Source organism: Anopheles ziemanni, chromosome 2 (assembly GCF_943734765.1).
Source record: "Anopheles ziemanni chromosome 2, idAnoZiCoDA_A2_x.2, whole genome shotgun sequence".
Taxonomy (NCBI): domain Eukaryota; kingdom Metazoa; phylum Arthropoda; class Insecta; order Diptera; family Culicidae; genus Anopheles; species Anopheles ziemanni.
Genome location: NC_080705.1, coordinates 63116769 through 63188857, shown reverse-complemented (window position 1 = coordinate 63188857; position 72089 = coordinate 63116769). Strand labels below are relative to the sequence as shown.

Sequence of the window (72089 nt, the reverse complement as noted above, 5' to 3'; positions counted from 1 at the left end):
TCAAATGCGTCCTTAGCGATGCAACAATAACATCCAACATTTATCTAAGGAGCCTTAAATAATTGAGGGTGTCTTGGTAAATTACAATGTAGAGTAAAAACTTCCTGCTACCCGTGAATGTGAATAGACGCTTCGTCCAAATTTTGATCACAAAAGCGTACGACGTTCGTTCAGCCCGGCCAAAAACTATAGTTCGTATTCAAAAAAACAACGTTTGATATGCATGTTAGGCCAATGGAGGGTGCTGGGGATCGCAGATCATCGGCATTTTCTGTCATGAACTGGACAATGTGAATGATATGTGGTTGAAAAATGACGATGATGATGAGTCCCACCTCTTACCCCTACATAGGCTTGAAAATGGCGCTGTGATCTTAAAATCTTTGTCAAACATTTACTAGCCAAATCAAGAAGTCATGCTGTCAAAGTCGCTGTGTGTTCACGAAAAATACATGATAGGTCTACGTGCGACGGAGCTCACAAATCAATCGACATTCTTCGTGAGCAATTTTCAACCATGGTTATTTCACGCAAAAGCGATATCAACAAGCAACAACAGCTAAGTATTACGGCTTTTCCAATATGCCACCAAACTCAGAATAATAGCCTTTCGGCTGCATGCGTTGCCGCGACGGCCTAGTTATCTTCATTTTCGATCAACTTCAAGGTTCATAGCTTTTGTATGATGAAAAACGTTTACTTTTTATACTCTTTTTTCTCCTTTGAGACGGTTCGAATTGTTCGCTAAAATTTACTGTTATGTAGTATTCTTTTTAATAGAAAGAACATTATCATCGATTCTCTTATCATTCTTCTCTAGCCTCATTGAGCTCATTTCTAATCCCATCGAAAAGGTCAGCCATTAGAAACCTCTCTTAAAAAAACTGTTAGGGCAGTTATTTTGTACTGCACTTAAACCTTTCGCTAAATAAATGATGGTTTGGTTCTATCACACTATCAAAAGGAACACAGAATGTGTCTTTCTCAAGTCAATTTCACCATTTGAGTTAAAGGTTAATTTAAAAAAACCGATTGTTGCTGCTTATTTGTAATCTATGAGAAATTGTTGGTCTCAAAATAGCGTTTTTAAATACAGTTTATGTGTGTTTTCGATTAATTATTTGTCGAAAAAAACATTTAATAGTTTGTCTGACTAGTAGTACTATTAGGATTATTTTATATCATAGAAATACGAAAAGCATTGAATTTTTAAAGCATCTAATCTTCGAAAATTCACGAAATATGACAAAATAGAACCGAGTGGCTTCTTTAACGTATTAAAACTGCGTATGTTGAAGCCAAGGATTAATTTTAATCTTATCGTTAGTTTCTATAATGCATTTTTGAAGACCAGAAAATAGAAGGTCTCGAAACTTTGATAGTACAGCGCATTTCGAAACAAGAAACATCCACTACAAAAACCACAAACAAAATGTTTGGATGAAAGGGTTTAAAGGGGCCCATGTGTTTTCCATTTGTGTTTAAACTTCAACTGAAACGGGGGTTTCATGTGGTTTTGGTTTGACCAAGGTTGCACAATAACGGAATCTCTCGTGCATGCCGTTCTTTGATTTCACGCTTCTTTCTCGTCCAAAACTCATTGCCACGTTTTTTCCCCATTTTGTGATCATTTCCGACAAGTTCGCACTCATCCCCGAGGAAAGTCCCACTGTCGTCTGATCCAAAATCGTGCTCTATTGTGTTTTTTTCCTGCTGGCGTTTCCCAATTCATGCTTGCTAGCGATTCCCGTGTGTACGGTGTTTAAAAAATGTTCTTTTATGCTCTCCACAAGTCGGCGACGACAACGCAGAACGACGAAGCCGACCAAAGCATAATCACAGAGTTTCGCTCTCTTTCTGTCTCTCGCTCTCTCTTTCTTTGTCTGCTCCATCACCAGCATAATCATCATCATCATCACCATCATCAGTGGTTTCTACTTTTGCTGAGTGTGCTATTTTCTGGGTTTCACAAACGCTGTTTTCATCGTCACTCTCGAAATGTAGCCCAAAAGTGTGTACGCGTAAGCATATTTGCGTCCATAAATGTGCCTGTGTGCGTAAAAGTATGTGCGTGTGTGTGTGTGTAAATTTATGGTTCGACTCGGATGGGATTCGAATTTAATGCTTCGTTTTACTTTTCTCTCCCGAAGAAATATATGCGTGGGGGTTGTTTTTGCTGCTCCAAACTTCTTTCCCGGCTCGCCAGCATAGCACAGCATAGCAAAGCATATTCCAGCGTTACCGTCATCGGTATTTGGCTTCGGTTTTCGGTTTGCCAAGTGTGTTGGTAGAGGATGTCTCTGTTTGCGAACGGACGCACACGCACACCACCGTGCACAAACCTTAATTCGATTCCAAACCGTCGTGCGCCCGCTCTAATGCTTTTATGGTATACCGACGCACAGACCGACTGCTCTAACGGTAGAAAGCCCTGCAGCAAGGGTACCCCATGGTAGTCCGATTTTTGTTCACTCTCTAGTCGACCCTTTCGCTTGATTTTGGTTAGAAAACCGGCCTACCGAGGCTAGCAGCGATCAAGGCTTGCGTCGCAGTTGCGATGTTAGATTTTCCTTCCAACACTACGAAGCCCTACTCGAAGCGGACCCAGGGCGGACGATTTCAAAGCCACACATAGCAATGGCCATGGAGAGAAGGTTTGTGAAACTCTCGTTTGGGTTTGGAAACATGAAGGGGCTGGAGGGAGGGAAGGGTGTGAAGTAAAAGGGAAAGAGGGTTGCAACAACATGACACGCACGCCATGTCGAAGGAAAAGGACAAAAAGAAGAAAACGAAGAAGAAGGAGAGCAAGAAGAAGAAGGTGCTGATGCAGGCAATGGAAAAAGCAGCAGAACGGTAGACGAGGGGAGACAGGAAATTAATTAACAGAATTCCATCGGAATCGGGGAGAATGATTTTCCCGACGCTTCTTCGCGGTGTGCTGGATCCGATTTGAACCGAAGCCAATCAAAGTTGGCAGAGTGGAAATGCACTAAGGGAAAAAAGGCCAAACACAACTTCAAAACCGGGAAAACCGTATAAGAAAAAGGCAGCTCGTAATTTTCGAAGTTTTATGTGAACCACATGTTTACGTAATGCTGCTGAGAGCCTGCTTTCGGGTGGATGTTCATTAACACTTTGTGACAACGACGCATTAATGCCAGAAATGAGGGAAAACCAGAACCCATCGAAATTTGATTCCCATCTCAAGTGTTTTGTCAAAAAGTAGAACCCAAACAATAAAGCCCACACATTGACTCGCGTCCGTGAGAATGCTGAGTAATGACAATTTGTTTTTTCCAATTTACGTATTTACGGCCACTTCAACGACGAGCATGAACCTTTTTTAATCAGAGATATTTTTTCCAACTAATTAACATTTGTTTTAGGATGAGTGAGGAAACATTTCATTAGAAAGAAATAGAAAATTGTCCATTTTAGACTGAACTACCCGATTTAGTCTAAATAAAATCAATTTTTTTACAATCAAAAATTACTTGGGAATACTACATAAAAAGTTTTTAAAACTCCTCTTAACTCTAAGGGTGATTTCAAATTTGTTTGTATGTATTTCAAAAAATAACCATTCGCTTAACACAGGAAAACATACCAGGAAAAGTTTCATTATAAAAACTACCTACGTATTGTTCTTAATAATTGTCATGATCGTTTAACATGGTTTGTTTAATACGTTCAGATTTTTCATGTTTGTCAACACCCTACATTGAGTGAAAATAATGTATATGCAGCCATTAAGTCGATAACTACAGGATTTCCACCGACAATCTGCGAATGAATTTTGCTCAACCTCAATTAGAACTGGGAGTTTTAAGCTTCTTTTGAATGTTTGTACTCTTTACACGAATATTGATAATGACGATGAAGCATTTCACAAAATAAAGAGAATTTTCTGAAAGTGTTTACGCAAAGGGGCTGAAAAAAAGCGTGTTACTTAAAAATAATTTCTACTGAATACTTTTCACATACTGTATTTTAATCAAATCAATCAACCCAACATTTTGATATTCTCATTAAAATAATATCGTCTTATGGCTTCTAGTTAAACAAAAAATATGTTGTCGAATATTTTAGATGTCAGGATATTGTTACATTCTGTTTGCAAAAAATAAAGTGAACCCAGCCATACTGCACAGTAGCTAGACATGAACTTATTTATTTAACTAATAACAATACAATCTCCTCCACTCCTCCCCAGGGAAGAAAGCTTAGTGCTTCGTTGTTTATAATACGCACTTAAAGTTTTGTCGTAATGTCCCCCGATCGTCCAGCAGGTTTCGTTTCACCAACTCCATCGCAAGATCAGCATCTTCGCGGGTCTCTTGCGAATTGGGGGGTGAACTAGAAGATCTTGGAAAACTTTTAAGAAACTTCACGACTCTTAGATTTCCCCTAAAGTCCTGTCCAGTATTTTGAACTAGTTCTTTAATCGCAAAAGGTTGTTCAGTCATATCTTCACCATCCAAAAATCGGTTTTCCGAAAAATCGCTCAAATAAAATCACCATTGATTTAAACATTGTCTTCTTTTGAAGGTCTGCTATTGCTTTTTCTACGACTTCAATGGTATTACGCTATCTATAATACATTCTTTACCAAAAAAAGAAAGAAAAAACATTTTCGTATAAAACTGTTCAAATCAAATCCGATTGGCAGAAATGCTCCCCTTTTTCACCGTTCCGTTTCAACTGAAGACGGTCACCATCTTGCTTTCGTTTTACTCTTTATTTCGTTTTACTCTTTATTCCGTTTTATCTCTATCATTGATAACAAACCGTTTCCAGGAATATACTTGAAATCAGACGGAGGGAGAAAGTTTTATGGGCATCTCTGATTTTGTGAGTTTGAGTTTGATGCAAAAGTTCTCATTTTCTAAAATTTGTTCCGAAATCTGGAAAAGTAAGGTAAGTGCCCTTATAGTGGTGCTAGTACCAATAGTGGTTGTAGAGGAACAAAATTCACAATGCAATAAATACAATGGAGATATTTGGTCTTCTATGAAATGTTCTTTGATTTTCTGCGGACTGTTCAAAAGATAAACCGTGCCATTCCGTAATAAATTAAGGCTCCAAAATAATTGTTTTCCGAACAGGTTGTATTAGTTCCATTAGTGCTGGATTTCTTAAGAATTTATCAGATATGCCATGATTTCTTTATCATGATTATTTAGCTATAAATCACTGCTAAATGCATTGGTTTATGAGTGGTCTATGAGGATATAACCAAGACAATTCGTTGGTTTATGAGTAATTTTGCCGTTCTGTTTGAAATATGCTTCAAAAATAAGTAAAAGTCAGTCAAAATATACTCAGTCATTTCCAAGTAATATCACCACAATAGAAACACGATACCACAACTATAGGAACAATACCACCATTATAGGAACAAACAACTTGAACAACAACCTTTCATCGAACAAACAACAACATTCATCGTTGATCATAAGTAATTGGGGTTAATTGACAGTTTGTCGATGACATTGCATTTATCTTTAACTTGTTAGTAAAAATTGCTCGATTCTTCAACATTAATGTTTCGAAATTACTCGTCATTGCATGCCAAATATGTTAAAACATCATAAAATATTTTTACAGAATCGGGTTTTAGCTGCATAAATTTGAGATAAATTACAATGAATGTATAAAATGCAGTACGCTTGTTCGTCGCTTCATTTCGTTTGGCGCGAAATTGCTTTTATAATACTATACATTATTGCCTTAGCTAACCAGGAATGGCGAGAGAACGAGTGATGCTTCCGAATATTCGTGGTCCAACGGGCAGCGGAACAGAATAATTCCCAATAATGAACATCTCAATCGAGCTCGACAATGCACGACGCAGCTTTCCCACACGCAAAACGGGCAGGGTAAAGGGCGAGCGGGCAAGAAGGTGGGGCAACAGCGGGAATAAGAATCACGACCGGTGGATGCATTTCGGTGCGGATTTGCATCGATGCAACGCGCTCCCACCGACGACCCAAACCGCGATCGCAACGTCTCCCCGGGACAGTTTGATTGCTATAATTGATGTCACTTTTATGTAATGCCAAGTGGAGAATTGCTTCCATCCTTCGTTCGCCCGCTGGTGCTTCGTCCCTCGTCGGTGTTCGACGCACTCGCTGTCTGCCTGCAGCTCGTTGCAGCTCGGGTGCATCTTGGTGCCAGAGAGCCACTCGAAACAAACCTGATTTTCTTGTCACCTCGTAACGCTCTGCCCGACGCGCCTTTTCGTCGTCGTCGTCGTCTTGCAGTTCCGGTTGGGGTTTGGTCCGTGCACGAATTCTGTGCAACCATGAGCGATGCAATCCGAGCTGCATCGCGGTGCACTTGCACCCGTCACGGTGTTCTGGAATCTGCCTCGGTCGCCGTCTTTGCCATCGTCGTCGCCGTCGTCGTCTTTTTGCTATCGAATCCACTTAGGATTGGGGAGGATGGATGTCAACATTCGAAACCGAAACCGTGTGAAGAGTGTCGTCGGATGTCAAGTGGTTGTCGGATTTCACAACCAGCGATTCGCCGGTGGCCTGTTGCGCTTCGAGCGGCCGGCGAAACCGCAAAGAAAGCATGATTTTGACTCGGCTTCGGAAAGGATTGGCAACGTCTGTGATTTCTATTTCAGCTTAGCGTCAGCACTTTAGGACTTCCGGTTAACATTGCTTAACGGCGTTTGAATGCACTTGTGATTTGTGATGTGAAGATTTTAAAAATAATTGACTGTATCTTTTAATGTAAACTGATTTATTTGTTAGTGTTATCAAAGTTTTCAAATAAAAATAGTTAACGTTGACGTGACCAACAGAATCGTTTATTTTCCGATCCAGAATAAAGCTTCAGGAAATATGTACAACATAAGCTTAGTTTTGTGCTAAATTTGGTTATTCGTGAATAATTTTATAAAATCAAACAGAAAAAATTGTTCACAAAATCCAACGTGTAAAAAGCGTTCATTTCATACCGTACTAAACACTTATTTTTCGATGTTGTGTGCCTAAATAAGCATTGTATTCTATTCTGTGCTCTTTCCAAGCGGTATTTAAGATCCGCTTCAATGATTTGCGAAACAAAAACCGCAAGTTGTGTTGTGAATGAATGCAGTTCCGTAGCTACACCGTTCAAACCTCGTCCGTCTTTGCAACTTTAGTCCCTTCAACAAAACCACAGCCTGTCAAAAAGTACATTCCTTTGCTCGGAGTACGTTGGTTTGTGGTTTTGTCGAGCGATAATCAAGCTAAGGAATGTGGAGTTGAATATATTTCAAGATTTAACAATATCCTGCCTGACCTTCCATGCAGTTTTGGCTTGAATAAACGCTTATAAAATTTGATTGTGAAACTATAATATGTGATTCAATTGTCCGATACTTTATTTTTAATGAAAAACACAAATCAAAACTTTATTACCAAAAAGTTTTTATGTTCATCAAGTTTGTCAAGTCAAATAAAATAGTTGTCCATGCTTTTTAATGCAACCATGCTTTTTAATACTTAGAAAACGATTGTTTTTCAAAGCGAGTACATTATTATATGCTAGCGTTCAAGCATCATGGTTTCATTGTAGAACCATAAATTGTGTAGGCAACGATGATTTTATTTTACAAGAGTATAGCTCCTCATTCGTTGCTAATTATTTCTTTCTTGCTAATAAGCATTCTTCACAGCAGCAACCTCAACAAAACCAAAGCATCGGCAACTTTCTAATTTTCATGAAAAGATGGTTTTCAGCACAGTTTCCAGCAGTTTCTCGTTCATGCCTTCCATCGCGTCCGTTATCGTGCCCGGCCCTAATACCTGGGGAGGGCCCTGTAGCCATTTTATGTTTTTTTGTCACACACCATTAAGCGTCGGTCGGGGACACGGAACCGCACCGGGCCGTGGGTATTATCTTGTTTTCGCAGCTGGTGCCGTTCTTTTACGATATCGTTCCATTTTGCTTCGTGGCCGGATTCGGTACGCGCGTTGCACCCAAAAAATAATGTTGCCTAATGCCAACGACTAATGTAGCAGAACTCTCCGTTGAGCTCGTGCTAGGGAACGGCTTGTTTTCGGCATTTGTTGCTTGGTATGGGGGCCATTATTTTTGTGTTCGAATAATCTTTATTAATTGCAGAGCCTATAAATCATAGAGTTTTGAAACTACAATTTACGGAAGAAAATACGAGTTTACGAAAATACTACAAATTTTGTAGTTTTCTATTCCATATTTACAAATCATTTTGAAATTTAATAGCAAAGTTATGGTTGTTTGTTGGAGAAGAAGATAAAATGGCTGGTAATGCAAATTCCAATTTTTGTTTTCTTTAAACAAAATATCATAGATAAAACATCCTGTTAATTCTCTTAGGGTCGTAGGGTATTTATTACATTAAAGACATGTTTTTTTTTAAACTCGCCTTTTAACTTGGCATGTCTTTCTAAAGTTAAAATGTCCTTTGTAATATACAGTAACCAAAACAGTAGTTTTTCTTAGTCTTCTGCACTTCTGCAGTCAAAGATTGTAAATGATTCGTAATTTGTATTTAATTACAATTCCATCCAGTACTGCTACCAACACAGAAACAATCTTTCTTTCATTCGAGCGAGGAAAGATAAATAGCATTAAAAATCGTCCAGCAGAGAAATTGTGCCCCTCATCGTCATCGTCATCAACGACTCATACGCAGGGACCCCGCGGGGAAGGGGGGTGCTACAGAGTGGTGCCACGCGGGCATAAAACTTTTATAACGCCAATTTCACTAATAATGATGCTCCAACGTTGCTGCTGTTGCTGCTGCTGCTGATGTTGTGGCGATCAATAATTCTCTACTGCAGTTGCGCAAAGCAGCAACAACGAAAAAAGGAAAACGAAGCAACCCATCAGTGACTCTCCCAGGTTGCCTTGGACGACGCGCGATTTTCAACAGCGTTTCTCTCCCGCTTGAATTCGTCGAAAAAGCATCGCGAGAGCGAAAGAGAGTGTGCTCGTGGGGATGATCGCGAGAAGCGTTAGGGATGAAGCGTAGGGGGTTGAAAGGTGCTGAGGGGTGGAGGAGGCAGCAAGCAATCACTTGGAGCTGCGATGCTGACGATGACGGCGATGACGATGATTGGCGATGACGATGCTACTGATGGCGATGATGCTGACGCTGGACAAGAGACGACGGTTGAAGGGGTGGAGTGGGGTACGGTGCGTTGCGGTATCATTTTCACATCCAGCTCCAACACGAACGTAACGCACACCATCGCATTTGCTAGCGTTGCTTCAAACAAGCGCTCCACAGCAGGCTGTGTTGGCGGTTGGTCGACGTTTTCTGCGCCTTTAGTCGCGGGAAAACGCTACACTTGGTCTTGTTCCTTTAGGTGTGTGTGTGTGTGTCTGTGTGATTGTACTTGCGGGGGGCCTTGGGAGCTCGAGCTCGGCGAGATCGGCCTTCGTGGACCGCGAGCTCGGGAAGTTTCGGATCCAACAAGCGTCGCGCGTTCGCGTTCGTGGGAGCAACGTACTTTAAAATCGTCCGAACGGCGAAGGGTGGTGGCCATGGGATTGGAAGGGTGGGAGGGGGAGGTGGTGGTTGGCTCGGGGGGTGACACAAATGGGGATGAAAATCGATTTATTTGCCCCAAGCTTGCTTGCTTTCGTCGTCGCTGGCGAGCTCGTGCACGAGATGAATTTACTTTTTCGACGATTTCGTCGTGACGATTTCGGAGTGAAATTTCTGCCGTTCCAAAGCGGATTTCGTTTCGATCGAGGTCGGCTCAAGATTCTGAAGTTGAGCCATCGGCCATTTTTAATGACGTTTCGAAACGTCGTGCGTGCTACAAAAACAACACCCAATTTTTGTGTTCTCTTTCTACCCAGCTTTAAATTATTGTTGTTTGATTGATGGGTTGAAATTATGGAACCACAACCTGCTCCAGCAACCCATTAACGTCTCCACCTCGACACAACGCCTTGCATAAAAATCTACCCTCGACCAAAAATGGGAAAATCAAAGCAAAACCCGGCACCGGGCCCGAAAAGGGCTGGCAAAATCGAGGCCGAATCGAGCATTCCATCGAACCAAACGGGCCACCAGACACCCAACCATCATCGTCAGCGTCATCGGCGGCATCGGTGGACGCCCGATTTGGACGCCAAAGTCGGCGACGCGTCGTTAATTAATTAATTTTCGAAAAAGGCCACGACAAAACGGACGCGTCCGACACAACCGAACTGTTCCTCAGCGCCCTTTTCAGTGGCATCGTAATGACAATCCGATAATAGTGTCCGCTTACCCGTTCCTTCGTTGCCCTGCTGTTTTCTCTCCCTTTCTCTCTCTCTCTCTTTCTCTCTCTCCCTACGCTTGACTTTCGTTCGACCCGCAAACATGCACCGCATTGCACATGCACCGCACGTCACCACTCGGGCGGCGGAGGTTCGGTTTTTAATTGCAGACTTGCCGGTACACGCGCAGTTTTCCGCTTGCCACCCAACCCAATGCCTGCCCTGGTTACCTGATCACCTCACCCGAAACGTGATAGTGTTGCCCAACGGACGGCGGCGGTTCGCTCGAGATAAGCGCCAAGATACGGCTTTCGGACGCCACGGTTGTCCATTCCCTGTCCGTTCCTTCGTCATCTGGGAGACAAAGACCGTTGGTGTTGTAAATAATAATAATTGATCCATGCAACTTTACTCACCCAAACAAATATTGAACTCAGCAAATGGCCTTTAGCTACAGTTTTTCTGCATAATAATTTCTAAAACTCGTGTTAAACCTCAAATTAACTAAGCTATTCCGTTATGACAATCACCATTTTCACAAAAAATGCTCCATAGTATAAAACGTAATACTAAACCTAACCGATGCTTCGATGATAGTGCCGTAACAATGAGTTTCCGTTGGATGTCTATTAGTTTTGATGGTAGCTTCAACACTAAAAGTGCTTACCTAAATGATTAAGAAATCTTTCAAAATCTCTGTTGCGGAAAAAGCCTCCGACAAATGTAAAAATATCGGGAACAAAGAAGGGCTGGAAGTAAAAATAAACTTTATAATCCAAGTATTGGAAACAAATAACTTTTTAAAAGTAATGTTGCTGTATGAGTTGCTAACGTAGTCTGACCGTAACAAAATTGAACCAAGGAAAGCGTGCTACTGTGGCGCCTCCTCCGTTCACTTCGCAACCTCCGTTCACTTCCTCTTGCCAAGAACATCTTTAATTGTTCTACCACTTCGTCTAAATGAAGTTTTATGATTGCTCAGATTTTTTCGATGGGGCGAAACTCTGGGAAATTTGGTTTTGGTGCCAAGTGGATCTTATTGGCCCAGTACCACTCCAAGACAACCATGGAATAATGGCAGGTCGAAAAATCAGCAAAAAAAAAGTATGTGAATTTGATACGAACAGGGACCACGTAAATAGTAAAAACCTATTTTTATAACAAACTTTATGTATAACTGTACAAAAGCAAAATACTTGTAATTTTTCTTTGCTTTTATTATGGATTCCAGGCCTTGTCAATCTATCCATCGGCGCTCAAGTTATTTGTGCGGATTTATTTTTGGTCGTTTAAGTTCCATTATACGGCAATTAGCGAAAAAAAAAATAGAGCAGATCTTAAACTTTCACAACTTGATTGTTACTATTTACTAATACTACTAAAAAATTTAGTTTCCGACTAACACTACAGGCGCCACAGTAGCGCGCTTTCCTTGGTTCAATTTAGTTACGTTCAGACGTCGGTTCAATATTTCTGTTGAACGAATGCGCATGACCGCACCTAATACCCCGAAAAAGGTTTAATCCGTTGTGGAAGCAAATAATTCAATTCCTTTTATTTTTTACAGCAAATCCAAATAGAAATAAATCGTTAGAATGAAACGTAACTCGTACTTTTTTCTATGGCTAAAGGAAAATAATTGCAGTACAGCTTCAATTCCTTCCTAGTTTCATTTGATCCTACGCCAATGGTTAATGTATGTTCCATACGTTCCATCTTTCTCTGTTGCTTTCAATAATAATTGCATAGATGGAACTGCAGGGATAAAATAATCATATATTGAACAATAATCAAAAGATTTTCTCAAAACAAATAAAAAACTGCAGTAAGTTTGAATATCATTCAACTTTTTTAAGCAAACAACCCTCTGCACACAATTGGCTTGTATGAACTCATCAGTCCTCGTCTCGGCTATGCGCAATAGCTCTATCTTATAACCACAGTTATGGTTTTATAAAGATGAGCTGTAGCATAACTGAACCACTTAAAGAATCAGCATTTTACTGAAGAAGCATAAATTGTTCGAAAACCCAAAAGATGTATCTATTTTCGCATACTTTTCGGCTTGCACCAATGCCGCTGCTATGAAGTATGAACCTGCCAGAACTCATACACCGGATGCCGGGTATGTTAGAACGCTTCTGAGCATGATCAGGCTTAATACTGTTTCTGAAAAATGACGTCAGCAAACGCAGCAGCTGCTAAACAAGATTAATGTAACTAGTTTATTAAAAATTTGCTAAATTTAACAAATGAGTTTAATGGTTAAAATTGATTCAAATCATGACGCGTGAGTAGAATGTCATGGTGGAATTCAGAGTTTCTTCCCAAACATAACATTGGAACATCTTTTCATATGATGTGGTGTGTATTCATCGGTACTTCGAGTGTTATGTAACTCAAGACTTTATAGAGATGGAATACTATACAAGAGTATTAGTAAAAATTTATGAAGAAATCCTCCAAGGTAATAAATAATATACTCCTACAAGTTAGTGTTAGCAGCACGTTCGATTTTCTAAGGTTTTCCCAGAACGTGGTTAAAAATGTCGAAAAGTACAGTACCGTCGAGCATTTTCTCAATCGGTGCAATGCGCATGTGCTGCATGTAGTATCTAATATCAGTTACTGTGGACGCTTCTCTTTGGGAATATGAATCTAGCGAGACTATGGTTACAACTTAATACTTAAATAACTAAGTAATCAAGTATGAAATACTCGAGTGAAAGTATTTAAAACCATATGAAATGAAGACTTCTAATTTTCATTTTTCTTACAATTTTTTTTATAAGTTTTCTAACTGAAAATGTTTTGTAACACTTTATAAGTTCATTGCACCTAAAAACAGGTTCAGAGAATTGACAAGATTTTCTTTACGTCCAGCGTAGATCGAGCATATTTTTTTCTTCCATCCCCTTTCGTACAAAATTTCGCTCGAGGCGCAGTTCGGATTCGTGCACTGTTCGGGTTTCCCCGCGATCGTTTTCGCCGCGCGCGATTTGTCTTCGTGGAATAACCCCTTCTCACTCTCGCGCGCACGTCGAAGGCCCTTCGCGGAGGTGCAGGGCGGGGCCTCGTGTGTTAACTGCAGCCAATCCCGATTACTACCCCGCGGAGACGGAAAATACAACCAGGGGACGGGGCACAGGGCGAGTATGCGAATAGGGTGAAACGACTGGGTGAAAGGTACGTGTTTTACTGCGTGTTTCGCCCCAAAAAAGTAACAAGGACATTTCATCCGCTTTTTGGGGGGCAAAGCGAACCTGGGAATGGAGCACTGGTGAGGGGTACTTTTTCACTCTTCTTTCTGTGAACGGAACGTGAAATCGAATAAGCTGAAATGAGGGAATGTTTTTAGCATAATGTGTGCCTCGTTGTATGACGTACCCAATTCTGACCATTGAGGGAGCTAGCAATAACAGAGGGTGGTTTAAAAAAACGGCCGACCGTAAAACAACCGAGAGGAAGGCCACACCGTCCAAAGCAGAACGCAGGTAAAACGAGTTTGAATGGTTGTTTTTCCACGATTCAAGAAAGCACCGGCAAAGCAATGAAACCCGCTTCAGGGTGGAGACGACCGAAAAATCCGGTTCGAACTCGACGACGGGGATTCAAAGTCGGGCTCGCAAGCATTCGGTCCCTCCTCTCTCCCATTCGAGGGGGTTTCGATTTGTGGCATACGGGAAAAGGCCCTTTTTGAGGGAGCGTTTTTTCAAACGACGCAATTAGCATACGAACTTCATCTTGTACAAGGACAAATTTGGAATGCAAGAGGCGTAATTCTACTAGAATCAGGTGCCCACAAAATACATTTATCTTGAATCTAGGTAGTAATTTACTATGTTAAGTAAAATTATTGACGTTAAAAATTTATCATTTCTTGTTCAGAAATGTTTGAAAAACGATCTTATATGGCAAGAATTAAGAAAGACAAAAAGCATTGCGTAAGTGATCTTTTATAATTTTCAAATCTTCAAAGTATATGATACCAGTTTTCAAAATGTCTTCAGTTATCGTATATTCTTCAACTATCGCAGCTTGAGCCATTCAAACTAAAAAAAAATGATCAAGCTAAAAACATGATCGAATCTTTTTTGTTTTCTTATCGGTTTTTTAAACCCTCCTACAACCCTCTAGATACTAAAAAGGTTTGTAAAAATATGTGAACATGAGATGCTCCTTTAGAAACAAGAATTTTGGAGCCGTAAGCTCCCAATGTATTCCTTTCTGTTTTAGGTTTTCAACTCTTATGATAAAAAACATAGTGTAGCAAATGCTCCACAACAACTTAATTAATTACTACAACAAAAAAACATTGAAAACAGTTTCTAAGAACCATTCAACGTCCAGTTTTGGTAAGAATAAAGTTAAGACAAGACAATGGTTTGCGCTAAATTTTGTTAAAAGTATTTTATTTCCAGTCCAGCGTCAGCAAACGAAATGTACAAACCGATGGCCCGCGGTGCTGATTCCGGTAGAAAAAAGTGGATGCTTCGGTCTCACCGTCGACGCAGGTTCCTTGAAGGATGTCGCCGAAGAAAACCCGTTTAGAAGTAGCATAAGTTTCGGTTTAAGCGCACAATTTGGCGACCAGCGCTAGGACAACAGTGGCCATGGAAAGGGCCATCGCCGAAGCGCCATCACAGGCCCCATCCATGCAGGACGCAAAGGCGATCTGATGTGCGATGAAGTGCTGCTCGTAGCCTCCGGACAGCATGAAAGCCCACGGACCGGAAGCGTACACGGCGGCATCCTCTCCGCCATCGGCGCCCTCCGCCATCGGGACCGACGCCGGGCAGGTGCGCTCGAACGGTTCCGGCATGCCCTGCAGGACGACGGTGGGATCGAGCCGGCCGGAAGTGGTCCGGTAGAAGGACGAGTGGGCCGGGCCGGTGGCGTACGCGAGGCCAAGGTAGGGCAGGGCGTCGGCATCGCTGGTGCCGGCCGTGCTGGAGACGGGGTCGGTCGAGCGGGCCGGGTAGCCGGGCAGGGCGAGCGTGCTGCCGACGTCGTTCAGTGACACGAACAGCGTGTTCTGCTCGGACCCCATCATGTGCGCCATGTTGAAGGCGCCGCTGTAGTGGCGCACCTGTTCGAGCGCCTTGCGGACCTTGTTCTCCTGATGTGCCCGGCGGATGTTGCCGTCCTCGACGAACAGCAGGAAGCCGTTGGTGTGTTCTTTCTTCTGCAGCATCTCAAGCGAGTAGTGCACCATGCGGACAAGTGGTGGCGTGTCGCTTTCGATGTCCGTGCTGTACGGCAGGTTGTCAAAGTCGAACAGCCCGAGCAGGAAATCGATCTGCGATGTGTCCAGGGCTCCCAGTTGGCTCTGTAAGCAAGAAGAAACGAAGATTTTATAAGATTAACAACGCTTCCGTTCATTGAAATATTCTTCAATACAGCAACATCTTGATTTTCTTAACCAATTTGCCGATTCGTGTTATTCCAGAATTCACACAAATTAGAAAAATATTGCCTCAGAATCCATAGGAAAACTGTTTAAATTTTTCTTCGCTATCTCGCAAACATGTTTTTATGAAAGAGTATTCTATTTTTATTTAAATGTGACGAAATTATTGAGTATGTAGCAAAGACACACATATTGATGAATACCAAGAACAGTGATACATTTTCGAACAATATCGAAAATGACAATATACTAATTACCCTACGAGTTAGTCCAGATTAAGGTTGAAAAATCAACTGTTTCCCGAAATTAAAATCTAGAAAAAATATTATATCATGCTTGAGGATTCCGGACTTCTAAGATTTCGAGCGCTGATCACAATATACAATGCAAATACTTAAAACTTATTCAAATACTTAAAAAGTGATATAGTCTTACACTGAGCTTACACAATAACAAAATTTTCAGTTTTTAATGCCCAAATTCCAAAGTGCTAAGCAAAAGTGACACGTAATTTTTGCCTCATAAATTATAAAATTCTTCTTTGGAAAAAAGAACCCTTGTGAGTAGGAATGATTTTTTATGGAACTTTATCTATTTCCATCGACAAAAACTGCACACAACGGATAAAGAGCGTTTTACCATCATTTCATCTCGCTAATTTCAACGAGCTGGTAATTTATTCGCCATTCTTTGTGCCGAGCGCAAACAATCACTTCGAAACAACCGGAAGAACACTTCCGGCCACACTCTCTCGCACAAAAGGATACAGTTTCCCGCACCCATCGATAAGGTCCTCCCTCCCACGCGCCAGCCCAAGCTGGAAGGAACTTTTGGGAACAACCCAAACACCGAGGCAACGAGCGCTAAATGGGATTGAAAATCAAATTAAATACTCAAAAGGGTGGAAATTGAGGGTTCCCTTTTCACGAGCGCGCGTTTTCCCTTCCCGGGCCGGGCTAAGGGTGTTCTCGTCAACACGCGAGACGTGCGTCAAAATCAGCACAGACAGACACAGCCGGGCCGCAGTTGTTTCCGCCAACTTCTGCCCTCGGTGCTGGGAGTTTTCCCCCAATCGATTTTCCTAACAAGTGCGTCCCTTACGCAGGATGGCCAAATCATGGTTTCGTTAGAAGGGAAAGATGCTGTTTGCGTTCGCAAGGTAGTGTGTGGTAGCTGGGGAGGAGGGGGTAAATTTAATAAATATTTAAAATACTGATTAAAATTCGGACCCCTTCGGGGGTGGGAAAATTGACGTGAATAAACATTCGGCAAAGTCGTGTCAGTAGATGCGTAACGAGAAGTTGATGAAATTGAGACCGAACGTTGATTCGATCATTTAACATCCCTACTATATATTTTATCGAATGAAACTACTTTTTGGCAATTTAGAATTATAAAACAGTAAAAACAGATACTTCAAGTACAACGTGTTAGCTTTTTGCTGGCATGAAATGGGTACATGATAAATAATTTTTGATTTTATTTAGTGCAGACCATCAACTCACAAGAGGGCATCAAAATTAAAAATGAAAGCTAAGGTAATTGAAAAGAAAAAAAAATCCGAGAGAAGTGAAGAAATGACAAAGCAGTTACAACAAATTGCAACTGGAAATAAAAAGAATGTTTTATTTTTTTGCGTGTAATAATATCGATAATTAAACGTTAAAAACAGACACTTTAATCATAACGTGTTAGCTTTTGCCGGTATGAAATGTGTACATGAAAAATTAGTTTTGATTTGATTTAGTTAAGACCTTCCAACTCACAGGACTCTCCAACTCACAGGAGAGCATCAAAATTAAAAATAAAGGTAAGGTAATTGAAAAGAAAAAAATTACATTAGTGAAAAGTGAAAAACTAATACAGCAGATACAAGAAATTACTGAACTATAACTGAAAATGAAAAACGTAAATCATAATAGTATACAAATTTAATCTAGCATATGTAACACATTTAAAAAAGGAAACAGAAGTGCATATACTTCTGTCCAGTTTGTGCTGTCCAGTTGGGCTTTTATGTTCTATACGAATCTTTTCCTTTAATTCGATCCAATCGGGTTTTATTCCATTCAGCTTGGGCTTTCCACGAACTTGCTTGCACAAATGCAACCTGTTTTTTTTCTGTGCTGTGAAAATGAAACCGATTCCCGTTCCCGGGCCGTCGGCGGTGGAGAAAGAGCGCCGGGATTAGCGCACGACAGCATTCCGTGACCGTATGTGGGCGCTAGATTTAATTGGTTTTCCGTGGACTAATCTCGGCTTTTACTCGATACCGATTTTGGGAGCCAACTGGCACAACCGGCCACAACTATCGTATGTGGTGTCACACACCCGGTGTTTCGGTGTTGAACGGTTTTTCGGTCCGTACGCTCGTTCGCCAGAAGCGGTTCAGATTTCAGATAGGTAAGCGAATAAAATAAAATATTGAGCAAAACAAAAAAGGACTCATTCTAGCTAAAACGCAAACAGAACGCGGAAAACGTTCGCCGGACGCCGTCCCAATGATCGTCCCACACAAGCACGTGCGTGTTATATGCCGCGTCCTCATCGGATAGCCCAATCAAACCCCCACGACATCGTGCCGGGTTTTATGTCTCAATAAAAGTTTGCGGTTTCTATTTCTCCCCAACCGCTCATCCCCGAACGCAGGGTACCTTTGCAATCGGCAACCGTTTATCGTTGTGTTTCGCGGGTGGGGTGGGACATAAGAAGACGGGGGTGTACGGGGGACCGTTTTATTCCGTTAATTAATGGCAATGATCAAATTTAATGAATTTTGCAGCTTCGTGTTCCGTGCGAAGTGTTACCGGTGTTGAGGAAGGGCAGCTGGTTTTGCCACAAGGGTTGGTGTTCCGGTTCGGTATCGATGGCAAAAGAAAGTCAGATAGCTGCGCCATCCACTGAAAGCGGACGATGTGCATAGTCAATTAAAGCTGAGGCTACATTTGCATTCCATGATTTAAAAACAACTAAAAGTTTATACTTTAGTTATTGTTACTTAAAAATCAAGTGGTGAATTCTTTTCTTGCGTTAGTTTTTTTTTATTTTCTCACAAAAAAGGGCTTTAAAATGAACTACAAAGTGAGCTGAGTGGTGCAAGTCAATTGCTCTTTTGATATACCATAGCTTTCCGTTTTGTATCAGGAGCTATGTATTTTTTTATGAAAGGGCTGGAATTCTAGAAAACTAAAATAGGCTTGAACAAAGAATTTTTTGCATGAATTAAAAACCTTAAAAAGTAATCATGCTGCTTACAATTTTTGAATATTGTAAACATAGAAAAAATCTTCGTTTTCAGTTTGAATTGATTTATAAAATATAAATTGTTATCAAGTTATGTTATGAAGTTAAAATATAAAATGTTATCAAAACTATTTAAACATAAGTTTGGATGTTAGAAGTTGGAATGTTGGAGTTCTACAAAGATTAAGTATTTTTTTACACTGCAATTGCAAATAGGGATACAGTTTTTCTTCTTACTGCGTTGTAAGTTATGATTATTCTTTAGTTATTGTTGAAGGATCATAACAAACTCTGCAAACCAAGTTTTATAATTCCTCAACCATAGCGAAACAGTTGCTATTAACTTTACGATTCATTTCATTAAAAATTGCATCCAAAAAGTTTAACGAATCAAAACACATCACGAGAAGAGAATTTCGATTGCCATGCTGATAACAAATGTCAAACCCGAAAAAAGAGGTCCTCGTCCGATTGATTGACAATAAAGATCCCGTCAGCGATCGGCGGTTTTCGGCGAAAAGTTATTAGAATGCGGCCAAATACGGATTGGGAAGAAAACGGATAAACATACCGACTAAACGACGGAAATAATAATGCATAAAAGCGGCGGACCGCGGATCGCGGGAAGAATTTTTATCGACCCGAAACACCACGATCGATCGTGCTGCGGCAATCTGTTGGAGGACACGTCCAATTGGTGTTCGGCGTCCGACGGCGGCGGCAACCCTGTGTTTAGTTGCTCGCCAAGGAAGAGGAAGAACCATGCACGAACGGGGTAAAGCGAACGTGATGATAAACTTCAAACAGACGACGACGCAGACCTTCAAACGGAGTGCATGCCGTCCGTTGGCCGTGGACTGCGTTTTTGCTGCACGCAACGCACGAGCTCGATGCAGTTTTGTGCGGTGCGCCTCGGATTGCGAATCGAATCTTCGACCCGGGTTTGGGAGCTGATGCCTATCGTATCGAAAAACCCGCCCAGTGGCACTGTGTGCTTTTTGAAGGATAAAATCAGGAAAGATCGATGAACAAATTCAAATTTGGCTGAAAAACTCGGATGTAACGAAAACAGTTCAACATTTAAGCTCAAAGAAAAAGTTATGTTAACAGCGTTGGCTTCAACTTTTTTGTTAACATTATAATCCAAATATCTTCCATATTGACACAGCACAATTTTCGATTTTTGTGTCTCAAAAACCAGTATCTCGTTCCCAAATTGACCTGGCTCGAAAGCTTTTTTACAGTCAATTTGTGTTAATCTAAAAGTGTATTATTGAAAGAATGGTTTGATAAGTAATCAATATGCTAAAATTAATGATATTTTTGTATTTGTTATCGATTAGACATTGTTTAACTATTAATTTAAACTAGAAATCATAACGGAAACTTGGATTGGAAACAATTGCAGTTATTATGAAACATAAAATAAAGTTCAAACAATCCTTAATTCATTATTTAGTAACCAAACATTTCTCCACAGAGATTAATTTTCAAAACTAAATTAAATAGAGTAAGTGTAAAACAGTATTAGCATAAGTTAAAGCGCTTTATGCAAACAACGGCTTATAGGGAATAAGTTACATAAAATGCTCCCGTCATATAATAATATATAAAATAATCCTAAATTCATTACCAAATATTTCCCTACAGAAAGAAAACAACAAAGCGAAATTAAATACAGTTAGAAAAAAATAGCACAGCAACAAGAAAAAAACTGATTTACGTAAACAAATTACGGTCAAAATCAAATTTTGCTGCATTTCTAAGCATTACACTTAGTCACTTTTTATCTTGTCTTAAATTGAGGAAATTGAGAGAAAAGGAAATTTAAAAAATCTCACATATCCTCTTTATTTCAACTTGTCAACCTAACAAACGGTTGCATCTCGCTCACCGTGATGAAGGGAAGAAAGGAGTTAACCCTGCCAACGGAAGTTCAGTTTCAGCAGCTCGGTTCCACCCACCTTCGTCCCACCCGGTGACATTCGGACCCCCCCGTCATCCACCACGTATCGTTCAATAATTCAGAATACCGGCCCCAAAACAAAACAAGCTCCAAGGATTGGCCGGTCGCGTTCGGAGCGGATAGTGCCCGGCGGCGTCGGCGGTGGCGTTGTACCTCGTGCCAGTGGCAGCAATTGACGGCAGGCGGAATGATTTATATCAGCCATTTTACACCGTCGGGGCGCACACGGGACGATAAATCAAATCCACTCTGGGCGCGATCCCGGACCGGATCCCTCCCGGGACACACTCGACCAAGCGTGTTCGTTTGGCCGCCGGGACCTTCGGGGCTCGGGAAGCCTGGACATTTGGAATATGCTTCAGGCGGTTTTTTCCTCCGTTTGCAATCCGGTTTTATATTTTTTTCTGAGCTCGATTGGCGCTTCCACACCAAACACGGGACACGGGAAAGTAAAGGACGGTGCAGGAGGAGCTGAGGGGCGATGCACTTTCTTGCACCCGGGTGCAACGTAGCGTTCGATTGCACAATTTATAAGCTTAACCGAGGGCTCACTCTATCGGCTTTATCGACGCGATCACATTCTTTAATTAAGATCTTGGTGCACTTTTTTTCTGTCGACCAGCGTTGGAGAGAAGTACGCAATCATTCTCAATTGTCTTCAATTTACTGCAATTAAGCTGATCGAACGATTGACACAGGACGGTGAGCAAAGGCTTTATATCTTTCGTTTTATATGGTTGCCTTTATGTTTCTTTTATAAGAAACGTGTTTCTTGTTTATACCTAGAAGACTGATGAGGTTAAAATGTGATGATATAGATTTATTTCATTTGAAAAAGAAAATCGTTTCAGCTAGAAAACGGATAAAAAAAAGTTTGGAAGAGAAAAGAGAAGGATAAAAACCAAAAAAGAAGAAGTCTAAGAAGAAGTACTAAGAAAAATAATTTAAAAATTCCATTAAATTCTAATTAAACGAACAGTCAAATATGAAATGCATGTATGTATGTACCATGATTTTTTAGTAAAAAATCTGACAGAGATGACATTACATTATACTTCACAGAAAAGTAAACTACAAATGAAAATCAACGTGATAAAATGTACCCACTCTCACTCCACGAAACCAAAATAAATCAAAATAAAAATCCAAAAGAAAAAAACAACCAACAACCAAACTCGATAAACGACTCTGGAAAAACGCTGCATTTCGGGTTTGCACAATAAATTGGTGCAATAAAGTGTTCTTCAAGTGCCCGTTTGAGGCGCTATTTGTGGGCGGAGACACCATTTACAAGCTCGAGATGCATAAATCATTGTGAATTTTTATTGGGGGGTTCAACTTTTCCGGTCGACAAGTGAGATAAAATCGCTATGGAGCGGGAAAAAAACAGTGAAGCACTAGAGAATACAAAATGAGTAGCACAATTAACGCGCTCATGATGAATTGGAACCGCAGTTTAACGTGAACTCGGGAAAAAGAAAAGGAGCAAACAATCGGTTCTGTAGCAATTCTCGCTTGCGGGGAGAATGCACGGTTTTTCACGGTTGCGCCAAAAATAAACGCTACCCAAACGCATGCTGTATCGGTTTCTGAGGGAGAGTTTTCCGAAACCCGGAACAAACGTTGCGCGCATTAGACGACGACAGTACGTGGAAAACGTTGGTTGTTCCCAACGTCCCGTTAGACTGCTTTCCCCCATCTGGAAAACGGCAAAAAGGGCGGCGTGTGGTAACGTGGGTCATAAACTATGTGGGAAATGAAATATATGGTGAGCTAAATTAATGGTTTTCCCGAACGCAAATCGTACTCTCGTAGGCATGGAAATTCGAGACGTTTCCATTGAAACGAAAAGAAAGCCAAGCCTGGCACCGAGTGGGCGGAGGAGGATAAAACTTTTCCATTCAAACCTACGTGCACTACCAAGTGTTTGTGGCAAAAAGAATGTTTCTCCAAAAGTACGTACATTTGTGGTGATGTATGTTGCGTTCGCTCCCTGCTTCGAATCTTGCCACTCCTTGATCAGATTTTTCCCGTCGGTTCGCAAACCGCGGGCTCCGGTGGCGGTGTCCGTTTCCGTGGTGGGGATGAAGTTCTTCCTTCCTCCGCCGAGTATCACCTAACCGGGATGGAAAATTGGTTATAAGAAACACGTAAGGATAGAGTAAAGGCCAGGCCGAACCAGACACATACCTTGAAGTGCTTGCCAATGTCTCCGTGGATGAGCTGATGCGCAATGTCCGGCACGGTGTTTACGTTACAGCCGGCGGCTTTTACGTCCGCATCGTTTTCCCACCGGCTGTCCGGGCTGTTGGCGAACAGGGCTGCGTTCGAACCGGAGGTGACACGAGACGTTGTGGCAAAACCTGCAATGTACGACGAGAAAGCACGACATCCAATCAACACTTGAATACAGCAAGTTTTGCTTGCAACAATGCTATAACATTACGATTCTTTTTGTTGAAGAAAACTAAACATTGGTCCGTGTCTAAAGCTGTATCAACCGTAACTTTTATCGAATTCGTTCGTTTAATATCAATCAACTCATCCAATCAATTTTGCTCAGAAGTGATATAATATGTTATGTTAAAATAAAAACTACCGGTAGCGCCGGTTAGAAAAATCGGCCCATGAGCGCCGGGGCTTACCACCTCGACGGCGTGGGTTCGAATCCCAACCGAGCCCGGACCCTCCCGTGTACGAGAGGACTGACTATCCACGTACAACAGGGAAACAAGTCTCGTAAGCCCTTAACGGGAATGTATGACCAAGAGGTCGTTACGCCAAGAAGAAGAAGTTAAAATTAAAAGAACGCGTTTATCTCATCTAAAAGAAGTTTTAATTCCGTATTCGATCTAAAAAATCAACATGCATATTTACTTACTAAACAAATTCAGTCAGATTAATTCAAAAAAATAATAATTGCTCAATATTGGAGGTAACTTTGCAAATTGTACAATATTTCTTATAAAGGATGCCCAAAGAAAATTCAGAGAATGTTTATTTCATTGATAAAAAGTATCCAGAATGGAAATCAAACAGCTATCAACAGACAATGTAAATAGCAATTTTTCATTTGTATAGCAAAAAACTACCGGGCGTCGAAGGTTTCCGTGTATAATGTCTTCTTTTTTTCTTTCAAATTATTGTTTCGAAAAAATATTAAGAGAATCGCTTTGAGTGATCTTTTAAAGTAGCAATCACTGTCAGTTAAAGCTTATGTTTTTTTACGGGGTCTGTTAAAATGAATGTAGTTTGTTTTTAGAGCCGCACTTTAGAGGCACGAAAGGATTGTAAACAAATTTGTGTCTAATGGATTTTACGAAGTAAAAGAATAGAAAAAAAAATCATTTACTTACATTGTAAGCAGTAAAAGAGTCTCTTAATTTTCCTGAAGTTTCATAAATCATTCATTTACTGTTCATTTACTTATATTTACATTCCTGCATTTGCCGCTAAAGTTTATAAAATACGGTATCTCTTTTAAATTTAACTCCTGTAATAAAATAAAGTTAGCTGCTTCCCATACCGGGAATCGAACCCGGGCCTTCCGGGTGAGAGCCGGATATCCTAACCACTAGACAATATGGGACTTGTTGATGAGAGTGCAACCTAATGCAAGCCGGATCAGCAATCTCAAACTAAACCTTAGTTTAAATATAGCTGCCGTTACTTTGCGCATGCCTCAAGTGTTATGTTCGGAGATGGTGTTCGGGTAAGCGCATAGATGCATGCACTGACTTCGTTTGCAACTAGCTGTTTTATTTCAAATGAAGCGTAAAGATTGTTCACAAGCGTTATATCGAAGTGTATGTAACGCGAATTCATGTGAAAAACAATTCCATGTTGGCGTGTTGAACGTTACGATAAAAGTTAATTGAACCAAAGCGGGCCGATTGAATCACGATAAATCAAACCTCCGTTGCAATCGTGCTCGAACCGGCGCTGATGTGGAAAACGATTTCGTAGGGATTAGGTGAATCCACACACACTTACCGACTGCTTTTCCCGCGTCGAGCGCCCACTTGGCGATGGAGGCGAGTTTTTTCGCCGGGTCCAGCTCGCAGGCGCCCCGGTTGACCGTCGGATCCATCGCCACGGTGCCGAGGTTCGATTTCACGCCCGTCAGAAAGGCTGTCCCGGCGCAGGCCGGGTCCGGAACGCGGCTGTTCACGCAGTAGGTCTGAGGGAAAACACGAGCGGGGGACGACAAAAAAAATTAAATGAAGCGGGGGAAAACTTGCTGGGGGAAAATACCCCTCTCAGGCCGGTCAGTTGAATAAATAATCCCCGAAAGCTGCAGGCAAAACAAACCCCATCCATCCCCATTAGCGGAGGGAAAACCCGTCAGCACCGGGTGTGCCAACGTTTCCATGTCCAAGTGAAAAGTTTTTGGAGAGAGGGGCGGGGGTGCTTTCCATCCTCTCCGTAAGTAAGTGGCCAATTTATTACACATTCCCTCCGGCCGGTGCTAGGAAAATGGCTGCAACCGAGCCACTTCGTAGGAGGATGACGCAACAAATCCGCAGGGAGGAAGGATGCATTCATCGACAATGTGTTCCCAATCAATAACCGGAAAAATAGACTAGCCGAGTTGAGCGTTTGACCGTGAGGGAAGAAATGAGGAGTTTTATTTTTCCTTCTCACAAACCCATTCCAACGTGTCATCGTGTTGAATTGTTCACTCTCACTCTCTCTCTCTCTCTCTCTTTCTCTAACGCCTCTTTCATTTTCTCTCCCGCCGGAACCTCGTAGATTCATTGCAAATTCTCCCCAATCCCTTCCGTTTTCCCTAAACTGACTGACGCTTAAAACGCTTTCCCATCGATTTTCCCAAACCGGCTGTCCGTTAGGCTCGATTTTCCTGCAGTTTTCCCACCTCACTCGGGACGGCGAAGCAAGGGCGTAGGCGTGTGGAAAGGTTTGACGGGTTATATCCCCACTCCTCTTTGTTTTCTTCAGCTTCCCCCACTGCAATTCACGTTGGTCGCTTTTTCCGGTAGAAGGTAACGAACGAAACGTTCACTGAGCAGAGTGGGATGAAAACCAAAAAAAAAAAAACAAGTGGAAAATCTTGTTTGCCATGACATTGGCTGGTTGGTGTTGGCAACCGGGGGGAAAACTTTACCGTGAACTTTGATCCTTTTTGGGGGCTTTCGTCCGTAGTTTTTCGTTGCATGACGTCAAACGATCTGCTGTGGAGTTTTGACGAAAATGGGTTTCGGGCAACCAGTCGGTTAGAACCGGTTGAAGGAAAAGTAATTTAACTAATAAATTAAATCCGAAGCGAATGGATTCCTAAAGCTACCTTCATGTTGTTCTAATTTCTACGAGCCCGCTTGTAGACTTCCTCTGCTTTGTGGATTGTAGACCGTTTCCCAACCTCTTTAATTTCTACCGTGATTTAAGATTCAGATAAAAATTCCTACTTACCCGTGCATTTCCGCTCCACTTTAGCCGCTCGAAGGAAAAGGTTTCATTGTCGCCACCGTTGTAGAAGCGGGCGGCCGTCACCGTCGGTTGCGACATTCCCGAACCGACGAACACCATGATGTTCTTGGCGACGTTCTGCATTGGACCGGCGGGAGAAAATGTCGTTGAACGAGCGACCGTGAAGAAAAGATCAAACAAACGAGTCAGAAATCATAATCACAGTGTGGAAAAGGATTGCAAATAAGACGTGCACTAACGCGACGAATAAGTTTTCGTTAAACTTCGCTTCGCGCAAAGTCAAAACCTTCCGTATATTTCCCCGCTGGGAAGAATTTAGCTCCAGGAAATTCTCAAACACTACTCATACACTATTCGCCGATTGGATATTCAACAGTTACGCGTATCTATTTGGTCATATAATCTTCTAGATGCTGCTTCGGACGCATGCTGCACGAGGGCGGGCGAATTTTCACTACATAACCGAAATGATACACGATACTGTTGAGTACAGATTTTAGGTATTTTTTTGACCCTACGTTTTCAAACTAACCTTGTACTTGTTCAAAGTAAAAACAACTAATCATATGCAGGGGTTTAGTGCTTTAAAAATTTACGAAGAATACGAAGGATTACCCTTTCCTTTTGGCAAATCAAATAAACTTTTCACGGTTCTGATAGCATGGAAAATTAATCAAACCAAATCAACGCCGTATTCAGGGGGAACACAAGGTAGCGGATCAATTAAACTCGCTTGGACGGGAGGTACAAAGAAAGATAGCAAACGCAGTGATAATAAACTGCAGTGAGAGATAAGAAACGGAAAGAAATCATTCATTATCGCATGCGCATTTCGAGCATGAAATGCAACCGGATCAAGCTGTTGCAATCATTCACTGGAGCAGATATGTTGAACGCCCGATGGCGATAGGAATGTGGAGGAGCGTTTTATAATCTTGATGTAGGCAACTCTTCAATCTACTTGCTCCACTTGGCATGCTTATCGTGCGCGCTATCGCCTTATCAGCTGAAGAAGATTGAATAGCTGAGGTTCATTGATGAAAATGTATCCACACTGTAGCCTGAAGAAGCCGGCTTCTTTAATAGTTTGTCCGAATAATGCACTTTTGGGAGACAAGTAATATCAAATGGGTACACAATATATATTGAAGAACAGTTCACTTTAGTGAAAAGCACCACACGGCGTCACAACACAGTCCGCCCAACCGTTGCACTTAAAACTATCGATAATTACAATCTTTTGCATCGTGTAATCCTTCTTCTCGAACAGCAGCTCGTGCGCCATGTGCTTCCAATGGTGCGCATCGTGTTCCTCGTGGGCCTCCACCTTGGCTGAGAATGCAGCGAACGCCACCAGAAGCACTACCGTCGCCATTGACCCCACCCCAAGGACACTGAACTCTCCCCGCTTCATCTTCACTAATCGACGAACACTTTCTAGGGCTGATTTTCACAAGACGACGACGACGACGTGCACGAAGGCGATCCCCGAGGTTTACTAACGGTCCCCGAGAGCTGCGCCGGTACGTTTTATAGGCTTCTGATAAGCTTGTTGAGTCGATTCCGGTCCCCCCAAACCCGGCACCCCGAACCGTTCCCCAAACTGATATCGAATATTGAGGGAAATGAGAGTGGCGTAAAAATACTGCATGCATCGTCAATTCTCAAAAGTAAAATTACTTTTCTAAAATCTAAATTATCTTTACAAACATTACCATTAGCTAGCAGTAAAATCCATTCATTTCATAAATTTTCCATAAATTCTCCCATGGCAACTCATGCTTAGTTTCGTTGAGGGGATTTTCCGGTCTAAATCGAAGTTTATAGATTTATTTTTATTTATTTCAGCAATAATTTGACCATCGAACCATGATTAATATCAAAGGTTCCTTTGGAAACTCATATTTTCTCAGCTATTGAGACAAATCTCCATCACAGCTTCCGCGAATCTTTCGTTAGCAAAGACAGAAACCAGTAAAAAAAGCCCACCAAAACCCCGTCGAGCAACCGACAAGCCGCCGATTTAGTCGATTCCGTTTCGCGTGGTTCGCGGTCCGGGCCAATCCGACCGGGTTTGGGGCCGTGTGCAACATCAGCGAGTTTCGACGATTTTTGCGCACGGCCCCGCACCGTCTCCGGACCGCAAAGAACCGGGCCGTAAAGAAGCAGCGGGCGCAGAATTGCCCTCGCACCGCCACGGTGAAGAGCGATTGCACTTCGATCACTCGAGCACCTCCGGTCGGTGGCGCTGGACGCGATTGTTTCCCGGCGATACTGGCCATCGGGTGCTTTGTGTGCCCGTTATCGTCCACGCCCGCGGGTGGGGAGGGATGGCGGAGAGCCTGGGAGAAGATGGGCCCGCGAGGACGATAACGCCTGGATGAGCAAACTCAGGTAGGCCAGGATGATGATGATGGTGTTGATGGAGGTGGCTTTGATGGGGCGGCTTCTTCTTCTTCCCGGTGGGTAATCGATTGTTGATTCGCGATTCGAATAGCAAAATCGATTTGTTTGCGCGAATTGTGCCTGTTGTTAGGCGCCTCGAAGTTGTTTCTACCACGCGCCCTTTCATTCAACAAGATGATGCAATAATGCAAGAGAATGTATTACTAAGGCATCGCTTTCCTTCCTTTTAGCTTACGTCGCTGTCAGCAAAACTATTAAATTGCGACAAGCTTTAACGGCTCTGTTATTAAGAATTCTGAGACTGATTTTTACATCTTTTGAAGACTCTTCTTGCAGGATGTGAAACTTCGATCGGATGTTTTCTTTTTCGAATTTTCCACTTTCTGCATTCAAGATGCTACAAAATTTCTTATCCGTTCTTTTGTGTCATAAAATTTTAAAAATATTCTTATATTCTGTCTATATCACATGGATAAAAATAAAGTGTGGAGTAGCCAGACGATGTAAACATCAATACACAATTATTATTTAACAGTCAGCCTTGTTAAAGCAGTGAATACTTCGCATTTTTCAGAAATGTGAAAAGATGTACAAGCTTAACTTCCAATCTACTTGAGGTGTTCCAATCTACTTTCAACATGTTGCTCTAATGGCAACAAAACATAAAGTGGAAGGCATCATACTCGAGTGGGGTAGCAAGAGGACCAACATTATTACTACAGAAAAAATGGAGGAATAAAGAAGGGAAAGATTAATTTCATGGACAAACAATCTGAGGAACATGGTTCGGTTGTCCAGTTTTTGACAAATCCTTGAGCCATATCGAGAGAAAACTATAACACTGCATATATAACTAACTGCCGAAAAGCGGCTATCACTGTATGGTGATGGATAAACGTCGAAAATGCATCCAAAGCTTGCAGAATCTAATCCTATAAAATGTAGTTTTGCTTACCAGTTTTTAAAAACTAGATTTAAACAGATTCTGCATAGATATTGAAAAACAATTTATGAAAACTCTATCCTTCTTTGAGTAATAATCTATAGAAATGATACCTTGGTGCTTTTAGCGTTTTCGTGATCTTTTTAAGTGTTTCGTTAAACACAGTTAACCAGTAGAAAAATGACACATACGATAGAATACGATGGGAAAAGTAACGCTAAACAGTAGAAATAACGCAAACAAGAATAATTTTGTTTTATTCAAATATTTAGCATGAAAAAAAATCGGAATTACTCATGAAATAGCGATTGGTTGCATTTAAAACAACGTTGAGCCTCAATTTTGAAACGTCTTTAGGGTTTCTACTGAATCCTCAAACGAAGAAAATAAAGGCATTCGATATCAGGTTTTCATGAAATTTCCCATAATTTCTTTGTCTGCAGTCGACCCCGGCGGTTCAGCGGCTAAAGCCACAATCACTCAAGCAGAAGAGGCCGCTTTTTCCGAAAGATGCCAACAAACTTTGTGCTCACCGTGCGGAGACGGAAGGGCTTTTAAAGAAACCGCGAGGCCCATCCAATCTTCTTCGGTTCTTCCCGTCAATTTTCCTTCCCTGTCGACCGACTCACGACGTCACGGACTACCGAGCCGTACGAGCTCGTATGCTTTTTGCCGCTCGGTCTTCTAATCGATGCACGACGGAGTAGCTCGCTGGCTTTGCTATAGCATCACTCCGGCGACGGTGGCTGACACATGGACAGAATCTTTCCGGCAGTATCAGGCAGTGTTTCCCTACAATTCTCGTTCGACTCGTTCGGCCGTTTGTTGGTGGCTTTATTGCGCAAGTCATGGCTCACCGTCCGCCTACCCTACCACCACTGGCCACGAATGTGTTTTTCGCTTCATCTCAGCGATTTGCTCCACAACACGGCTCCACTTGGCTACACACAGATTGCCGCAATTCAGGGGCACACTGGAGCTTCGAATGTTTCGTTGGGAGACCGAGCGGCATTCTTTCACTTTGTCAGCCTCGTGTGAGTTTGGAAGTGGCGGTAACGAAGGGAAAGGTAGTTTAGTTCCGCTGTTCGACCTCAATTTTCGTTTTTTGAATGTGTAGTCTCTGCGGGGCTGCTTTATTTCTGCCTACCTACGGCTTTTCTTCTCGACAGTACGTGATGGGACGGTAGCCGACTAAAGAAACGGAGATTGAAGAAAATTAATGGACACGAGTTGGCGATGGGGTGAAATTGTTTCGTTGGACTCGAAAGTTTTCTCGCACACGCGCTGATGATGACGACGACGACGATGACGATGATGATGATGGTGATTAAGAAGTCTGCAGGTTGAGTGAAATCCGAAGCTACGAATGACGAAAAACAGCGGTGAAAACGAGCACGATGTCGTTTGTGAATGTGAAACGGACCCGACCGAACCCGAACTTGGGGGAAAAACTAGAGAAAATGACTGAAAAGGTTAGCAAGAATGTCGATAAACTTTTCAACAGTGGATGGGTTGGTTGAATATTCCATGCAAGGTTGTTCTTAACTACATTATTATATAATTAATGGTATGTTGTTCATTCTCAAATAAAAATAAATAAATATTTTCTCTACGACCTTGGGTAAGAATTCAATTTTTTTCTACAAACCTCTTCAACAGCTGCAAATACATGGAAATTTTAATGAAAAGAACTGAGGGCTTTATACAACACCTGTATTAGCTGGCGCTTATTCAATAGAATCGTTGAAACGAATTGAGAAAACTCATTTACTACGTCATCATAATTCAAGTAGTCAAAGTAAAATTTCCAATGCGTTTTTATAAATACCAACAGAGATGTCAACGCATTACAAAGTGGAGTATACTTCTGATTGCCTTTATTATAGAAGTAACGCATGATTGAAAAATACTTCAGAAATTCAAACCGTCTTTCGAAAACCATTTTTTTAACCATTTACAACTTTCGGTATTATTTGAATTTTTCCGTTTGGCTTTATCAAACGAATATATTCATCGAACCGGTTCAAGAAATATTTCATCGAACCGGTTCACTTTCAACTTGCTTACAACTTTTGCAATAAGCGCCGCTTTTCCATTAACTCATCGAGTTTATTTCTTCGTCGGTTCGCGATATTTTGTTTTTAATATGCAAATTGAATAAGATGTTATTAACCTCTGCACAGTTTTAACCGAATCTGACTCGGGCAAGCGGATGGAATTTATATTGCTTAACCCGAGGATGGCTCTTGCAGTTTTTTTTTGTCGCTCGTTTTGTTTCTACTTTCGTTGAGCGGCATTTATTTCGGATGCACCTGCTACGAACACACGTTCTTATGTGTTTGAAAAATTTTCATTCTTTTCTTTCACACTAATCGAAGCAATTTAATCATCACAATCACAAATGACACATATGGTAAAAATCAAAAATACATGCATAGTAGCTTGCAAAATAACCATCATTTAATCAATAAAATCATAAGAAATTAGGAAATCAAAAGTTTATCATTAGAATTTAAACTGAGAACTATATAAAAATATGAAAAACTGTGTGACACTTTTTTGGGCCATTTTCTCGACTTGGTTGAACTGTGAAGGGGTTAAAGAAAATCTGAAGTATTTTATATTTGATAATATCAAATATGAATTTCTTTTCTATTACACACCACTGAGAAAACTATTCGATGCGCTATGCTACTGCTCGATGCAAAGAACTTATTATAACTCATAGAGATTTGTTTTCACTCATTTCCTGCATCCTCCGCTCTAATTCGGATTCCACGCCGAGCTTCGACAAGTACCTCGTAGTTTTTGTAAGAATACTCTTTCCCAGCATAAGAAACATAAACCTGTTTGTGTGACGGAAGTATCTTGCCCGGAAGTAGATCGTCACCATGATACGCGCGTGCAATATACAGATTTTCACCCTTCGAGGTGTGTCCACCTACAACCGCCCCGGGGGGAATATTTCCATTGCCAGCTCCAACCCAGGTGAAGCCACAAGATGTGTTTTCCTGAAAGATTCATACATACGAATAGCCTCGATTCATAAACATGTTCTAGGAGGGACCACTTACATCTGAACTATGTATTTTAACTGGAGCATTGTTGGGTTGGTCGTTCTGGCGCTCAGCATCGGTCTCGTAGACTCCTTTGGCTTGAAGGGTAAGACTCATCCCTAGCATCACGCATAGAAACAGAAAGCGACTTGCGATTCTACCGTAACACATTTTATTTTTGCTTTCAAATTGCTTCGCAATAAAACTCGATACTCAACGAATGGTGCGAAAGCGGCTGTTTGTAGCAACACGAAGTATCGAAATAGTGTATAGCACGAAGCGAAGTTTTTTCACGAAGAGCTCTAAAACGAAAGAGAGCTTACACGAAGTACTCAAAAACTAAAGAGGGCTGTCGCGGGGTGAACACTAAAAACGAGAGGGAGAGGAGTTTCACGCAGGACACGGATAAGATGATCGCCGCAATATCAACGAAAAAGGAAGAGAGCCTTCGATCTGCTGATCGACGGTTTTATACCGGTAGAACCCCCCTCCACTTCCCATGAGTGGGAGAGCCGCCCATAGCAGACTCTCTCAAGCGTTCTCTCATGTGACGTACCAGCACGTGGTCATAAGTTGACATTCCAGCTCGCGGTTTTTTGCAAGGTGGGTCCTAAGAGATTTGAGCTCAAAAGCCTAGGCGTACCCGCTTGACGATTTCGAGCAAATTGTCCTAAAAAGCGTGCTACGTGAACCAAAAATTGAGCAATTTTGTATGGTAAGTAGGACGATTGCTCGAAAAGTAGGACGACTTCTCGAAAACTCGAAACGAGCGTTTCACCCCCATACAAAAAAGTAAGATGTTTGTTCGCTCGAAGGACGTTTTCAGGATGATATTTCGAGCTGCCTAGCGGGTGGCAGTCATATTCCGCTAAACATTTCTTAACGGTATCTCTCAAAATTCCTCAGCGCGAACAAATAAACTCCTCATTTTTGTATGGGCCGAAGGGGTTGAAACAAAATTAGGAACTAAAAACAGCAATTCTGCTCGACAAACTGCTCGAGTGCTTTAAAAATCTCCTAATTTTATTTAAGCCGACCTCGTTCCATACAAAAATGAGAAGTTTTTTGTTCGCGGTCAGGAGTTTTGAGAAAAAATTGAAATTGATTTTTGACTATCGTTCTTAGTTTTGTTTAACCTTCACCCGTTCAACCGCCTACCCGGTTAGTTTAAAAAAAAGGTTAAAGGAATTTAAATAATTCTCATTTGCATTTTTCGGTCGATACCCCATATGGCCTTATCACACGGTTCATCCCGAACAATTTTTTTATTTATGCCTTGATTTTATTAGAAAAATAACACATCACCAAATGCATTCCTTTAGGTATATCGTTGCAAAAGAGGTGTAGCCATGACCGAAAAACGTAGGACTCATTTAGTCTTTTATTGTATTTTGTATTGTATTAATGTCAAATATGAATTTCTGTATTATTACACACCACTAAGAAAACTGTTCGGTGCGCTGAACTGTGCTACTGCTCCGTGCAAGGAACGTTTTTCAGGTTTTTTTTCATTCATTCCCTTCATCCTCAGCTATAAATCGAAATCCACGTCGAACTTCGACCAGTACTTCATAGTTGTTGTAATAGTGCTCTTTTCCACCAGAAGAAACGTATAGCCTTTTGTGACTCGGATGAATTTTTCCCGGAAGCAGAGCGTCACCATGATACACACGTCCAATGTAAAGATTTTCACCACTCGGGGTCCGTCCACCTACAACCGCTCCGGAAGGAACTTGTCCATTTCCAGAACCAACCCAGGTGAAGAAACAAAATACGACTTCCTGAAATATTGATAGAATAGATCAGCTTTGATACATGAACATGTTCATGAAGGACCACTTCATTACATCTGACATAGGTATTTTAGCCGCCGCTTCGGAAACCGTCGTATTGGGTTCAAACGAGTTGAAATCTGCGTACAAATCACCGCTTTGCTGATTCTGGTGCTCAACATCAGTCTCGTTGGCTCCATTGCACTATGGAGCAAAAAGAGCAAATTGCCGGGATAAAATTCGGAATCAAATGTTTTGCAATTTTTTCATTGTAATATCGTGTAATACTATTATATTACATGAAATTATGATGTTTCAGGACATTCCCGCCAGGTGGCGCTACAAAATCCACAAATTTTAGGAATTTTCTATGGGTGCATTATTTTTTCAATTTTCTTTTTTATATTAACTTAAAGATTTTTTTAAGTTTGATACAAAACAAACTAAATTTACTACAAACTTTCATTCAAAATATTGTCATCTGGAATATAATTGATATTCAAAGCATCTAACGCGGACATAACGTCTCCTAACGAAGAGCTACTATCTGAATATTCTGAACATGTACCATTATCTTCTTGGTTTTGAATTGGCAAGGGACTATTACTATTTGAGGAGCTGTAATCTACGAAAAAGGGTTTTACTACGTCTGGGTATGGGATTTATTTTTAATTTTTAAACAATTTAGCCAGAGATATTGTTGAAATGTATGGATCGGATGATTGTAATGCTCTCATAAAAATGTCTTTAATATTGAATTCTCGTTACATTTGACGGACGTATTCTCTTCTATCCCTTCTTTATATTTTATTTCTACCTTCTGCTGCTTCCTCTCCTAAGGATCCCAATGGTGCTGGGACATTTACATGCGCAAGAACTTTGTGGACAGTAGAAGGCATTTTGTATGTTTTGTTTTTGCATTTTGTTTTGTAATGATGTATGTAAAACATGTATGTGTCTTTGCAACATATACTAATTGTTTTTGGATTTAAAGGCTGTGAACAGGTAATGGCTATTAAAATATTTCGAAACCTTTCTATAAGTCCTGTTTCTATTTGCAAAATATCACTCAATTTTTCTATGTTTGAAAAATCCCGACGACAAACATTTCCCGTCGTACTATTTCCACCCATTTGCCTTGGTTCATCTACTTTAAATTTTTTTCTCCAATACATTTATTTTTCGATCATTATACTTGATTGATCTCCATTTTTTAAATCCAATTCTGTACGAAATGTGGAGCAAGCATTCGAAAAATCCATCAAACAGTGCAGTGGAGATATTCCATAATATAAATTCTCGAGATTCTATTCTAAGTGCTCTGCACTGTTCATTTCTATTGGTTTTGCACCACATATACAACATGTTTGCATAGACAGAGTGTCGGTTAAATATGCCAATATTTTTCCATCAATTAAACTCATGTAATATGAATAGTTTACTGCCACATAACTTGTTTCATTTAGCTTAATTGTATAAGGAACTAACCTGGCTATTTGGCTTTTGATTTCGTCTACTGTTTGTATAACTTTATCTTTTGACTCTTTCGCAATCTCGATAACAATTGGCCTGCAAAACCTTACACTTTGTGGCATCAAGTTAATCCAGATGATACCTGAATCGTCACTAATGAACGAAAGACGGATAGGCATTAATGCCGATACTAGTAAATCACTGTCTGATGCAGTATTTTCTCCGGAACCATGAAACGGTTGATTGTAAATGCTGTGTCCACTAGATCCGTCAATGCCCCACGAGCGCAATAATACGACGCTTAGTGACTCACACAAAGAAGATGAAAGGTGCCGCAAGATTTCTGCTTTTTGCATTTCAATTATTCTACACGCAGTGTGATTCACCAACTCTTGAAGATTAACTTCAACTTTTACAGGTAAGGGTACAAACAGAACAAAATGTTAGTGTAGGGTACATTATTCCGAGGAATTCTGGGTATAAACAGATGAGTTTGTGAGCTGAAGAACAAGAAAAAGCGACCTAATACATTCAAAGCAAACCAAACCAAATTTCATTCTTTGCCATTGACTTGGCTTGTCTTTTCCCTTTTACGTGATGTTCAACCACTACCCTGCTTCACATTTTTACGATACGATCATCTACCTATATTTGATTGAATGAGAATTTCATATATTTCTTACCACACATGATGCTGCATATGGCATGATGGAGACGCCTAGTAGGTGATAAACTATAAGCTTCACATATAAAGTACAGAATGACGTACAGATGCGCGCGTATGCGCAAAAAAACCTATCATTTATTGTTACAAAACATTCTAGACTATAAGTGGGTATGCATCATATTACAATCTTTCACAATCCTTAGCGATGGCGTAAGGTTAAAGACAGAAAATTTAAAAAAATTCATGGAGTTTTGCGAAACAATGCTTAATATTTTGTGACTTTCAATTTCAATTTACTTAAACTGTCAACAATTTTAAAGCATGATAATATAGCTTTCCAAAACTCTACTTGAAATTCGATTCCGACCATTATTATAGGAGTTACAGACCTTCAAAGTTGATGGATTTTTTTCAATTTTTCACGCAATATTTTCACAAATCTTGACTTTGACGGGCTGTTTCTCAGAACCTGGAAGAACAGGGGCTCTAGTTTTTGGGTCATTTCTTAGTTTCATCTTGTAGTTTAAGAAAACATATGTCATTTTTCTGAAATCCAAAAATGAATTTTTGATTTTTATCCCGGCTTCGCTCCATCGTGCATTGGCTTCGAGAGTCAGGATCATTCCTAGTAACAGGCCTAGCACGAGAAAGCGGCTTGCGAATCCACCGTAACACATGTTAATTTTACTTTCGAATTGCTCCGCAATAAAGACGACACTCAACGAATGCTTCGAAAGCTGCTCTGAATATTCCCGGAAGGTTCACTTGCATGTTTTATACGCTTTCGAATAGATCCTCTCCATGTTATCAGCAGAAAATTGGATTATTTTTCTACTGTTTTACATGACCCACATACGGGGATTCCATTCCAGCTAGCACTCCACTGAAAATGGAGTTCCATTCAATAAATGTTGGACAATATTTGCACTTCATTGAAGATGTCTCAAAGATACATAATATAAATAACAAGATTCAAGTGTGGGCTGTCGCACGTTCCGTTTGTATTCCAACACTTCAGATATGTTGGTTATATAATATTCTCAGGAAAGCAATTATCTTCGTTCATTGTTTTTCAATTAAAAACTATTTCGATTAATTTAAATTAATAAAATTTCTGTATTTACACACTATTTGCTAAGTTGGAAATTTTATTGACATCAATACGTACATTTTATGAAGCTGGTAGACAAATGTTACAGACTCATTCCAATTGGTGTTTTGTTATCTATAATATGGACTGAACAATACAAAAAACTAAATTTTTCTCATTTTGTTTTGGAAACTGGAAATAATTTTAAGGAAAACTAATTTTGAAACGTTTTACCAATTAGATCTGTTAATGATATGGTATAAAATTGTTCTTACCTTAGTAAAATTTCCAAATATAAAATTGAGATTTAATTCAACATAATGAAAGTTCAACCAAAAGTGGAGAAAAAGAAGGTGAAGGAAGATGAAGAAGGAATAACGTTAGCCATTTATTTTTGTTTCAAAAGTTTATGTGAATATACTTAACTGACATGAAATGAATTAACAATATTTTCATGATAAAAAAAAAACAAATTCCAAACAGCAAGACCAAGCAAAAAGCATGAAGCATCGATAAATGTTTGTTGAAGAATAAACTTACAATTTTAACTTGAACCAATTCAATTTTAACTGTTAGCAAAACAAGTTGTCCAACTATTCCCTGTTATCAGGCGGTTATTAGCGGGATCTGTTTGCTCGGTGATTCAAGGACGACCACTGTGGCCATTGTGCTTGAATTAAATATAACACTTATCGAACAAAGCTTGCCATAAATCAAACACCTCGCTTCCTCATTCAAAACGCCTCCGAAAATTCTACGCGAGTCTAAAACCTGTTGACTTTCAATCATCCAGAACCAACTATTTGGGGAGTTTTGGCATACAAGCTCGCTTGTTGGGAACATATCAGTGAAGCGTCAATGTTGCGTCCGACGGCAACCCGTTTTTCTTGGGGATGCATGCAAACCATCCGCTAGGTTTCCCAGGCGCAAATGGATAGTTGATCGGATAATTGTTCTGTTTACAACACACAGTACGTGGTGAGTACAACCATTTACAACCATCAGCTAGACACCCTCTACGAGTAATCAGTGGTACTCCGTGGTAATCCATTCGCCTAGTGCGGAGATAAAGTCTGGCACTCGGTAGGATTACCATTTTATAATGTTTGGTTATTTGTCGTCCCGTCTGCAGTGGTCACGGTCCTCAGGACTCAGTACTTGATGTGATTAAGTTACCGGAAGTGACAGCCATGAAGATGTTGATGGCAAAATATGAATATGTGGAAGTGGAGAATGACGAAGAATGCGAAACGACGAACCCGATGTCTTTGCCGTGAAACGGAACCGTACGAAGCCGAACTTGGAGGAAAAACTGAAGTAAATAATGGAAGACTAATGAACTTCCCAACAGTGAATTGTTTTCCAGATCAATAGGTCAAGCAACGGCACTTTTGACGACTAGATTCTACAAAATATTTCTTGCATAATTTTTTAATTTTTTGTTTAAATAATTGCTTCCAGCTGAGAGCAGAATTATGTTAAATTTAAAGTTTACGTTTAATACCCTTATTAGACAAGGAATGTACCTGTCATATTTTTCCAGAAGTTATCTGCCAAACGCTCTTGACAGATACATTCCTTCCTCAAAATCGGAATTAGGCATGACCGGTTCCGATTTTCTTTCGACTGGCATTTATATGTCAAAGTGGCGATTTGTTTACTTTTTGCTTTGTTGATATCAACGGATTTTGTTCGTTACTCTAGGATGAACAATACGCTAAATTGAATCGTGAAAATGATCAAATAACTGCAAAACCTTTTTTGTGGAACTTTTCGTTATTACACGAGCGGACATCATTTTTATGTCAAACGCCCTGCCAGAGCTCTCTTTGACAGTAAAAGGATGGAAAAATATGACGGATACATTCCTCGTCTAATAAGGGTATAATTCTTAAAGCTGGAAATGTTTCATCGGGCTGATTCATATTCCACTTGTTTGCAAGTTTTTTAAACAAACGCCATTTTCCGTTTTGCATTCCGATCCTCGTCGCTTCCCAAGTTCTTGTATACGTTGTAGAAAACGTTTGGCGGACTAAGACGATTGTGTTAAATACCAAAAAGTTATTTAGATTTTTGTTATTTTCGGTTATTTTTGTTTTAGTTCGGAAACTATATTCAAAACTATATTTTTTAAATTAACATAACCTAATATGTAGATTAAATGGTCGCGGATCCTTTTGTATTAAGTTAGCAGGTCCATTGCATGGAAAAAACTGTTGTATGGCAAAAAAAAAGTTTCATAAAATATTTAAAAATATTACAAACCTGGTAACTGCATTACAATTTACATGTTTCAACCGTTTAAACCAATTACATTTTGTTAACACCATTGAATCTCTTAGATTTCCTGACTTTGCGGGTTTCAGGTGAATTCATCATTATTTTGAATCGCTTCCAACGAGGATTGGCAAGTTCATGAATCCAAATCTTCAAAAAGATTCAATAAGATTCATGAATGACAGTTGAAGCTTTTTTAACTATTTGAAATTTTGAGATTTATAAATAATTTGCCGAATATAAATGTTGGTAGTAAATGAAAAAAAAAAAAAAAATGCGAGCGATGATTCGTACGAGAGCTGCGTAAGTAAAGTAGTGCTTTATTTAAATAGTTTTCACAACTCTGTAGGTGTTCGTAGGAGCGTTTTTATATGTTATTCAATCTACTCTTTCAAGATTCACAAATCAATTCGAATGGATCTTGTCGAAAGATTCAACACTGTTTCCCAAACTTGTTTACTATATTCGTGCATTCTCAACCCTCATTCTGAATTCACGTCGAACCTCGCCAAGTACTTCATGGTTGTTGTAATAGTTCTTTCTTCCACCTGCAGAAACGTAAAGTCGGATATTGATCAACACCGTGGTACGCACGTTCAATGTAAATTCTAAATTCTTCAATGGTCCACTTTATTTCATCCGATACAGTAGTGTTATCTTGCACTGCCGTTGAGTTAGACTCCAACGGGATGAAATATACGTTCAATTTGTCGTCAGGGTGTTTTTGACCTTCCACATTGGGCTTGGTTACTTCTTGACCGTGGAGAGAAAGAATCATGGCTTAGTTGAAGAGTATGGTTTGTTTCAACATCGAGAAACATTTTATTTTTCACATTCATTTTCTCTGTACAAAAACGCAACACTCTATGAGTGCTTCAAACACTGCACAAACTAAATGAGCTAGAAGCTTCGCTTACATGTTTTATATACTATAGATTAGATTCTCTCGATATTATCCGTACATGGTTTGATAATTTTCCCACTGTTTACATGGCTGAAACCGACAGATTGCTGGAACGCAATTTCACTGTGCTATAAATTTAGTATCTATCAATAAATATACGGAAAAAATGTACTCTAATTAGATGAGCTACTAAGAATCCATTATGTCTTGAATATGCGGCGAAAAAATATTAAACACACAAAGTCAAATATGCACCGTTATTAAGTGAAACTTTCCGTTTCACTTGGCTCGCGTCCAACGGATACCAGCGGCCCATCTGTGCGGTTTCCCAGGCTCAAAGTGAAGATAATTCACTGACCAGATAATTGTTCTGTTTACAATAGTTTGTCACGAGTATTCAATTTTCCATCGGCTAACAGCTAGGGGTCCTAACCCTGGTCGTGGTCTATTGTTCGGACAGCAGTCGGTTGCAGTAGAGTCCACTCGCTGGACACACGGAACTTGTTATCGGTGTTACTCCGTGCTAATCCTTTGGCCCAGTCCCGAGCCAAAGTTCGGTAGGATTAACCTTTCATAATGAGAGGCTATTTGTCGTTCGCCCGCCCCGTCGGTAGTGATCACGGTTTGTTTGTTCGTTCGGATTATCCTCAGGTCATGCTAGCACGGCCATTCGGTGTGATGACGCCACTGGAAGTGACTCCTGTCAAGCGCCCGTCGACGAATATGCGCCTCGTCGATCCACCATCGACCGCCTCGACGGCGTTGGCTACGGAAACGGAAACCATTGGCATTGGTGGGCGTCCCAGAAGAGACTGCAGCATCCACGAGGCACTTGCGCCGGTGATTTTCATGGCCCAGCTGTTTTCCCTTATGCCCATCGCGGGTTACACCGGAAGCGACCCGCGGGACGTGCGGATGACAGTCCGGTCGGTCCGTTTTCTGTACGGCTGCCTAACGATGATTTTGATGGTATCGTTTACCGTGATGATGATTGCCTACGTCGGACACGAATCGATGTTTGGCGTGAAGGAAGCCTGTAAGTATTAACGTATGTTACTTAAGGTAAAAGGAAGCAATATGCACCCATTAAATAAAAAACGTTGATTTCTTCTTTTCTAACATTTGTTCGATTACCAGAACATATCAAAATAACATTTAACATTCGATTGAAAATTGTCAAAAGAATCATGTGGTGAAACGCACTCCAGTAGAAATAATTCAACCAACACTACCGATGGAGTTTTTATATTTTTTGAAAATCTGTGATTCCAAAACCAACACCAAGAAATGTTTCCGACCCTGTTCTCCAAATTCGGTGTATTGCAATGAATTGTTCATCATTTGTTTCAACATGAAGAAGTGCAAATTAATTATTTGTGAGTTATGTATGCAAACATGTTCAACCTTGAGTAAATCTAGTTGAAACAGTGCCAGAATGAATAAGCTTGGAAATTATGGGTGTTTTGGTTCAAAGCTGTATCGGTGCAGTTTGCTCCAAACATGTGCTAATTAGGTATTCGGTGAATATGTGCTCGATAGCAATATCCTATTTCAAAAGCTATAAGTTGGTGACTAAATGTTTCATAATTTCCAGAGTTTAGTAATTCAGATTCTTATTCATGAATCTGAATGGCTGCTTTTGCTTTTACACATTAATCAACATTTGAACGATAGATTCATCAACCAAAGAACCACTAAAATTACATTTTATTAGTTTCGAAACTTTGAATATTTATGAATCAATCTGAATGAGTCTTGGGTGAAAGATTAATATGAATGAATCGTGCCAAAAGGTTCATAAGGTACATTTCTTATCAATTAAATAATTTTACCCAAGATTAATCAAAAGACTGGTCGGATCAACGCTATTTTTTGCTCCGCCATTGTTGTGACAGTTGTTTGATAAAGTGTTTACAAAAATTTCTAGCATACTTGTGGGAGATCTCCGCCAAAATCTTCGCGAAATAGGTAATTGGTAAATTTACCTCACAGTATCCATGGTCTCGCGGATAGAAACTGCTCATCTGTGTGAAGTCATGGGATATGGATCCTTTTGCTCGCCGTGATTGCCCAAATTAAGTGTGTTGGTCTCCAGAACATATTTCGAACGCCTCAATTCCTTGTTCTGTCGATGAAACATACCAAATTTGCTGTTTTGCCTCACTTTCTTGGCTGCTCGTGAGAGGTAAACAAAATTTCAACCAACTGTCAAAATACTTCACACGGTTGGTTTCTCTCGTTACATGGTATGCTGCGACTTCTTCTCCATTGACTTTGGTTTTACCTCTTTTTTTCAGTAAAATTTTGTCGTTGAATCTCATACAGAGAGAGTGAAACACGTCAAAGATGAAAAACCATTATTTCAAATACTTTTTAATTACACAATTTCATAATTCACCTATCAATATTTCATTCTTTAAGTTTGGCATGGCGGGGCATCTTGCCCTACATTCCACTACACTGGAGCGTACGTCTTTCAAAAAACAATTTCTTTTCGGTAGCTTCACTTGCCTACTACGTCTTTAATGTGTTTTTCATGACCGAATTGATGCTGCTCGGCCGCAATTGGGGCCGCATTATGGGTCGCTGGTATGCGGATGAGCTACCGTTCCGCAGTGCCCCCTACCTGCCACCAGCCAATGCGCTACCCCTTCGGCGCAAGTTGTGCCTCATCGCGTTCGGTGTGATGACGTTCGCCTTCCTGGAGGATACGCTCAACTTCCTCTCGGCGTACAAACTGAATGAGTTGCACATACGCTTCTGTCCACATCGGAACACCTTCTGGAAGAACTTCTTCCAACGGGAACATCCGTATATACTGCGAGCCATCCCGTACCATCCGCTGCTCGGCTGGACCATCGAACTGACGATGCGCGTCGCCAAGTTCACCTGGCACTACGTGGACGTGTTCATCATATGCCTCAGCCTGGGGCTGCAACGACGTTTCGTGCAGTTCAACGAGCGACTCGAGCGTCTCGACGGCCAACCCCAGCCGCAGGGAGTTTGGCGAGGTCTCCGGTTGGATTTTGTTCGGCTCACCGAGCTGGTTGGCTTCGTGGATGGGCGCTTTTCCAAGCTGATCCTTATTTCCTGCGCCAACGACATGCTCTTCATCACCGTGCAGCTGTATAACAGTTTCGAGTAACAAATAGGATTACCTACCTAATAGAATAACCACACACCGGAATAATCGTCGACCCGTTTCCGTTTCCTTTCGTAGCCTCAAGGCGACCACCGTGACGACGGTTTACTTCTGGTACTCGCTCGGTTTTCTCATGAGCCGCTGCGTAATGATGCTGTTCATCGTGTCATCAGTCAGCCAGGCTTCGGAGCGTCCTCTGGAGACGCTGCGTCGCTTTCCGAGCTCCAACTGGAACCTGGACCTGCGTCGTCTCTGCGATGCAGCTGCAACGGCGGAGAACGCCCTTTCCGGGAAGCGATTCTTTTTTATCCGAAGGCCGCTGATATTGGCAGTAAGTACCATGTTCTTCTCCCCTCCACAGATTCTTTGGAGCTCTGCTTCAAGGGAAGTAATGTACTGAATGAACTGTTCTACTTGAACGGTTGCTATGAAATGGATGCTTCCGCACATTCACAGTTTCTCCTGGGTAAACATATCTCAAGATTTTATCTAGTTTGTAACTCTCCTTTTCTCGGTACTTTGTTAGTCGAGTGGAATTGCATTGTGTCAGCCCCGAGGCTCTTTGCACAAAATTCTATAGTTTTACATAGATAATGCCCTTTGCTGTGGAGCATTGTATCGGACATGTGCCATCCTGTATCTGTATTGAAATTGACGTTATCATTATTGCATTTCCAAGCCATCAAAGATGATTCAAATTTTTCGATGATTTTCACTCTTTATATTTTCACAAATCTTTGATATGTCTTTTACCATATACGAAGGTTATGTGGTTAGTTTTTAAGTTTTATCTTGTAGTTTGAGAACACTTATTTCATACATCAAAACATAACGATGACTGTGGGATTAAAACTGTTGATCAAAACATAACGGTTGTGTTTTGTCCCAGTTTTGCTCCATCGTGGCTTATCTTTACATTTTATTGCAGCCATAGGGCGCAAAGCGTTCTTGGGTTGAATATTTGAGCGTGCCGGGGTAATTATGACTGTATCGAATGTGGATTTCAATATTTTTCATATTTTTCTACGTCTACGTTCAATTATCCATTTAATATTTTTCTACGTCTTATTAATGTGATTATTTTATTAAGTTACCTGATTACATGTGTGTTATCATTTATCAAATTTAATTGGGGTACGAAACCAAACAAGTGTTTAACTCATGAAAAGGCCACGCTGATTCATAAAGTAAATTGGAATTCCTTGATATATATTGTATTCCTTGATAATTCCTTTGGTAGGTGCTACTCATCTTTGCTGAAGTGCACCCATAGCATGAATCTACTTGAATTTATAAAGAAAAACAACGAGCTTTACTCAGAGTAAATTACAAGTTTAGAAAATATGACTGAATCAAAATTTGAGAAAGAAATAACTGAGTCACTTTCAATTATCACTGATTTCTTTTGTTGGAAAATACTGTTGTTGGTGACTAATTTAAAATCAGTTTATCTGTTCCATGTGGTTTAATGGCAAAACGTTTTGAAACAAAACCAAAAACAGAACTAGCAATGCCTACAATCACAATAACAACACACCACCACCACTTGCTTGCACTTGCACAACCGGTTGCTGTTTTGCTATCATTTACTTAACTTATCAGTTGATTCATCCGGTCTGTCGGCGAGACTGTACCCACGGGTGACAAAAGCGGCCCCCATTCGTTATCATTATCGATTGGGACCCCGTAAATAGCGGTGAGCAAGCAAACAGGTTTGAGTGGTGTGAAGAAATACTGCACTGTTATGACGATAGCGTCATCCATCGTTCTTCAGCAGATAAGATCAAAAACAACACTCAGCATCGTCTGTGTGTGGAATTTCAAAGAGAACATTTGTACGCAGATTGGAACAAATTTTCCTTTAATTATTTTCAGATTGCATGTACATCGTTCATAATCTTTGCAAATTATTCAATGTGTTGATGTTTCCCTTATCGATTCCAATCCCTTTATTTTCCTTTTTCAGATGGCAGGAACTATCATTACTTACGAGCTGGTGCTGCTGGATCAAATCAAGAACGAACCCGACAACACGAGGGATTGTACGTTTTAGGAGGTGTGTGTTTTTATTTACTGCTATACTTGGCCGAAATTAGTCCTCTAGCGATTCGTACCGCTTACCGTACGCTAAACCGGATGGTTTGTCTGTTGCTATAAAGTGCGTAATAATAAAATTGCATTTGCGTGCTGTGATACTACACATGTTCGACGAGTTCGGGATAATACTTCCGCTGGGGGGGCAGTCGTTATCAATGGAACGGGGTCGCCGGAGGCATGCCGGGGAATCCTGGGTGTCCGGGCATGCCACCACCGTGCTCGACCAGGACCTCGTAGCTCTTGATCGGAATCTCGCTGCCACCGTACGGGATGTAGAGCGTCTGGTGACTAGGGTGCACCTTGCCCGGCGTCAGACTACCCATATGGTGTGCCCGGCCAATGTAGAGCGCTTCGCCGCTCGAGGTGCGTCCACCGAAGACGGCCGTCGGTGGTACGCTGCCGAACCCGGCCGGAACCCAGGACACGTTGCCACCGCACAGGACCTCGAACGTATGCTTCGGGATCTCCTGGCCGTTGTGGCACACGTAGGCGATCTGCTTGCCCGGAAGCACCTTCGCCGGCAGCTGATCACCTTCGTGGTACGCCCGGCCGACGTAGATCGGCGAGCTGTCCGAGTCGTGTCCGGCCAGAATGGCACCCGGTGGAAGCGGTGCATGGGCGGAGCAGTGTTGCCAGGCGGCTAAAAGTTAAACCAGAAGGGAAAGAAATATTAGCGCGGTGTTTACAAGGCAATTTGGTGCACGCCCAGCTCGAATACTTACAGCGTGACTGCCCGACCAGGACCTCGTAGCTGAGGAAACTCTGCTCGGCCCCGCCGAAGGGGATGTAGAGGCATCCGTGCGAACGGTGGATCTTGCCAGGCGTTAGGCTTCCCTCGTGGTGCGTGCGCCCAATGTACAGGGGCTCCCCGGTCGATGTATTACCGGCAAGGACGGCACCGGCCGGTACATGTCCATTGCCACTGCCAACCCACGTGAAGCCCGATCCGGTGAGGACCTCATAGTGTGTCTTAAAAATCTCCATCCCGTTGTGCGACACATAGGCCGCCTGCTTCGAAGGGATCACCTTCGCCGGCAGCTGATCTCCCTCGTGGTACGCCCGGCCAACGTAGATCGGTGATCCATCCTGGTCGTTGCCAGCGTAAACGCCCGCCGGCGGAATGCCCTGGTGGTTGGTCCACGGAATCCAGGTAAATCCTGCGAACGGAAGCGAGTCTTAGTTGAACCAAAATGTCTGCCCATGGACGCAAAATCGGTGTATCAGGTGCAGCGATAAAATCGAACGAAGGGAGCGCAAAAAAATCACACCATGACGGGGCGTACTTGGGCCGGGAGATTACGCGGGGCGTCTAACAGATAACAGATAAAAAACCCCCCGTTGGCAGGGACAAGCTGTTTTCCACTTGAACCTTGACGCCGCATTATGGCACCATATGTAATCCGAAACCGATAAGCGATAAGTAATCCTACTCATCGAGGTCGATGTGCAAACGTACTGTGAGTTGAAAATATCCTCAAAATAAAATCCTATTTCAAAATTTTAAGCTAAATTGTTATGCAGCCCAGACACGCCGCTGCCGGTTTATTTGAACAGCAGTTTCCGGTTCGTCTCGGTTCGATCTGCATTCCACTGCACACATTGCTTCCTCTTCAGACACGCGCTTCTATCCGCACGAACCGTGAGGGCATAAAAAACAAGCGACATCCTTTTATGGCTCCAGAAGGTTCTTGCGTTGGTCTTTTATTTTACTTTTGAAACATTTCGCGAACCGAAACCGACGCCGATGAAAATACAAAAAAGAGGCACACCGACAGAACCCTATCAACAACGGACTTCTTACCTTGGTTCATCTTGTGTATTGTATAGTTCGCGGAAAACTGGACGGAACCGGTTCCCAATTATGCGCGCGTCACAAACGGAAAGGGTGGATGCTCCAAAAAAGAACAAACTGCGCCAGCAGCGTGCGACGCGAACTTCTCAGCCAAAAACAAAAAAAATGTAGATTAGGACCGGAGCGCAGAACTGTGCAAAAAAAAAAATCGCAAATACGGACTCGCACTCGAAATCACTTCTCGCGGGCGCGTTCCGATCGTGACTGACGCTCGCGACGACCGCTGGAAGGAATAATAAACGTACGTACGTTAGAAGCGCGAGATAAGGCGCCGTCGGAGGCGGTTTCAAGATGTTGGTGGTAGGAAGTTGGGGTTGTTGGAATTTTGATCCAAAGCGCTCCCACGACTACCATCAGGCACTTTTGTGGATGGTTTTGTGTGCAATTTGGAAACGACAAGTTTTGAAAATGGGACTAATGTGCGTTCTATCGCACCAAGCGGACCATTTCCCTTCTCTCCGATAAGACGAAATGATTCACTTTTCCAATACACTACACCCATTGATGAATGATTCATAGAGCAACCCATCGGTTATCAGCAGATGTACTTGTCTCTGCGTGTTAAACGCCTTTAGATTAGGAATTGCGCTCAGGTTTCTATGTTAGATAAAAATCATATAACTATCATAAATGCACATTTACATTAAACTATCTTTCTATTGATAAAAGGTGTTTGTTTTTTGTCACCAACATTCAAACATATAGATGGAAACAAGACACACCGGTTGAATCACTTATTCCTATATGCATTCCGGTTTGGCTGATAACAAATGCTTCGAGCGAGAACGAGTTCGATACTTCTTCCAAATTTCACACACACATAACCGCTTCCAAACGGAATAGGGTTTATATTTATTTCATTTTTTATAGTTAGTTTTTAAATAAGCCGGACCAGAAAAAAAAGCTCAACCTAAAAGAAACACGCGGTTGCAAAATTTATTAGTCCAGCGGTATCTTTATTGTTTTTCGTTCTAACCAGTGATGATGTATTCGAAATGAAAACATTTGCAAACTAGTTTTAGTTTTGATTGGATACATTTAACTTGGTTTTGGATTAAGAAGAATATCCTATATGAGTGATGTTTGAATAGAAATTTTCTCATTTCAACAGTTAACTTGAACTAAAACAAGAAATTGAACGTTTCTTAACTTAAGTATAAATGAACTTGTCTAACAAAATTAAAAATAAAATTAAAAGAGCACGGCGCAAAGGAATTTATAATTTTCCATACGTGTTAAAGCAATGCGGTACACGGTATTAATTTCTTCAAATAGTAGTCGAAGCGTTTCATTTTTCAGAAGCATACTTGTCTTACCTCCAACGAGCGAGTTTACAAAACGACTGGTTTTTCAATAACAATGATTCCTAACGATATTAATCATGCCCTGTAACTATCTGTTATGCCTTTTCCTAAACGAATTGAACCTTCTTTCACATTTAGTTTTAAGTTTTTTATTTGGTTTTACGTACTTATTGCAAATACTGTCAGTCAGGGCTGTAGTATGTTGAATATTCGCAGCCTTGTTTTAGGATAGAATTCAGACGGGAAAGATCAACAAAAGTGTTTTCTCGTAAACAAAGGAATCCCATGAGCGTCAGCACATTTAAACAGACCCCTGAAAATTGCCTAGATATTACCACATGGAAACGGTTTCTAAAATTAGAACACATACCTAAGCATATGCATAAGCGTGTTTTACCGAAGCGTGTGAAGTATCTGCAATACAGTCAAGGTCAAACGAATTAAAAGAGAAAATACTCAATTAATGTTTGGCCCACATCGACTTTGGTGTTCAGTTCGTTTCGCGTTAGCACAATTGCACAGTCGTGCAGGAAAATGTAATTTTGAAATGTAAACCGATCGATTTTAAATAGTGTAATTAATTAGTTTAAAAATCTACAGTATCAAAATTCTTTATTCAGATACTTCAGTGTGGGTGAGTAGTGATTTTCAATTCAATAGAAATCAAAAATCGCTAGAAAAGATAAAGATCTTTTATCCGAAATCATGATATCTTAAAGCTTAACAAGGTGTTCTTAAGCCTATCCTAAACCAACTTATGGGTTGCTTAGTGCCTGTCCGATTATGATATGCCTGTCCGATCAAAATATCAGATCAGATTGGACTGCTAAGAATGGGAATCGAAAGTCGCGACAAAAATTGTCATTTCAATATTAGTGCACTGGCTTAAATTTTCGAAACATACAACAGCCGGTACGGATATTATCCTGAGCGATTATAAATGGAACTTGAATACCAAGCTGAGCGTCACAGAAGCAATGAAATATGAGCAAAACCTCTCGGCTCTGTACTCGATTTATGCTTGATTTCTTCAGGAACAATTAGGAACACGAACTGAATCGCCTTTTGCGCTACTTATAGAAGCTCGAACTACGGCTGTTCATTTTATGGTCAAGATGGTTGGTAGTTGTGAGATTAATACCTTTTTTGACTGAGGTATGGCGACTACTGCGATAGATCATGAGCCGTAGCTCGCACCTGAGATCGAATTAGTGGTGACTCAATTCCGGTTAATTGTGATAAGATAAGATAAGTTTCCACTGTTTCTCTTCCAAGTTTTTTGATATATATGATGTATCTTCCCATTTCGTGTGGTTGTTTGCCTTCATTAGTAATCAATGTTTATTGTGGTGAACACTCGTCCCAAAACGCTTAAGTTAGCAACGCCAATAGTGCTCGCATATTACTTACAGTATCGACAACATTTCACGCAACAATATGGTTCAGCCAGTAAATGGTAGGTCAAATTCAACTTTAGCTATAGTGCAGAACATGAAAATATCTATGCTTATTGAACGTTCAGAAAGAAACATTTCGAAGCCGGTAGTTATGCCAAGGAAGAAGAACAAGTGCTGTTGTATGTGTATGAGTTTAAGTTTTATACAGCACACAGTTACCATACAAAGCTGCATCACAGAAATTACACTTATTTGTGTTGAAGTTAAACCAGAAAAATGTTTCTTTACATATTTTTTGTTTTGTGTTCGTAAATCATACTATAGGTTTTAGCTCGGAGCATCCAGTTGATTTTAATAATTCCGTGCAGAAGGTCAATGTGTCCGGAAATGAAATCGACATAGCGGAAACCAAGAGTCAGGTAATATACATTTAAGTACGTAACATATGCGTACAGCCTCGTAGCTAAAATGATTCTCTCACTACAGAATATTGTGATCGGAACAACCAGTTCGCCACACGAAGGCGCTTCGAATGGTAAGGATTCAATTCTGTACTGCATTGATTGTGGCTGTATTCCTGTTCATACATGAATATGTTACACAAAGTTATACCAATTCTGGGCGACGCTCTTTATGATGTTTTACAGAGAGCCAACGCCGTATCGTCAACAACTCACAGCAACACTTAGAAGTGACGAACAACAAGATATCCATCAAAGGGTCAACTGCGGAGGTAATACATTAGGAGCCTATTCTAGAAGGCGATATTTCATTATCAAATATGATTATCGTCGTAGGTTGTGTGCATTGGAGTAACAGGAGCGAAAAAAAACCAGAACTGAACTCACCACAAAGTTATTTCCTCTAACAAGGACAACTCACTCCATGTCATCTGCAAGTTTGCACAGTAGGCGAAGTTAATAAAAAACCTTCGAATGCTTCTTATTCGCCTGCGAAAACACAACCAGTTCCGTTTGCATCAAGATGATTGAGACCGATTTTCCATAGCTCCCTGATTAGTAGATTGATAGTTATTGATGTCCGTCACGTCCTTCCCTCCTGCAATCCCTAAAGAGTTTCTGAGTACTGTAATGATAGGGTGTACACTGTACAGTATTTTTGTTCAATTCCAAATAAATACACTGTAATTAGTTTTTGTTTGCTTACAACTTCTAAATGGGGCTTAAGGCTCTAAGAAGGTCATTCAAGCATTTTTATTCGATAAGGCCGGAAGAAAGACATCGTCTTCTTGACAGTATACTTCGGGTCGTTGTCCTGCTATAAAATGGCCTAAATTGGCTAAGGCGAATGCTAACAACCATATAACTTATCGAAACACAAAAAAATTGCGACTTTTCAGTAGCAACTTTATGACAAACTTTTAAAAGAGTAAATGAGGCCCTGGCCTTCATTTTTTCGGTCGTGTCTAGTAAGCCCTTAACGGACAGACACGATTAAGAGGGGGTTACGCCTAAAAGATGATTGCATTGGAAAATGTTCTTCATATTTCCCGATATTCTCGAAAGTATCTCATCGTGGAAGCCAACGACGATCCACGTTTACAAAGGGAACAAGTCTAGTAAACCCAATGGCACGCGTGGAATCCAAAACAAACTGTATTTGTTTAAAACATTGATAGAGCTGTGAATTACTCCAGCATGGTGTGATTGCCTGTCAAATGTGTGGAGTCTCACAACGACAACAAATTATTAATCAAGGAATCTGCAAAATCTTAACTTTTTATTCAAATCTAACTCTTTTTGTTATACAGAATAAAAACATTCAACCATCACTAAGTCTAAGACCTACATTACTTTGAATTAAAGAAACAATGAAACAGTATAATATTGTGGCATGATTTTAGTTTTCAACTAAGTATTCGTAGTGCTTGGTCGGAAACTCCCAGCCTCCGTAAGCTATATACAGTGTCTGTTCACTTGGAACAATCTTCCCCATCATTTGTTTGGTTGGCGAGTATCCCCGACCAATGTACAACACTTCGCCCGACGACGTGCGACCCCCGACAATGGCTTTCGTAGGAATGCCGGTAGGATTTTCCGGAAGCACCCAGGATAGACTTCCACCGCACAAAACCTCAAACGCTTCCTTGCGAACAACCTGTCCCGCGCAGGAAACAAAGGCGTACTCCTTTTTCGGAACGACCTTCGCCGGTAGCTGATTATCTTCGTGGTACGCTCGACCAATGTAGAGCAAATGGCCATCCGGATCTTCTCCAGCCAAAATGGCTCCGGCCGGAAGCGGATCCTTGCCGGTACAGTGCTGCCAACGAACTTGAAAAGAAAGGAAATAAAAATGTACTCATAATGGAACTACATTTCCAGCGTTAAAACTGTTACGTGGTGTTTGGATTGCAGTCTCGTTAAAGTTATTTGTTCCACCATTGTTGTTGAGTTTGTCACTGGAAATTGCACCAGTTAAAATCTGCAAAATAGAAATTGAAATGAGAAAACATGCCTTAACATGAAGCTTTAGCATTTTAGCTATGTTGGTACATACCTGTAATGTAGAATTTTGCAAATGGATGGTATTTACTTTACCGTATTACTTTTACGGTCTGATTGGAGTTGTTTTCGCTGGGAACTTAAGTTTTCGAGACAAAATATTAGGAAAACAAAAATTAAAACTCATCATGTGACTATAGATTGTGCTGTCATAGATAAAACTTATCAGTAAAATGATGTGGGTCAATTCTTACCTTCGGCCATTGCTCTCGCAAAAATTATTTTAAATTAAGTCGCGTTATGTTTGAGGGGTTATTTAGAAACGAACCACACACAGATGAGTTTCGCAAAAGACTGTGAGCTGAGCTTTTTCCACAAAAAAGTATCAAGCTTAACTGTTCGATAACCGCTAAAGTTGGGCTGCCAGGATAAGATTAGATGTTATGCTATGTCATATGTTGCGATTCTTGGAATGTCTACTGCTCTACCAGTGTGCGTGGGTGGTGATTTTCATTTCAATAGAAAAGATAATTCCTAGAAAATACTTATCTTTTTTATCTTTATATGAAATCTTGATGCTGCTTTAGTGGTGGACAAGAAGGAAATGAAACATGATGGAATATTATCGAATAGCGTGATGCAAAAATTAGATTTATTGGAAAATAGTAATATTTTCAAAATCGTCCAAGCGAGAAACGAAAAATAAGTATCTTTAAAAAATCCTTAGAATTATTCGGAAATATTAGGAAACTTACTAACAAATATAACTTAAAGCCACACTAAACGATAGCATTTCTCATTGTTTGGGTAGCTTTCAATTTTATTGGTACCATTTGGATAAAGTAGCCTAACTTGGTTTTCTCTTAAGTTTATTTTCAATGAATGCATTGATTACCTTGTGAAACACAAGTACAAGCTAAACATTAGTCTAAGCTGGATTTTTAAGTTGAATAAAGTTGCTCTAATCAAACATTTCGCTTTGCCATGCGTTTTCCGTTCAAAGTATTGGAGTGCGGTTAAAGAAGCGATTGAAAGCAATAGTTAAGTGAAAAATACTACAATTTACGGAGATTTATTGACAACAGAAACACACGGGAAGTATACTTGCTTTAGTTAGCTACAAGAATTTCAAAACGCCTCATTATCACTTCACAGTTACCATAGGGAATATAAAGCTTCTTTTTTTCCTCAATAACTTTCCCCGGAGTCAAGCTTCCGTTAAAAAAACCTCGTCCAATGTACATCGTTTCCCCGCTCGCTGTACGACCCGCTTCGATTGCTTTAGGAGGAATAGAACCATTTTGTGAAGGAAACCAGCTAACATTGCTACAGCACAGTACCTGATAGGATGTTTTCTGAAACTCCTCTCCATCATATGCGATGTAAGCACACTGTTTACTCGGGATAACCTTCGCCGGTAGCATGAGACCATTATGGCACGCCCGTCCGACAAATATCAGATCATCGTCGGTATCGTAACCAGCCAGGACGGCATCTGGTGGTAGCTGATCGCTGTCAGAACAGGCCTGCCAGGAAACTGCAAGTACAAATGTAGGATAGAAAGAAACTTAAGAAATTATTGGAATAAAAATTTCATATGCTATGGAAATACATACTTTGGTTTGGGGGCAATAAGCCAGTGACAACTGTTTGTATCTTTTCCACCGATGGAACGTTGTCGAGGTGAAAGAAACCAGATGTAACGCAACAGATTAAATGAAGCCCTGGTGGCAAAATCAGCATGCTTTCTCGTTCTGTCCAATTGAAAATTGATACCAACAGAACGAGAAAGCATGCTGATTTTGCCGCCGAGGAGGGACGTTGAAAAACGCTGCAGTCTTATTTACCTGCAATGTACTTTGCGACAAGTTGATTGTATTCCCAGCTACGTTTAAGCTTTGTTGTGCGTTGTTATGTTGAACAGCTGGTAATGGGATACGAAAGATGTGACAAAATTTCAACATTGATACATTGACTCAAATTTTTGAAACGTGACACTGCCGGAAAGTTACTTACCCTCAGCCATTTTAAACGATACTAGAATGCGAAACTGATCCTTTCACTTTCGCAATGCGTCTCCTGTAGTCTTATATTGTATGCCACAGCAGAACTACTTCTGATTAGGTGTTGATCATAACTGCCGGCCCCAATCACCCATACGCACCACAATGTTTATCTTTAATCAGTAGGCTAAAAGGCAACGCTTAACTACTGATAACGTACAGATAAAGTCGGTAATTTGCCAGTTCGTCGATCACTGTCGTCTTCTGCAAAAGAAGCTGATGTTGCACGTGTTGCGGTTGCGGTGAATTATGGGCGAAACTTCCCGGTGCTCTATACTCGACTGATGTTTGCTTTTCTCAGGAACAGTTACGTACACGATCCTACGGCTTTTTATTTTATATTCAAGGTGGTTGATAGTTGTGAAATAAATACCATTTTTGACCGAGGTATGGCGACTACTGCGATAGATCATGAGCCGTAGCTCGCACCTGAGATCGAATTAGTGGTGACTCAATTCCTGTTAGTTGTGATAAGATAAGATAAGTTTCCACTGTTTCTCTTCCAAGTTTTTTGATATATATGATCTATCTTCCGTTTTCGTTCGGTTGTTTGCGTTCATTAGCAATCTGTGTTTATTGTGGTGAACACTCGTCCCGAAACGTTTAAGTTAGCAACGCCAATAGTGCTCGCATATTACTTACAGTATCGACAACATTTCACGCAACAATATGGTTCAGCCAGTAAATGGTAGGTCAAATTCAACTTTAGCTATAGTGCAGAACATGAAAATATCTATGCTTATTGAATGTTCGGGAAGAAACATTTCGAAGATGGTTGTTATGCTAAGGAAGAAGAACAAGTGCTGTTGTATGTGTACGAGTTTAAGTTTTATACAGCACACAGTTACCATACAAAGCTGCATCACAGAAATTACACTTATTTGTGTTGAAGTTAAACCAGAAAAATGTTTCTTTACATATTTTTTGTTTTGTGTTCGTAAATCATACTATAGGTTTTAGCTCGGAGCATCCAGTTGATTTTAATAATTCCGTGCAGAAGGTCAATGTGTCCGGAAATGAAATCGACATAGCGGAAACCAAGAGTCAGGTAATATAAATTTAAGTACGTAACATATGCGTACAGCCTTGTAGCTAAAATGATTCTCTCACTACAGAATATTGTGATCGGAACAACCAGTTCGCCGAACGAAGGCGCTTCGAATGGTAAGGATTCAATTCTGTACTGTATGGATTTCGGCTGTATACTTGTTCATACATGAAATTTTACACAAGGTTATACAAATTCTGGACGACGCTCTTTATGATTTTTTACAGAGAGCCAACGCCGTAACGTCAACAATTCACAGCAACACTTAGAAGTGACGAACAACAAGATATCCATCAAAGGGTCAACTGCGGAGGTAATACCTTAGGAGCCCATTCTAAAAGGCGATATTTCATTATCAAATATGATTATCGTCGTAGGTTGTGTGCATTGGAGTAACAGGAAGGACAAACATTTAGAACTGAGCTGATCAAACAGCTATCTCCTAACACAAGGACAACTCATTCCATATCATCTGCATGTTTGCACAATAGGCAAATTTAAAAAAAACCGTAAATGGTTCTCAATTGGCGGCGAAAAGAAAACCTGTTGCTATAACATAAATCGAAATAATTGAGATCGGTTTTCCATAGTTCCCTGATTAGTAGATTGATAGTTTTTTATGTCCGTCACAGCGTTTACTCCTGCAATCCTGCAAGAGGTTCTTAAATCTGAAAAGATAGGATATGCAGCGGATGTTCGGGAATGATAAAGTGGCCAATTTATTATTTATTTATTTTTTGCTGAATATTTTTGATCAAATTCAAGTAAATACAAAGTAATAATTTTTTTTATCTTTATTCTCAAATCCTTTAAAAGATTAACTTATCTTAAACGAAAAAGCAACTGTTTTACTTTGCAAAAAAGTGCATTTAAGAACAACAGTGACAAAATAAAGAGCCCACTACAGGTTTTTTGTAGTAAAAATAAAAATAAATAATAATAAATGCATCTCGTCATTTAATATGTTCTTGTTTAATTTTTTGAAGCTGCTGAAAGTGCTTTGGCATGCTTCCAGCAGAATCGAACTCTTCCCAAGCGCGCTCCTGAGCTTTACAAAAGGCGTTTTTGTAACCTACATCAGTTTTGTCCATTCTGGCGATTGCTGACAAATTCTGAATGGGGCTTAAATTCTGGCTCTGAGAAGATTACTTCAGCAGTTTTATTCGACAAGGCTGGCTCTTCTTGCCAGTATGCTTAGGCTTGTTGTCCTGCTGTAAAAATGCCATAAATTGGCTAAGGAGAATGCTGAATGAACTTATCGAAACGCAAAAAATTTGAGATTTTACCACTAAAAAATGTAATAAAAATTAGATTTTTAAAGTGGGCATTCAATACTTTTTTGTATTATTTTTATTACCATTATTATTATTATTATTATTATTATTATTATTATTATTATTATTATTATTATTATTATTATTATTATTATTATTATTATTATTATTATTATTATTATTATTATTATTATTATTATTATTATTATTATTATTATTATTATTCTTATTATTATTATTTCATATTCATCAAAGTAAAACTATTTTGTCTTTCGCTTAGTCGTCTGTGAATTTTTAAAATTTTATGAAAATGAATGTACAACGCATAATCCAAGAATATTGACTAGTGTTTGAAAACTAAATTGAGCAAAAATAAAAAATGTAGTCTCTGCCATGCTGGTCATTGTACTTCCTGGAATTTTCACCGATAGAGCTGTAATCACTCCAACATTATTATACTGGCTGTCGAATCTGTGGAGACTCTAGACAACAAGGTGTTAACCAAAGAATCTGCAACATTTTAATTTTATATTCTTCTTCTTCTTTTTCTTCTTCTTGGCATAACGATAATGTTTGGTCATGCCTGCCGGGTTTAGGGCTTACAAGACTTTATTTCCGTTTCTGTATGTGGATAGTCAGTCCTCTCGTACATGGGAGGGTCCGGTCTCGGTTGGGATTCGTACCCACGGCGTCGAGGTGGTGAGAGCCTCAGCGCTCATGAGTCGATTTTCAAACCGACGCAACCGCTCGGCTGTCGCGGACCACATAAAAGAATAAAGCTTAACGATTCGATAACCGCTAAAGATGGGCTACCAGGATAAGATTAAATGTTATACTATGTCATAAGTTTCAATTCTTGAAGTATGTAACGCTAATCGCGGTGTGCGTGGGTGGCAATTTTCAATTCAATAGAAATTCCAAATTCCTAGAACTATTTTTTATCAATTGCAAGGCATATTCCTGCTTCCTTGAAAACTAAGTATTGGGCAAGATGGCAATGAAACATGATCGATTGTTTGATTGGATAACGTGATTAAAAAGATGGATTTATTGGAAAATATTGGAAACATTTACCGTTGCCATGGAGTTTTGCGATCTAAGTATTGGTTTGCGGTTTAACAAGCGATACTATAATCTACGGAGATTTATTGACAACAGTTAGAACCATATGGAAAGTATGCTATCTTTAGTTGGCTACAAGAATTTCAAAATGCTTAATTATCACTTCACAGTTACCATAGGGAATATACAGCTTCTTGTCCTTCGAAATAACTTTCCCCGGAGTCAAGCTTCCGTTGAATATCCCTCGTCCAATGTACATCGTTTCCTCGGTCGCTGTACAATTCACTTAGATTGCGTTAGGAGGGATAGGACCATTTCGTGAAGGAATCCAGTTTACATTGCTACAGCATAGTATCTCATAGCTTTTTTTATAAAACTCCTCCCCATCATATGCGATGAAAGCGCACCTTTTACTCGGTATAACCTTCGCCGGTAGCATAAGACCATTATGCCACGCCCGTCCAACAAATAGCAGATCATCGTCGCTATCGTAACCAGCCTGGACGGCATATGGTGGTAGCTGATCGCTGTCACAACAACGCTGCCAGGAAACTGCAAGTACAAATGTAGGATGGAAAGATGCTTAAGAAATTATTGGAATAAAAATGTAATATGCTATGGAAATACATACTTTGGTTCGTGGGCAATAAGCCAGTGACAACTGTTTGTATCTTTTCCACCGATGGAACGTTGTCGAGGTGAAAGAAAACAGAGGCAATGCAACAGATTAAATGAAGGGACGATAAAAAACGTTTCAGCAAGACCAATGAAAAAAGAGGTCGCAGCATACCATGTAACGAGCCAGAAACCGCCCGCTAGGCAAACCGCCGAGCGGGAGTGGGAATATTTTTGACAGTTGGTTGGAATTTTGTTTACCTCTTACTGATTCCACATGGAAGATGAATTCACATAGCACACTCTTCCCAGGGAAACTGAGCAACTCGATCCTCGCAACACACGGGAAACTCGTAGGAAACTGGTAGGAATCTCTTGACAGCACTACCAAAGCCACTCGTTTTGACGTTTAGTAACTGACATATTAAGAAAATTAAAAAAAAAATAGAAAAGAAGACTGAAACAAATGCGTGTCCGCCTAGCGCACACTCGAAACTCCATTAAACTTTGACAGCAGTTTCACCAGTTTCCTAGCACAGTTTCATGTGTGGAGATGAACAGTATCGAGCAGCCAGGAAAGTTAGGTAAAACTGCAAATTTGGTATGTTTTATCAACAGAGCAAGTAATTAAGGCATTCGGAATATGTTTTACAAGAATGGCTGCGCATGAGGCAGTCATGACTTCACACAGAAAAACAGATTCTATACGCTAGACCATGGCTGTGATTTTCAATTACCTATTTCGTTTAAGAGATTTTTGGATTTCGCACAAGTATGGAAGCACACTGTACCCATAAAGTCAGTACACCGCCGGCTGAAACCGAAACGAAAGCCATTTACTTTGTGAGGAACAATTATTTTAGAAAAGTAAAAATGAGGAATTTTCTTTGTACTATCCTCTTCATATTGATGAAAGTTGGGCGCGATACGAGTTAGGGTTCCCGAGATATGCTAAAAAATTATGCCGACGCACCCGGAACACGCACCAAAAAAGTGAGTACACAGCTTAATGTTTCATCATGTTTTGTATTGTATTCTGTTTTTACTTGGTTTTTGGTGGTCGTTTGGGGTTTTATGACATCAAATATGAACTATTTAGTCAGTTCAACCATGGTTGATAGCAAATTCACTTCTGTTTTGGCCCAAAATGGTCAGAAAAGGAACTACTTTGCAGAAGAGGTCCGATATTATCCGATTAAACGCAAATTGAGTAAAACGGCTAGTTTATTGCTGCTATTCTATTCCAAATAAACCGAATAACAGGTGCGAGAGTGGTTTGGCAACGGAAAAACGAGAACGGTGTTGAAATAGCATCGAGAAAAGCTCATTTTTACGTTGTTTAAACATTTATTCCTTACAAAGTAAATGGCTTTTGTTTCAGTTCTGGTCTGCTGTGTACTGACTTTATTTGTACAGTGTATGTTTGTAAACACTTCCAACCAACTCAACAATCACTACAATGGTGGGGCAGAAAATGACTTTGACCCGACCTGTCTTTTAACCGATCTTGCGTTGCAGTCGTATTTACCTGCAATGTACTTTGCGTCAAGTTAATTGTATTACCAACCACGTTCAAGCTTTGTTGTACGTTGTTATGTTGAACAGCTGACAATAGAATTCGAAAGTTTTAACCAAAAATTTTAATTTTTGATATTGATACATTGGTTCAAATATTCGAAACATGAAACCGCCAAAAAGTTACTTACCCTGGGCCATATTAAACGAAGCTAGAATGCGAAACTGATCCTTTCACTTTCGCAATGCGCCTCCTTTAGTATTGTATAGTATTGATAACGTTGATATTAGATTGTAATGAACAATGCTGGTATTAGCCGGTCCGTCTTCTAAAAAAGATGCTGATGTTGTACCCGTTGCGGCTACCGTGAAAAATTTGTAAAACTTTTCGGTGCTTTGCTATTCGGTTTTGAATTCTTCACAAACAGTTACGTACATAACCCTGATTAATCGACTTTTGCGCTCTGCTTCGGATGTTGTGCTCTCAATGCACTACACATGCGCAAGAACTACGGCTTATCATTTGATGTTCAAAGTGGTTGGTAGTTGAGCGTTGAATGGCTTTCTTGAACTGAGGTATGGCGGCCACTGCGATGGATTATAAGCCATAGTTTAAGCCTGGGATCGAACGGGTGGTAACTCAATTCGCTTAAAAACGTGATAAGATAAGATGAGTTACCACTGGTTTTGTTCCAAGTGTTTTGATACATAAGATCTATCTTCCCTTTTCGTGAGGTTGTTTGCCTTCATTAGCAATCAATGTTTATTGTGGTGATCACTCGTTCCGAAACGTTTAAGTTAGCAACGCCAATACTGCTCGCATATTAATTACAGAATCGACATCACTATACGCAACAATATGGTTCACCCAGCAAACGGTAGGTCATAAAAAGGGACAAATTCGATTTTAGTTGTTGTGCAGAAAATGTGTGGGAGTGCGATTATTTATGCTTATTGAACATTTAAGAAGAAATATTTCGAAGACGGTAGTTATGCCAAGGAAGAAGAACAAGTGCTGTAGTATGTGTATAAGTTTTATATGGCACACAGTGATCATACATAGTTGCATCACAGAAATTACACTTATTTGTGTCGAAGTAAAACCAGAAAAATGTTTCCTAGAAATTTTTATTGCTTTGTGTTCGTAAATCACATTATAGGTTTTAGCTCGGAGCATCATGTTGATGTTAATAATTTCGTACAGAAAGTCAATGAGTGGAAATGAAATCGACATAGCAAAAACCAAGAGTTCGGTAACATAAATGTAAGTATGTAACAAATGCATAGAGGCTTGAAAATGATTCTGTAATTACAGAATATTGTGAGTATGGAAAGGATTTAATGCTGTGCTTGTTTATACATGAATATGTTATATAAGGCTACGCAAATTCTGAGCGCAGCCCTTTATGATAATTCCCAGAGAACGCCGTTTTGTCAACAGCTCACAACAACACTTAGAAGTGACGAACAACAAGTTATCCATCAAAGGGTCAACTGCGGAGGTAATACATAGTAAGTTCGTTATAATAAGCGATCTTTCATTATCAAATCCACGTAGGTTTAGGGCATAGCTGCATTGTGAGCTCACCACACAGCTATTTCCTCTAACAAGGACAACTCACTCCATGTCATCTGCAAGTTTGCCCAGTAGGCGGCGCATCTAGAAGCAAATCATACAAACATGCTGGTGAAGTTTGGTCATTCGTTTAAACAGGTAATTTATTTTTTTAAATTGACAATTTTCTTATCATCGGTACTTCGATTCCGACGACCACTCTGCTAATCGCAGAGTTTTTGGGCGTTTACTCAATGGTGATACCTATAGCGAGGCAAATCCACGACGGACCAGATCTTCACTCTACGGCAGATCCTCGGCAGTGCCGAAAGCATCAGATCTCGACGCACCACCTCTTCATCTAATAAACGGCGGCCTACGATACCAAAGTCAGGAAGGACTAACGGAAGACCATGCGGCAGCACATCTTTCCCGAGAAGCTGGTAAGACTGCTAGAGGCCACAATGGATGAGATGCTGGGTAAAGTGAGGATTTCGAACATGCTGTCGGATCCGTTCGAATCAAGGTGATGGACTCTCCTGTCTTCTTATAAACATCAGTCTGGAAAGTGTCATGAAGAGCGCGGGCTTCTACATCCGTGACACGATTTTCACCCGCTCTCTCAAATTCCGTGACTTCGCGGATGACATCGACATTATCGGGCGGAACACTAGGACGGTGTGCTAGGCGTACACCCGACAGAAACGCAAGGCCGCAAGGATTGGATTAATGATCAATGCAACGAAAACAATGTACCTGCTCTGGCAGTGACAGGCTGGGGTACAGCGTATCACTGGATAGCAACTTGAGGTTGTAGAGGAGTTTTGCGACCTCGACACTGTCGTAACTCCGGACAACAACGTGAGCTCAGAAAACCGGAGGCGAATTGTTCAGGAGAATCGTCCCTACTATGGGCTTCACAAACTCCTGAGGTCCAGATGGCTTCTCCCACGCACGAAGTGTGCCATATACCATACGCTGATAAGACTGGGCGTTCTTTATGGGCATGAATCCTGGACTATGCTCACGGAGGACCCCAATACCCTTGCAGGCTTCGCGGGGACGGAGGACCCCAATACCCTTCCAGGGGCGCGTGCTCCGGTTTATCTTTGGCGGTGTGTCTGAGCAGGCCGTGTGGAGAAGAATAAACCATGAGCTAGCTAAGCTGTATGGCGAACATGACATCCTGACTGTTGCGTAGGCTGGCAGGATCCGTTCGTTGGGGCATGTCATGAGGATGCCGGACACATGTCCCATCAAGAAGTTTCTCACTAGTGACCCATCCGGCACAAAACGACGAGAAGCTCAGCGAGCTCGTTGGATGGACCAAGTGGAGCTAGTCTATGGGACATCGGATGCGACCGGGGTTGGAGGGCTGGCGAGCTACCTGGAGAACGATTGGTGACCAGGTCATGTCAGCACGTCGTACTCAATTGAGAGCGGGCCAGAAAAGAAGAAGAAGAAAAAGAAGAAGAAGCAGAAGAAGAAGAAGGTTGTTCGAAAGGAGGCGTTTCAAATACAACCGGTGTACCTTCAACTTCCAAATCACCACTTGCCATTGGATTTTCTCACAAATATGTACCCTCCCGGGCAAGAGTGCTAATTTATGCAATTTAGACCTGTAAGTATTTTTGGGTAAAAGAATTATTAGCCAATCGGACATAACACTATTTAAGACGTGCATTAGTTTTCGATAAATATTCATAGGAACACAGTTCCCCCAAGGGTGAAGTCCATTGCTGGTTTCAAGAGGTCGAGGATATCGAGCGAGACAGCTATCAGCCATATAAGTGGGGTATATTACCAGCACACAATCTATAGAATTTTCTAACATGGAAAAGATCAACTGTCAAGCGTCTTCTGTGCTGCTTCGCAAAAAACATGTGTGCTCGCTTCTGCGCCTACCGAATGCAATTGAGGGCAGCGCACAGGAATTGAGGAACACTGTCGATCAATTTACGCTTCACCTTCAGGAACTAGAGAAACTTGGCGAGCCGATCGTTCAAACCAGCACCATTCTTCAAGAGCTGCTCGCCATCAAGCTGGACAACGCTTCACTGATCGCCTGGGAGGAATCGCGCTCCCCCAATCAGCAACCAACGTACGGGCAACTGGTGGAATTTCTTCATCGACGTATCAACATGCTTGAACGAATCGCTATTCAATGCTCGGGACGGTGAACGGCACTTTTCAATCAACTCCCTCCTAGCGTCGAGTGAGACGTTTAAAAACAAAAGCAATCATCCAGTTGTGCTTGATTCTCCATCACCATTACACTGATCGCCGAAGAAACCACGCGGTCATTCGGCTCCACGTGCTCGATCGGCTTCGGGGCGCTTCGTCACTCCGTTCAAGTTCAAGTTCAACAATTTGCTGCTAGCTTGATCATACGACTTGCGCACAAGGTTGCATACAAGCTAGATCGCGGATTGAAGTCGCTGCGGTTTCGATTCAACGGCGCGCAATGAAGTCTTTACGAAAATTTAAAAAAAATAAATAAAACAGGACGTTACTAATTAGTTCAATATCATTCTTTTACATTAAATCAACCTAGTGAAGCAGTTGTTTTCCCAAAAATACGTTCATTTCTAAAACATGAACCAACAATAAAAAACCTATTTTCCTTTCTCTTAGAACATTTCTTACTTTTTATCGTCGAAAGAAAATTTAAATACATTTATTAAACTTTTTTTTTATTTCACAAGCCTTATAAATTAAATTTAATAAGTTTGTTACTCAATAATACATTAAACCGAAGATGAAAATGGACAGATTCTCAAGGCAACATCCAGCAATTGGATTTAAAATAATTAAAGTAGCACATATGTTCTATTTGAAATTAAAGGTGAATAAGGTGGGGTTCAAACAATTCATATAGCAAAAACTGGTACTGATGGCGCGAAGCGATCGCAACACGATCGATTATTCGACGCACAACTCATTGGTAGTCATTAGCGTAGCCTACCGCGCGTGTGTTTCCCATGTGTAAACATTTTAATTTGCCGGTACCTCCGTAGGCAAATCCTACCGTCACCACCTCTCCTCAGTCCTTCCGAACGCGGCGAGGACAATTAATGTAATTTGAGCGTGGAGCCGCCACACCTCCCGCAGTCTCGCGGAACTGCACACCGTTGCAGTGGATCGCGAATGGAGGGGTTATCGTCCACAAAAAGAATCGGCTTGTTACACTATCACAGCCGATCTGATCCGCTGCATCCATCGTGTAACCTCTGAACTTCTTGTGAGCAGGGTAAAAGAGACATCCAATCTAGCCTCTCCCTTTGGGGAGGTACGAGATCGAGTAAAGGAAAAAAAGTGACAGCAGCACCGTCAAGAATCCCCCAGCCGGATCAACAGCTCGATCACGCAGGACGCTACGGTCGGCTCTGGGACTCAGCATCGAGCGGTGCGATCGCCGAGGTGCGCTTTGTATATGAAGCACCCGACGTGGATCACCCGGCAGCATTCTGTTCTCGATCGCGACGCGAGTAACTGCTGTTGACAGTCGCGTTTTAACACCGGTACGTTAAACATCCTGCGGGCGGCATTTAAATTTCCGTTTGGCGGCAGTTTCCGTACAGAACGTGAGTAGCGTATCTAGGAAGAGCGATTGGCTTATCGTTCACTAGGTGAATTTTCAAGGGAAGTCTCAACAGGACTTGTTCAGCTATAAAATAGCTAGGGACAAGTTTTTACTATTTTCGGAGCAGATTCGCTGTATAGGAATAAAAACCAAGTGGACAGCATAAAACTACGAAGCGTGCGAATTTTTCGAAGTGAACAAGGTTGTGCGGATGTGTAAAATTGGTCCAAGTGTATTCAGTTACAGCTAACAAAGCTTTTGGCAAAAAAAAGTGTTCGTTTTAATTATTGAGACTACATTCTGTGATTGTGCTGTTGAACCGTGAAAAATTGTGAAAGGTAAGTGACCGATTGTTTATTTACTACAGTAGTATTTCGCAGCTGAAATATTTTTCCTATACGTTTTAAAAATCAAGTTGAAGTAGATAAGAAAAATTATAAAATTAAAAAAAAAATACTTATGAAAAAAAAGTTATGATAAAGATACACTTTTCCACAATCATTCTGATTCACTAAACCTACAATTGTACACGTGAGTGATTCGCATTCCTCCTCAACGTGAGCAAACCATTCATCACTGTTGACAAATAACATACCAAGGCCATCGGATATTTGCACAACAATTACGAATATTTCCACGAGTTCATTCATCGCAAATCTATGAATACAGCACCACACTGAAACGGTCACAATTTAAACCTCATAAATCATATCGCTTAGCCTGACAGCAAACCTGCCCATTAGTGCGCCCACAAATGGATCGCATCACGATCCATTCCGGACAAGATTGTTCTTCCCGTAAGTTCGTTGGCACATAATCCGCTTTTCGACGAGCAATGACAAGGCAATTGTCGCACAATTTTGCACCTCACCATGGGCAAACCAGCCATGCAGACGAAGTTCTGGAGACAAAGAATATTCACCGATCAGATTCTTTGCCGAGAGACGTCACCCATAACAGCCGAAAAGTAAATGAGCACTCCATTTACCCCGACAAGTGAATTCATAACCATCAACGGGTTCAAGTCTGAGCCGGCAGTGAAGAGGCCACAATTACTGTTTCATGTGTCAAGAACTTTGCGCGTCCAAGCACCGACATTCTAACGCCAGCATTCCGAGTTCCGGTTTTGGATTTGCCGGGCAGATGGTCTTAGGAATCTTTATCTGATTGTTTCGATCTCCCGCCGATCGTTCACCGTCATCGTGAGGTGTTAATAAATGCCCGACTGACGCTGACCACCCGGGGGAGGCACATTTGTTTGAGTGAACCGTACAACAGAATATAATTTTATGCCAAAGAATCTGCCCACTTTGAACCGCAAGTGGTCAATACTTTCAAGTACTACCGGTCCCGTTTCAAGAGTCCTCGAGGATTACCAGCAAGACAATTTGCCAAAAATTGAATAAAAGATAAACCTACTACTTGCCTCTCACTTTGGCACTTTGTAACTCACAGTGGTCCATCACTGATGCAATAAAGCAACCGTTGATCACAAACGGAATCTCCCAAAGACACAAAAAGTCACCGATACGCAGGTTTCTTCAGCGACACCTAATGGGCCTGCAGTGATGGAATGGCGGAATGTTGATGTAGTACTTTGGATTTGTGTCTCACATTATCACTCACTTCCGTGTGGCAGACCGTTTGAGAGTGCACGTAGCAGGCCATCATCATCATCATCATCATCCGCATCCTCATCGTCTTCACCGTCGTTAGCGAGCTGGTTTGATAAAGCAAACAAGTTCAAGGGCTCGCCCGATGTGATATGTCACACCACAAGACAGATGTGTCACCTGTTTGGTAGGGAACTAGCTTATCCGCGGCTCAGAGGGTGCACGGTATACGTCCATGTTAAACACGTTCGTTGAACGGTCGGACCCGTAACAGGTTTCGGTCTTGCCTAATTGCTGGTAATTTCGAGCCGCTCGTGTTTTCGACCGCGCATACAAGAAAAAGCTCCCCGAAAGCCGGAGCATGCGGTGGACAGGTTCTCATTGGCGCACCATTTAACGACGCCCAGTTTCGGGACCTCTAGGTCTAGGTCGGTGGTTCCGAGTAGCGTTGGATCGTTCGGAAAGTCCCAGAAAACCATCGGAAATAGCCCAAGATTTCTTTCCCATTCCCTCCCTACAGCAACATGTGAGGAAACCTCAATTAAAACTACCCCCACACCAGTATCTCCGATCGGTCAGTAGCAGGGAGCGGTCTCAGATTGATTATACTCCGGGCGGTTCAGGCGAGCTTAATGGGTAATGCACGGTGGAGGGCAAAGGTTAAGTGGCGGTAGGTTGGACACTGCGCAAACAAAAACATTACGTGATCGAGCCCTGCCTTATCGAAAGGTCAGGGTGGCGCTTGGGTGAACAATTTTCGCAGCCTCCATTGCGGAAACCAGTTGATAGCGCCCCATTCCAAGCCGTTTGAAAATGTTTGCTCATTTTTGACGAATATGCTATTATTAAATCAAATGCTTAAAATTGAAGAAACGATTTTCTGTTGGTCCATGAAGGAGGTGAACAAAGAATAAAACAGATTGCATTAAAACACAATTTAAATTTTACTAAAAACGCCTTCTTCTGCCCAAGGCAAAGACTAACGTGTTATTCATTAGGTATTCACCCAACGTAACCACCGATGTGGGTAGAAATGCTTGTAACAGATATTCGTAAACAATAGCAAACTATCTCCAATTCGGAAATCTTTCCCATGAGTAAAATAAAAAAGAAAACAAAACAAGAAAACTAGAAAATGGAACGCCAAAGTGTTGATTCTTCTGCGTTTATCATTAATATCGCCATTTGAATATTGATGAAATGTCAATTTTTTAAGCATTAAGTTAATGGAATTCAGTTTTGGCACACTTTGTTAACGTTTCATTTCCTTCGAATGTTTCAATCTGTCCGTTACTTTTTTCCCAGTGGTACTCATTTCCGCGCACTTGCAACCATTTAGCACAAACATGTGAATTTAGCCTGTCACCGTTTGGATTATTTCCTGCAATGATTAGAATAGTTATGCGAAAAAAAGATCAGACAAACTACTGACGTTCGTCAAACTCACCACATGCACCACAGTTATTTAAATTGAGCCCGGAAATGAGGTATTTACCATTGAAAATTTTAGCTTACAGCGCAAACATATTTAATAAGGGTACGCATTTTTTTTTTACAAACCCATCCTTTGCAAATTACTTTCACCTTGACCGTGTCGACGCACCGGTTTTGTTGTTACGTATTCGATCAGCTGTAATTAATAATTATTCGTACGCGCACAACGCGACTTCACGCAGAGATAAGTGCAGCAAACGGTTTCCGGAAGTGTGACCAGTGCCCGGTTAGTGCCCGATCGAATCAAAACTCGTTGAGCCGGTTTGCTCAAATTACAGCGCAGAAGAATTTGAATAGATTGAACAGTAGTCAAATTAACCGAGTTAATGGCAGACTGTGAGATGGTCATTGTCAAGGCTCTATCGGGGCATTCCCATTCCGGGTAGGTCTGTTTGCGATTGGCATTTCGAGCTGTAAATCGATCTCACACATACCCTTAGATGCGCCTTAGAGGGGCTCCTCCCCGCCAAGGACGCCGTGGAAGCTGCATGCCGCTTCCGGCGCCGTTAATCTCGGTCCGCGATCGCATCCGAACATTACATCGCAACCTTGAGCAAACAACGGTTCTGTCCGGTGATGTTGTTACGGTACGATCGTAAAGTGTCGTGACCGGATGGCAGGCGCCTATCGCGGTGAGTAGCTAGGAGGCTTCTCTACTGGCGTCCGGAACGTCGCTTATCTTGTAACGGTGCCGGATCGCCTTGCCGATGGGAGCGGCAAACGAGTGGAAAACAATTATTTGTTTGTCTTCGTACCGTGTTTTTCTACTTCCATTCACGGTGCGTCCTCCATTTGGACAAGTGCCGAACAGGTTGATGCTACGAAGAAAACGACATCCTTCCTACTTTGGGGATCCTTCATCTAAGGATAGGTTCCACGATGACAATAATTGTTATTTTTAAATAATAGCAAACATATTTCAGTACTTTGCATCTTGTACTAGTTAATCTAGCCACATAGTGCAGATCATCTGCATCACTGCGGCCTTTTCGATTTATCTTTTAAGATTAACTGCTGAATTTATCTGAAACGTGCCTACAGAACGCTTTGATTTGAAAATTATCGAAAAAAGGAGAACCATCAAGTGAAATGGGTAAAAGACCGTTTGACGTCAATTTCTAAACGGGACTCTACAACCCACACTTAGCATATCATGGAAACTGCATCCTTTTCGTTTTATCGGTTCGAACGATATTCCTCAGAACCAATCTCAAACGAGCCTCGAGAACGATTTGATTTGAAAATTAACGAAAGTTTTTGAAGAAGAACCACCAAATGATTTGGATAAAGACCGTTTGACGTCAATTTAGAAGTGTGTTTTGCTTGCGTCAGAAATCAGTGATATTAACGCGAGGAAAAAACGTGTTCCGCCGTTAAAATGTCATTCCTCAACTTAGAACTGTGGAAGCGGTAGACATGTAAATTCCTCTGGAATAGTTTGATTTTGACTTTCGGCGACGATTTCCCATTTGAATTTACGACTTTACATCGCATGTAAAATATCCCAAGAAAAATGTAAAATGATTCAAACGGACCAGCAACCTGTTTGGTATTTGCGTAGTAAAAGCTTAGCTACCAGTTAGAACGAACTTAAATTAATCAGGTAGCAAATTATTCTATAAAGATGTAAAGATGGTCGTTTCAACGAATTTCTTGCTTCGTTTCATGCGTGGGAACATACAAAACTAGACACAAAAATCACCAAAACTAGAATCTCTTCTTACCGTAAACCCACCCGCTAATCTCTTTAGCCGAAAGCGAATTCCGGAAAACGGCGCCGCCGAGTGTAGATTAGCGGACACGTGGTGATTGTTAAATGTATTCTGTTTGTCTAACGTCACACACAGAAGACTGGTTCTGGTACGTTATACACGCCCAAACAAACCGGTGACCAGGCTTGCGACGATGTGTGATGATGAATTTTGCATCGACACACCGTGGACACGCTGCCCATGGCGGCACGTTCCAATGTCCGCGGCAGCCCAGGGAAGCTGTTTGATTTATGGTGGCAGCGTGTTGTGCCGAGTGGTTTGGGTTTCGTCCGTAGGGCCTGTGGCATGACTGGCGCACGTAGCGTTTGTGATGACAGACTCACGCTCTTAGCATTCACCGAACATCGGAGATGGCTCCGATCTGCCGTCGTTGGTAGTCCAGCGTTTTCGCGTCCATTTCCGGCATTGCCTACTGCACGGAAGGCAGAACATCCCGGGCGAGAGTCACACAACCGACTTCCTACACATGGAGTAGATTTATTTCACTAACCTTAAACGCAAACAGAACAATGGTACCTCACTCGGGAAAGCCCTCTGTTTCCACCAGAAACGGTGACAGAGAAATGTGAAAAGCCATCCTCGACATCACTACGAGTCGAAAAAGGGCTCAACCGTGTCTACACACGATGGTCGCTGAAATGTCGCCCTAGTGTGAGTAGTAAACAATCGAGACCTTGCACTTCAGCGGTCGACTTCCACCTGGCAAGGTGCATCCTACGGTAATGCAACACGTTGCACACCTTGAGACGGAGCGATCCGGTTTTGACTCGATACGGAGTTGTGTTCTGAATGTGGTTCAAAGTCAATGCGACCCAGGGCTAGGGTGTTGACTTAAATCTCACACGTTGATAAGAGTATATGGCTTCTATTACGTAAAAAGTAATATTGTTTAAGCATGAAATATCTTAATCTGGGCTAAAATTAGTTATCTAATAGTGTTAAAGCTCTTATTGATTATTCTGTGTTTTTTGGAAATACAATTTGATCCGAGCAATTGCAATCTCTTATTGGTGTGTTTTTCTTAACAGTATAATATTTTTTTTAATTTTTTAAAATTCAAAAGAAATATCCGAGAAATATTAAAAAATATAACACACTACTTGGAACTAATTTTAAGTATCCTCCAACTGCCTCTGCCGGTTACATATCAAGCAGGTTTTTGGTTCTATTTACATGTACTAGCGAAATTTATACGTGACAGGGTATGTGCAAAACCAGTGTTACACGCCTATTCTTGTCCTCGGCTTTTCCGCTCCCTTCCCCTCGTTCGAAGGAGGATTACAATCTACACTTAGAAATAGTTGCCCGTGATCTTGGCATGTTTCTCTCTATCCA

The 72089-nt window shown here is 41.0% G+C and overlaps 3 protein-coding genes and 1 non-coding gene across 4 annotated transcripts; 1 reads left to right on the top strand and 3 right to left on the bottom strand.

Moving 5' to 3' along the window:
* Window positions 1-14821: 14821 nt before the first annotated feature.
* LOC131292744 (membrane-bound alkaline phosphatase-like) lies at window positions 14822-27693 on the bottom strand. The gene is made up of 6 exons (XM_058320852.1): window positions 27553-27693; window positions 26301-26435; window positions 24864-25050; window positions 23061-23233; window positions 22834-22986; window positions 14822-15580 (listed from the first exon to the last, which is right to left on the bottom strand). The coding sequence occupies exons 1-6, from the start codon at window positions 27691-27693 to the stop codon at window positions 14822-14824; spliced, it is 1548 nt and encodes a 515-aa protein (XP_058176835.1).
* On the bottom strand, window positions 24388-24459 carry Trnae-cuc (transfer RNA glutamic acid (anticodon CUC)). The gene has a single exon. It is a non-coding gene; the product is annotated as a tRNA-Glu (tRNA).
* Window positions 27694-41482: 13789 nt separating the features above from the next.
* On the top strand, window positions 41483-46101 carry LOC131294059 (gustatory receptor for sugar taste 64a-like). The gene is made up of 4 exons (XM_058322105.1): window positions 41483-41942; window positions 43408-44047; window positions 44127-44379; window positions 46015-46101. Exons 1-4 carry the CDS (start codon window positions 41483-41485, stop codon window positions 46099-46101), a joined length of 1440 nt encoding a protein of 479 aa, XP_058178088.1.
* A 196-nt stretch (window positions 46102-46297) lies between these two features.
* Window positions 46298-55186, bottom strand: LOC131294058 (uncharacterized). Its single transcript, XM_058322104.1, has 6 exons — window positions 55177-55186; window positions 54501-54697; window positions 53056-53140; window positions 52684-52989; window positions 46847-47302; window positions 46298-46785 (listed from the first exon to the last, which is right to left on the bottom strand). Exons 1-6 carry the CDS (start codon window positions 55184-55186, stop codon window positions 46298-46300), a joined length of 1542 nt encoding a protein of 513 aa, XP_058178087.1.
* Window positions 55187-72089: the final 16903 nt, after the last annotated feature.

Bases quoted from the DNA above. Each gene is read 5' to 3' on its own strand.
- LOC131292744 (XM_058320852.1), bottom strand. From the start codon at position 27,693: ATGGCGACGGTAGTGCTTCTGGTGGCGTTCGCTGCATTCTCAGCCAAG. The intron at 25,051-26,300 runs GTAAGTAGGAAT...GTTTTCCCTCAG, and splicing joins AGTGGAGCGGAAATGCACGG to ACCTACTGCGTGAACAGCCG. The intron at 15,581-22,833 runs GTACGTACTTTT...TCTTGCTTACAG, and splicing joins CAACATACATCACCACAAAT to AGCCAACTGGGAGCCCTGGA.
- LOC131294059 (XM_058322105.1), top strand. From the start codon at position 41,483: ATGAGAGGCTATTTGTCGTTCGCCCGCCCCGTCGGTAGTGATCACGGT. The intron at 41,943-43,407 runs GTAAGTATTAAC...TCTTTTCGGTAG, and splicing joins GTTTGGCGTGAAGGAAGCCT to CTTCACTTGCCTACTACGTC. The intron at 44,048-44,126 runs GTAACAAATAGG...TTCCTTTCGTAG, and splicing joins CAGCTGTATAACAGTTTCGA to CCTCAAGGCGACCACCGTGA.
- LOC131294058 (XM_058322104.1), bottom strand. The intron at 53,141-54,500 runs GTACTGTGCTGT...TCTATTTTGCAG, and splicing joins TTCAGAAAACATCCTATCAG to ATTTTAACTGGTGCAATTTC. The intron at 46,786-46,846 runs GCACCAAATTGC...TTTAACTTTTAG, and splicing joins TAAGTATTCGAGCTGGGCGT to CCGCCTGGCAACACTGCTCC.